At 39.6% G+C, this 72,089-nt stretch overlaps 1 long non-coding RNA gene across 1 annotated transcript; it reads right to left on the bottom strand.

Moving 5' to 3' along the window:
* Positions 1 to 38,301: 38,301 nt before the first annotated feature.
* On the bottom strand, positions 38,302 to 59,519 carry LOC118709619. Its single transcript, XR_004985068.1, has 3 exons — positions 59,488 to 59,519; positions 55,253 to 55,273; positions 38,302 to 38,392 (listed from the first exon to the last, which is right to left on the bottom strand). It is a non-coding gene; the product is annotated as an uncharacterized LOC118709619 (long non-coding RNA).
* Between the last annotated feature and the right edge of the window lie 12,570 nt (positions 59,520 to 72,089).

The following is a 72,089-nucleotide window of genomic DNA, read 5'->3' as shown; positions in this document are numbered from 1 at the left end:
CAACTGTCAATATCTTCTTCCTGCCCTTCCTACACCAGTCTTTCTCTATTGCGTGTGTTTTATGCTGTTGGATGGACATCTCTGAAACATTCTCACCCCCACAAATCCTGTAGCCTTCCAAGGACTGAGCTTAACCTGCTTCTTCAACCGTATTCTTATCACTGGAGCCAAAAATAATGTATCCCTGTTTATGGTCCAGTAATATTCCATTGTCCATATGTACAACATTTTATTTTATTTATTTGTTTGTTTGTTTGTTTGTTTATTTATTTATTTGTTTGTTTGTTTCTTAATCCACTCATGTCTTGATGGGCTTTTGGTTGCTTCCCTGTCTTGTGACAGCATGCATGTACCTAGAGGGTATTATGCTAAGTGAAATACTAGTAAGTCACACAGAGAAAGATAAATACCATGTGGTTTCACTTAGGTGTGGAGTCTAAAGAACAAAATAAATGAACAAATAAAACAGAAACTGACTGACTCATAGACAGAGAGAACACACTAATGCTTGCCAAGGGGAAGGGGCTTGGCAGGCTGGGTGAAAAAGTGATGGGATTAAGAAATACTAATTGGTAGCCACAAAATAGTCCTTAGGATGTAAAGTATAGAACAGGGAATATTGTTAATAATATCATAATAACTATGTATGGTGCCAGGTGGGTACCTGAAATATTGGGAGGATTACTTTGTAAATTATATGATTGTCTAACCACTATACTGTTACTGAAACTATACACCTGAAACTAATATGAAATAATATTGAATGTTAACTGCAAATGAAAAAAAGAATTACAATATTTTCTCCATGTTAGGCCACTGTCTCTTAATTTCTTGGAATACTGTCATTTGCGCTAAATAATTTTTATTTTTATTTTGTGTCAGTAATTTGGGTTAACACAGGAGAAAGAAACACAAATCCCCTTTAAAGTCTGAAATATATATGAGGCTTGGAGAGTCTACTTCTACTTAAGGACTGTAGAGTTACTCTAAAGATTATGTTAGAGAATTACAATATGCAGATGGTTATATGATACTTTACATGAATTCAGGCATCCCTGATGTTGATACTGTTTATTTTGCTCCTTGGAATTTTACATACAGCAGGCCTTCCATACCTCTTCATTTTATGGTGGGGCCTGAACATGTAAATTTAGTTTCCATATTAAAACAATTGTATTCGAATATTAATTTGCATTCCACTTCAGTGGGTATTAAAAATACATGCTGAGGGCAGTCTGACTCTACAGCGTTCTAACATGGAGGTAAAGGAGCTTAGAATAAGTTTTCCAAGATGTGTGCCTTTGGAGGGTGAATTATTTGGAGATGAGGACAATTGAGACCCTGCGGGTTGACGAGGCACTTTTTCCTCTCCCTTAAAGAATTTAAATTAGGGTCCTTGCCCATAATAAGAGTTATCGCCAGAAATAACTTTTTATAACCCATCTATAAGGCAGGGAAAACTTTCAATTACTGAACATCTGCTCTTCTTATCATCCTGTGAATTGACTTTCTTACCTTCTGAAAACCCAAGGCACCTTGCCTCGTCCTCAGCTGAGAATATTGTATGTACCTCCTTTCCCCTTCCTGTCTCTGAACCTCTCACCTAGGTGGGGTCTTTGACTCATGTCTATGGAGTTCCCATGCATTTATATGAAATCAAATTTGTTACTTTCTCTTGTTAATCTGTCTCATTTCAATGTGATTGTTAGCCCAGCAGAGAGAGTCCAATGGGGCAGAGGAATGTTTCTCTCTTCCCCATAAAATATAATTAAGAGGAAGCCATGATTGTTTAGTGCCACAGCCATTGCTCCAGTATTGGAGGGGAGATTATAAGGAGGATTTCTCAATGATCTTCGTCATTGAGAATGCCAACGCAGTTCTGTGGGAGAAGGCCTTGGCTGGAGCCCAGGTTGGTAGCAAACATAGGCCATTGTTAGTTGATGCCTGTCTGATTGTCTGTGTGAAATGAGTTGGTGGTCTCAGTCTAGTTATTAGAACACAGGTGTCTACATCTCCGAACATCCTGACAATTGTCACTAATTGTTGGGAGTCTACACAGAGAGGCTGAGGGAGAAGGGAGGGGAAACATTTCTGTTGTCCCATTCTTCAAGCGTTTCCTTTCCAACAATGGGTGATGGAAAATTCCTCTGTCTACGGTAAGTCTTTGGGGGGGATAGGAGCAGAAAATTATACCCACTGCTAGAAGAAAAACATACTCCCAAGAGCTAGGCATTTCCAATAGTAACATGAATTTGAATTATTTGAATGCCACCAGTCTCTTATTTCCCTTTCCACTCCCACATGCCTGTGTGTTTCAGAACCAGAACCTGTTCCCTCTTTTTCCTTCCTTGTCCCAGAGAACATGTGCTGAGAGGAAAGAACACCTGCTGGGGTGTCCCCCACCTTCTTTTATCATTGCTGTGCTCCTGGTTTCCCCTTGTATTTAGGGTACCTCGGTTTGCTTGTACAAAACAGAGCCCAGCACATTGGTTCGGTGGCTACCCACTAATGGACTTTTTCTTCTGGGGCATATGTAACCCGACTGTGCTGCGATACATGTCTCTTGTGCTCTTCTTTTTATCTTCCTTCCTGTTCTCAGCTCCCTGAGGATGGGGCCCTTGCGTGACTCTTGTTCACATCCTCAGCACTGGTGCCCTGCAGGGCCCAGATGAGGGACTCCATCGGTAAATAAAAGAAACAATTAATGAAGAATGAACAGTTTCGTTCTGAGCCTGTTGGAGACGCATATTGACAAGGAAGAGTGGAATGGGGAGTAAATATGAGTCTTTAAGAGACAAAGTGGCAGGAATTTGTAATTCTATTTTACTTGGTGCCGTTGATATTCTCCCACTCGCATTTTGAATGGTTGCTTAGTGTTCCGATCCATGCAAGCCATTTTACACAATTGCTTTGTAATCGGCATAATTTAGCTTTCTAACCGATGAGCCTTCCCCAATAGATGTTTATAAGGAGGATTTCTGTGTTTCCCATTAGAGTTCATGGTTTCCCCACTGCTTAATTTAGTGTTCTGCATTTTATGTAAATTGATAATTTAATGAATATGGTTTTGATTATTTGAATCAATGAAATTATTTAAGGTAAAGGGGAGAATTTAATAAATATGAAAAACCATGACTATATTTTTATACTACAAATAAATATATAGAACTGTGTTTTACTCACATACATTAGAACAGAGTAAATGTTCCCAAGTGTTTTGCTTTTTAAAAAATATAACTTATCAGAAAAATTCAAAATTGAACTATTTTAAAATTATAAGCCTAAAAATAGCTGTCAAAATAAGTCTAAAAGAAACCTTAATTTGATTCTTATTTTGATTATTTATTTGAATAAATTACTGTTTAAAATAGGACAATTAAATGTAGCAAATGGTGAATGCAAATTAGTATATGTTGACAAAAATATGTGATAAAGTGCATAGACTGACTAAAATTTTTAAATTCTAAAATTATTTGTTAAGATGTTTGACTGGTGAGTGCTTTCTCTGCAGATGAATTTTGACTAGCACAGTTCCCTAGACATTTTTATAAGAACAAAGGTCAGGTCACTGAATATTGATGAGAAACAACTTTACAAATACGACAATTTTCATGTTATAATTTGCAGAGATATATTTCCTTAGTTCAAACATTACACACATTTGTCTTTAGACTATTTCCCAACTAACATTCGACTCGCAGGTAAATAGAGAGCAAATCTTTGCAAATCCTTTAGTATTAGGACCAGATAACTCTCATGTGGGTTGTCAGGGGTGTGCTGAGTATTGTTAGGAATCTCCATCCATCACACGGTATTTATCAAAGGCAAGTTATCAAACATTCAGATGTTCAGGTTTGTGACATTGGACCTTATATGCAGTTGATCTGTAGCTGTCAATCAACTGTTTTTTGCAGCATGCTTATCTATTCAAAATCAAGGCAATTCATTTCTGATATTGTAATTTTAATAGTAAAATAGGAAACACATATGAACCATTGCCCCCACCCACCCATTCATTCTTTAATTTTATAGGTAATTTAAAGTATCTTGAAATATGGGTTCAATGGTACTTATATGGCAAGATTTCTACCAAGATTATAGCTCCGTGCAGAGTTCACATGCATATTAGTGCTGCGTGAGACAATTCAGATTGGTTTCAAGCAGCACAAGTTTCTGCTAAGCACTTACCCAAAATTATTTTCAGTAAAGCATCTGAAATTGCAGACCCAACATGGAATTTCTATTAACAATAATCAATTTGCAAGCTGATCAATGTGGGATTCATTATCTAAGGCATCTCAATAAGCTATGCTTTCATGCCTCTTGATATCGTCACTGAAGAACTCATTGGATTTATTTCCTTGATGCTCCTTGCCACAGTCTCTAGAAAGCGAAGCTCATAGCATGGTTTCAGATTTCCCCTCTTAAGTCAGCGGATGGGGCCTCACCTGAAAGTTTTCAGTTCCCTTCAGAGGATAATATGCTCGCCTTTCTTTCTGATGGAGCAGTGATTAGTTCTGGGGAGCAATTCCTCCCAATTAGCCAGGAGGAGAGAACCACAACTAAAGTTTTATAACGAATCATTAAACATTCTGTTACCGACCCATGTAAGATGATTTTCTGTGACAGAAATCCCGCCTATTCCAATTAATTTGTGATCCCCACATTTTTTGTTCTTATTGGAAATTATTGAGGAGACAAATATCTTGTGTTTTTGAGCCGCCCAGAGGGACAGAATTTCTACACTGCGCATACACAGCACTTTGCTGTTAACTCGTTTATTTCACACAAACAATAAAATGCAAGATCCCCATTTAAACACTGGCTTGCATTTAATAGTCACAACATTAATTTGTTTTAAGCCAGCATGTTTTTTAATGAAGGACCTCAAAGTCCTCTTTGAAAAAAACAAAGGTGACTATTTTAATGAACAGGTATCTGATTTCATGTTGATGTCTTCATGTGATACTTTTGAATAGCAGTGATCTTTATCCCTGTTTCTTAACATTTTTTAAAAGAGATGTATTACAACGACAAAAATTTGGGTTCCCAACTTTTAGAATGAAGAATATATATATATATATATATATATATATATATATATATATTTGCCTGTGATTCTTTTCCTGTATGATCAGTAGTTCATTGGCGATCCCAGGAAATATACCCAAGTGGTAAAAATGTCCTACAACTTACCTTTGGTAATCATAGCTCTTTAAGGAGAAGAAACACAAAAACTGTCATTTAGTATGAATGAGCTTTTGACAAAATATTGCAGGATATTTCTTCTTGAATAGTCAAACAAATACACACACAAACAGATGTAAACAATATAGTCGATGGGCAACTTACATCGATACTAATGGGACATACATGGGCATGTTCAGATCTAAAAGGCAGCCCCTCAGGGTGTGATTGAATCAGAGTTTCAGAAAATTCTGCTAAAGCTGGGGAGGCACATTAACATTTCCCTGACCTTGGGAGTCCGTTTTGACTTTCACAGTGCAAAAGCCAGTATTGTGTAATGAAATTGTATCAGTAAACCTTACCAATAGGCATATATTTTTCATGTTCAGGTTGCAAGTAAAAATGGAACGACCTTTGACTGAAGAGAATGAATGAATTCTGTACCTTTTATGGAGCACTGAAGCTAGGTTAGACATCTCCTTTGCTCTCTGGGAACCAGATTTCAGAAAGTTTTTGTATGGCTCCTTATTAAGTGTGCATTTGTGTGCCTTTCTTTGTGTGTTTGTGTGTCTCCCTTTGTCTGTGTGTTTGTGTGCCTGGGGAAGGGGGTGAAATGGAGTGGAGGGAGCTGTCAATCAACTGTTTTTACAACAAGCCTAAATGATTAAAAAATTTATGTAGAACGTTACCCTGTTGTTTGTCAAATATATTTCCTCTCAGATGCAGCAAAAAAAGTTTGCTTGATGTCTAATCAAGCAACACTGCTCCTTCTGATTTGAAGGAGAACTCAGAAAGTTAGTTTTTTTTTATTCTTCTTCATTTAAGTATTATTTTTTAATTGCAGTGTATTAAACATAAAATCTGGTACAATCTTTAAAAATAAATAGGACCTAACTATAAATGGGCCCTGTTGTGTTTTTATCTTTGACAAGCAAGTAATTGCTTCTCAAATTTATCAGTTTGTTTATGCAAAAACCATTTACCAAGCCTAGCTCAAAAGCATCAATTTCATCATTATCATCTTATTAATTTAGCCAAGCTATAACACAGCTGATTATTCCTGAGTAATATCCTCTGCAGCACATCATGTGTGGCAAAACCATCTGTACAGTACCTATTTAATAAATAAACCCTCGGCTAAATGTCTCTGTTTATTGAGAACTAATGTTTATAGAAAATATAATGGAACTCAATAAATAACTCAGCTTCATCAACCTGCATATGAATCAGTGCGAAGAACGCTGACATCATCACCTTTCAAGTACCCGAGAAAGCAAAATTACCCAAAAGAGCTATAGAGTCAATATTAAGGCATTAAAACTGCAATGAAGGCATATTAATGCTTAAAACTTCATTGTTGGCGGTGGAATTGGCACAATGGACATATTTTATAACTCTAGGAATACTTAGGCTTTATGGCTGCTGCTTTGTTGACTGCTTTGCACTTAATGTAGTTTTCCACTTTAAATAAAAAAAAAAACCCTCAAGATCTTTAAAAAAAAAAAAAAAGCCCAAGAAAATTGCTGATTCTAAGCATTCATTTTTAAAATAATGCAAACTGCTGATTCCAATTGTTCAGATAAGAAAAAAAACCACACACCAACTTCTTTAACTCCATGTTCCCTGAATTCATATTAGTAGCAACTAGATATTTTAAGGCATAGATTTTTTTTTTGTCACAAATTTTTTAAAAGCATCCTCCTACAGGTTTACGAAAGAAAGGTTATTCTAAGAGATATTGTTAGTACCAATGAGAGAATGAGTGAATTATTTTGCAAAGCAAAGTGACGTTTTGGCTTTTTTGGACCTTTATTATTAATACTGTATTTTAAGAATAATAGGCACGCCCCACATTTTAAGGTACATCGTTGGTTAACACATTCATACTGACTCTCATCACTAGGACGTTTTTAAAACTTAGAATAATAACTTGAATTTTTATGCTTGTACAAATCCAATGAAGCAAAGCAGATTGTTTTGAAATGGGTCAAGAAAATGGTTTTTTTTTTAAATTAAATTTATCTTTATAGTTGAAAGTATTACAGATGTCCCAATTGCCTCCCCTCCCTCATTGACTCCTTTTAGCCTTCCTGTCCCAGAACACAGGCCTTTACCATTTACGGTCTGGGTCCATGGGTTATACATATGTGCATACAAGTTATATGGTTGATTTCTTCACATCCATCCACCCATCCCCGCCTTCCCTCTGAGACCTGTCAGTCTGTTCCATGCTTCTATGTCTCTGGATCTATTTTTTCATCAGTTTATTTTGTTCTTTAGATTCCACATATGAGCAAGATCATGTGATACTTACCTTTTTCTGACTGGCTTATTCTGCTTAGAATAATATTCTCCAAGTCCCTTCATGCTATCTCAAAGGGTAAGAGATCCTTCATTTTTTTTTTTACTGCTGCATAGCATTCCATGGTATAAATGTACCACAGTTTTTTTTTATCCACTCATATACATAATAATTAAAATTTAAAAATGGGTTCATTTCTTAGAACTTGTTTTAAAAGTCTATCTTTTCACCCTTTGCTTTCCAAATATAAAGGTTTGCTGAAAAGAATAATCTAAAACAAAATTGTTTTTATTTATTGATCTTTGCATGCAACTCTACTTTTGAGCATCAATATATTCCACTTCCACTTTCAGGTGTCCTTGTCATTCAGCTTAAAACTACCCTGTCCCAGTGCCCACAAGACTTCTGGATTAAAAAAAAAAAAAAAAATATATATATATATATATATATATATATATATATATATATATATGCTTTCATTGATTTCATAGATAAAAGGAGAGGGAGAGATAGAAACATCAATGATACGAGAGAGTCATTGAGGGGCTACCTACTGCATGCCCCACATTGGGGATCAAGCCTGTAATCTGAGCATGTGCCCTGATCAGGAATTGAACTCTGCCTTCTGGTTCATAGGTCAATGCTCAACCTCTGCGCCACACCAGCTGGGCAGGACTTCAGGGTTTTAGCAAGGCCCAAGCCTGCTGCGATTTGGAAGCAAGGAGAGGAGCAAGCACTGACCTGTGGAGGACAGTGGGCTCATTTTCCAGGACTTTCTTCTCTGTCTGGGTGCACAGTTGGGACCCTCACCTGGCTTCCTCCTTTCCAGGTGCAGACTTTTGTGTTCACACCTTGAAGACTTTCCCCAGGGCTATGAGCTATTTGTAAAGTATGAACTATGAAGGCACAGAGCTGCTGATATACTTTTCACATGCCAAACTGAAAGCAATATTTTTTGCTTTGTTTTGCTACTATTCAAAAAATCCTATATAATAAAAGCCTAATATACTAAGTGTCCGGTCATCTGATCATCCCTTTCAACCAATCAAAGCATGATATGCTAATGATATGCTAAAGCCACTTAACCACTTGCTATGATGTGCACTGACCAACAGGGAGCAGATGCTCAATGCAGGAGCTGCCCCCTGGTGGTCAGTGTACACCCACAGGGGGAGCACCGCTCAACCAGAAGCTGGGCTCATGGTTGGTAAGTGCAGTGGCTATGGTGAGAGGGCGCAAGGCCAGCTGAGGGACCCCCCAAGTGCACAAATTTTGTGCACCAGGCATCCAGTTTCATTATAAGTCTCACCAGAGAAGGAGGGCCAAGTGTGATAACTGAAGGACTAAAACTCTCTAATCTGCAGGCATCACCTTTTCCCCTAGATGCTGGCTTCATTATTCTAGATGTACACTCTTTATTTATTTATTACTTAGAGATTCAATTTATCCAGTGGGCTCTGTGGTTTGCATGGAGCCTACCCATTCCCTAAACCCAGGCGGGTGGGGCGTAATTCTCACAGAACGCTTGGACCTCCTAAATCAGGCCAATGCCTCCACCAAAGTGAAAACCACATCAAAAAAGCAGAAAGATAGTGAAACGGTGCCAGTAACTGCCTTGTGGGGCCACTCAGCTTAAACAGCTTACATCTTGCAAACACTGCACCCACACCACCCAGAAGAATACTTTTGTTGCAGGGTTTCAATTGCAGGCTCGGGAGCCAACAGCTCCGAAACCCTCTGTTTGAGAGCCAGGGCACGCAGCGGGCCCTGACACATGCCTATAAGTAAACCTGCGTTGGGCTTGTCAGCAGTTTTGAATGGTTCGAGTTTGGTGAACAAAGTCAACTTCCCACATATTTTGTCACAGCTGATCCCAGATCCGCTAAAGGCTGTTGGATTGACTCACTGATTACATGTGGTCTATGATGACCTATGGTTTAAAGAAGCAGAAATGTTGGACAGTTAGCCACAGAGCCTCAATAGGGTCAGGAGGCAAACTACCCATCCTCCCCCTCACCTCTGCCCCCGCCTCGCCACACACCCCAACAGGGCTCTTGAGATTAAGCAAAGTAAATTTGCATCTATTTGTTCTGAGTCTACTTCAGTGTCTAGTTTCCCATCGTATAATCCATAAAGTCACTTTCATTCCACTTTAAGGAATCGATTTTAGATATTTCTGATGAGAGGTGATGTCAGGTCTTACCATTTTGAGGCAAGAAATCAAAATACCGATGCTAATCACCTGCCCTGTGAAGGGCAGTGGAGGCTGTGCGTGGGCCAGAGGGAGAGCCGGCCTCCCAGGAAATGTGAGTCGCTTGGATGTCTCTGGATAAACTGGCCTGACACAATTCTCAAACAAATCCACCCTGATCAAGCCCTTCTCACCCTTGTTTAAAGGAGCAGTCATTTAGCTAAGAACCTACAGCAAGGGCCTTTGAGCATGACAGACCACCATTCAGGGTTATAATGCCAAAGCCACAGATGCAAAGATAAACCTTTCTCATAGGATGAGCATACCCTTGGTGAAATCTAGGAATCAGTAAATAGGATGTGTATCTGTGGGACATTATTGATAAAGGGGTGCGATAATAAAATAGGTGGCACAGTTTTGGTTTTCGTTCTTCTTTACAAGGAAGGGGAGAATTTAGTTTCAAATACACTATTGTCATAAATACCAATAAGGAGAGGCTAGATTGAGTTGTAGGATTTTAGCCTCAGGAAAATGTTCATCATCCAATCCTGCAAACATTGTTATCAGGTGCCTGCATGGTGCTAGGTATTGGGACACAGGGAACCCCCAAAAATATCGTCCCAGTTCCACGGAGTGCACCACCTGGTGGAGAATGAAAGGTTATAGGGATAAAGGCCAAGTTCAACCATGAAGGACCAAAATGGGGGTGGGGAAAACACTTCCATCAAAGGAGCTCCTTACAACACCTGCATCAGTGAAGGAATCCATAGTGCATCGTAGGGTTTGATGTTAAGAACTTGGGTTTTTAGAACAATGCTATAGTTAATCCATGTCATTCATGGCTCATTGGAGAACTTATTACAGAGTCCCAAGGCAAACATATTAGTCATCAGCTGGTGCTAAAATATCACTCCTTCAATCGATATTTCATTGAACACCTATTCCATGCAAGGCATAGGCCTTGGTAATCCAGAGATGATCCCCTGGTACATGGTCCCCTGCTCTCATGAAGCTTGCGGGCTATCAGAAAAGATAAACCGTGAACACATACAGGTGTGCCTAGCATTAGAAAGGAGGATGTGCAGGGTGTAGGATGGGAGCCATTTCACTGGGATGGGTTCAGGATGCTTGCCTGAGTGAGTGGTTTAAACTGACACATATAGGAAAGGCAGAGTTCAGAACCATTAGATGTCCACTGTGGACACTGAGGAAGGGAAGTAGTAGAAGTGAAGTTCAATGCAAAGAGAATGCAGGGCTTGAAGCTCAGTGACTCTTTCTAGCTGACAGCCAAGACTCTGTCCTTGATTGGTTAGCTTCTTCCATTTTTTCTTCTAAACCCACAGGAATACTGCATTTTGAGGAATAATATGAAGTAGTTTATCCTAAATCACACAGCTTAGCCTGGGTCTAGGGACCCCATGACCACTGTGGTACAAGGTCCCCTCTTGTCCTTCACCAGGGTTCCTAAGACCCGTGGACCATGGATACTAAGACCTGTGGACCTTGCTCTTTCTTGATGGGTCATCTTTTGTCTCTGGGTCCCAGTTAAGGCGGAGGGATCCTGCTTCTGGCGTCAGGTTGGTCTAAGCCAGGAGTGCATTGGGGCTGATGATTACAATGACCTCTTATTTTTATCCTTTGTTATGCTTTCTCTTTTGGAAATGTCCGTGGAAATACACAAGCCCTCTTTCTCCCATTCTTTTCTCAGGGAAGCAAAGAAAGAGGGGTTGGAAATTCTGGGCTGAAGCAGGCAGAATGGACTAAGCCAAAATGGGACTCATTGTGGCTTATCAAGTGCCTGCATTTTCCCATTTTCTCTGCACAGTTCTTAGGAGGGTTGGTTTGCAGCTCTGGTTCCTATAGGGCTCAGACCAAAGCGAAAGCCACAGGTGGTGGTTCTGGAACCACTGAGAATCAGTCTGATGCTGCAGAATCCTGGGCATTGTCTGCACGGCAGGGCTTAGACCCTGCTGTAGGCAGCACAGGAGTTGGTCTTGTGCTCCATGTCATTCTCTGAAAGGACTCATTCTGCATTGCACACATAGACAGGCCTATGGCCTAGAGTGTCACGCTGTCCCAGGCCTGCGTCTTAACATGTTACATCCACCGTTTCAGCTTTTTATTGGTTACATAGAAAGGGATGGTTAAATTCACTGTGGCCCAGGGAATCAAAACTCTTAAAACAATAGTTTTAAGAAAAAAAAAACAACAACAACAACAACACACAACAAAACCACATTTTATACAATTTCTTTTACATTCAAGACCTCTCTTAGTTTAGTTTGCTTACTATTTTTTTTTTTTAAGTTTGCAGTGCTATACTGTTCGTATGGCTGAGGTAAGCAAGGTGGATGTCACTTTTCTTGCAGAAAAGAAAAAAATAAGACTTACAAATATTTTCTGTAAAATTTATGACCTAGAGTTTAGTCCAAAGGTGTGTTTCCTACTTGATGCCTTTTAAATTATTTGCGTTTATATTAACCTTTTTCTTATAAACCCATTGTCTTTCTGGCAAGCCAGAGTACAGGCAGGCCTGCTGGAAGCCCTGTTGCTAAGAGGGAGAGGCAGGTGTGAGTCCAGGGGGGTGGCTTGGCCGAGGAAGGCCGTTCTTTGTAGTCTTCACCCAGCACAGTGAGGAAACGTCTGGTGGAACTACATCGGCCCATCACTTCATCATCATTGGCTGTGATTTCTGCCTCTCTGTTTGCTGATAGAATACCTCTTGGTGCTGAGGGTTGCTTTCTCCTTCTGCAACCAAGTTTGCAAACACGAGTTCGTGTCCGCACATCTGATCACCCATGTAAGTCAGGGCAGGATGATTGCCTACAATTCTGCCCAAAGATGATAATTCACACAAATGCTCTAGAACTTGGGTATTACCATCCCTCATGTTTAGAATTGTCTTTGCTTTTGAATAGCACCGCTGTCATTTTTATTTTTCTTCAATTATAAGGAAAGGTCAAGAATGGGCCTACTTGTAGGATAAACCTCACCTTTTTTTTATTTTAAAAAGTTTTTATGTCCTTTCCAATGGGGCTGAGATTAGAAAATTTAGCTGCATTATATGGGAAGTTTGATTTAAGAAAGAAGTCATTTAGAAAATGATCACCTGTTAGTTGGCCATAATGTCCTCAGAATGACAGAGTAGATGCTAGCCACAGCCAGCTTAATGGAGGTGATGCACCTTTAAATCTCTTGGTCACCAAATGTCATGTAGACATAGTATTTAGATATAGACCATTAATGTATGTGTCTGAAAACTGTGTGAAAATGTTTATCAACTAAAGGGAAGTTACTGCAGAATCAGGAGATTGTTAGTAAAATTAAACTTCCTATTCCATTAAGCTACAAAACTATCTAGTTTTTTATTAAGCAAATGCTTTGTAACTATCACTCTGCTTATGCTAAGGGAACCTACAAGTTGATTTTTAAAATATTGGTCAGGTCAGTGACTTTTAACCATTAGACCCAATACCCCCTTTTGATAATACATATTTTATGATCATTAATTTAGTAACCAAATGAAATTCATAGATAATACCTACCTACTGTAATGTTATGATGACACATAGGGAATATAGAAGGAAAGTATATAATAAAATAGGTATGTAATCTGTAAATGCTCTGCCTCCACTGTGCTAGTAGACAAAAACACCCAGCCACATGGCCAAATCGCCATTGGTGAGACGCACTACTGGAGTCACTGGGTTCCAGAGGTGTGCAAACATTACCTGTTCATGCTTTGCTCTATACCCAGTCCAGACATAGTATTTGGCATGGACCACGTGCTCAGTGAATATACCGTGAATGATGAATGAGCAAAAGGAAAAAGCAAACACTGCCCAATGCAAACCTTCTATAATTATTTTTCATTTACTTGTAATGGAAATTTAGTTGAATAACATGCCAAGCAAGGGGTTGACTCCCCATGTGTGCCAAGAACTGGGTGCAGGGTGTACGCTGCGGGGCTTTAAGGAAGAGGGGAGCAGGCCTGCCCAGCCAGGGAGCTGAGGGAGCTGTGGGGGGTCTCAGAGAGAGAGCGAGCCGGGTTCAATTACGCATTTCAGCTGCAGCAGCTCTGGGCCTGGGGTTGGGCCAGTGACGGAGAACGGCCAGGCTAAGATAGCCCTGGGGTGCACCCACCTCCTTCGGGTGTCAGGAGCCAGGGAGGGATGCGTATACCAGGCCCTCCCTGGGACAGTTCCTTCTGCATTTTAAGCAAATGTTAGAGATCCATCCATGGGCTTCACTTTAAGAAACAATAGGTAGAAATGAATAAGAACCTGTATTCCTCCCAAGAATTTTCATTGTTTGGAAGATGAATGGTAACCCTTGGGTGAATTCTGAGAATCATTTGTTTTATTTTTTATTATTTATTAAAATACATTTTATTGATTTTTTTACAGAGAGAAAGAAAGACGGATAGAGAATTAGAAAATCGACGAGAGAGAATAATCGATCAGCTGCCTCTTGCAAACCCCTTACTAGGGATGTGCCCGCAACCAAGGTACATGCCCTTGAGGGGAATCGAACCTGGGACCTTTCAGTCTGCAGGCCAACGCTCTATCCATTAAGCCAAACCGGTTTCAGCTATCTTATTTTATTTTTAAAAAATGAATCTTTATTTTTGAAAGGATTACAGATGTCTCATTGTTTCCCCGAACTGACCTTCTTCACTCTGTATCCCCACTTTCCAGGTCTTCACCGAACTCCTGTCTCTGCCCATGGGTTATGCATGTATGCATGGAAGTTCTTTGGTTTACCTCTTGCTGCTCACCCATCCACTTCTGCCTTACTTCTTGTAGTCATTTCACAAATAAGGTGAAAGCAAATGTGAGAGAAGGCATCGTGGAAAGCCTGATGCCTTTGTAAAATGTTGCCTTAACATTCTGTGACAGTAAAAATAATCTTGAGTATAGGGTTTACAAATGTATTTGCTTTCTTTCTTTTACTAGTATTGCAAATGGAAATGTATCAAAGATGGAAGGATATGGAGATGGACAAAGTTGTTTTGTTTTGCAGGATAATTGTTTTGGGGGAAAGAGATCTTTTAAATATTTAAAAATCAAGTTCTGTCTTGTTTGTTTTGTTTATTTCCTGCTCTGTGCCTTCTTTATAAAAGCTGTTTTGACTTACATGCTGATTTCAGCTATAAAATAACAAAACAAATTAGTTATATCTCTTATTAGAAAATTTGAAAGTTGTCTTGTTAGCATCATACACTAAAATTATTTCTAGAAAAGCATTATCTTTTTAAAAGAAACTTTTGGGTTAATCCAAGTGTTTACAGTTTTTTTCATTAATATTTTATTTTCATGTGCCTTGTCTAAAGTTTTAAATGTTAATTGCAATCATACTGTCTCTCCTGACACATGTCCTTTTGACAGTGTACATGAGGCACATTTCCAACACGGAGAGGCTGCCCCAGGTATAAACAGATCAGTTTTGTTCTCAGTATATTTAAGACCAAAGCAGACTTTTTCACTGTGTATCATTGAATCCACTTTCGTAAAAGATAATTGGATGGAAGCAAAATAGCAGACTTCCCGAGTTTCACTGGAGCTCAGAATTAAGGGGGGCAATATTCTGGTTCACCAAGGCCCGGCGTTGTGGGTAATTTCAGTCTGTTCACTCAGGATCGGGGCCTCCACCCATTCCGTCGCTCACTGCCACACCCTCTACTCACCACATCCTCAGAAAAATGAAGCATCCAACCCAAGAACTCTGATTTTGAACCACAAATCATCTACCTTTTGAGTAATCTCATTCTAATGAATCACAACTTCACAAACTGTGAAAAGCAATCAATTGGCAGCTCCATCAATAGCTTTTCTGTGGGATGCTAAATTTCACAATTTGGTCTTATTGATTTTCTGAACTGATATTTTATTTTTATACTTGTGTTAGTACATTAAATACCCAAATGTTTTTTTTTTTAAATAAGAGAATTTATAGAACACCTACGATTATAGGTTTCCTTCTATTAAAATTAGTAATTTTCACAGTACATGTAAAGTAAACAGAATGATAAAAACACACACACATGTTTGGTTTTTTGTTTTAAGCCAGTAAATAATAAGAAGGTTGCCTTTTCATTCTTTGGAATAGACCTCTAAGTTATTAAGAGAAACTTAAAATAGAGGATTCGGTGTGTTTTTAACAGGGCACATTTTTTACAAAAAGTTTTCCAACGATAATGTGTATGGGGAAAATATTTTGTTCAAATGGGCTATTTTCTGGGTATATATTCAATTATTCTAAACCATTCTTGATTTTCAGTTAGGTTTCCTTATTTTGTTTTGCATGTGACTACTGAAAATCCACAGAACAAAACCTGATTTAATTCCCATCTCAACCCTCTCCAAGGACACTCAGTATGGAAGTGAGCAAAAGGTCACATTTTGAGAGAACCTTCCTCTTTCCTATTTATTCTCAGAGTGTAGACATAGAAAAAAAAAATGACCCAGCACATGTTCTATTCCAATAGAGAAATGATTTTTAATATCAACACATGCAGCTCCCACAGACTTTCTGGGGTTCACATAAAGAATGAAGACTCAGGAAATGAGGGCCAAAGACACACAGCCAGGCACACACAGGCTGAGCGGGGCGTGGGCAACTGTGTGGAGTGGGGTGTGGGAGGGTGTCCTGCTCCTGAGATGGGCCCTAAGGACACACAGAACGGTAACACGACACAGGCAGAGCTCTCTCCTGCCTGATGCCGCACCAGGAGCCTCAGGAAGTGTGGAAGCGGGCCCCACACTTCTGTCCAGAGAATCCCAAATCATCACCCGCTCAGCTTAACTCCCCGTTTCCGGCCCAGACAGAACTCCGATTAAAGTCAATGAGTGTTTCTCATTTTAGAAAGCTGTGCGTGTGCAGGCCATGTTCTTTTCTTAGATAAAAACCTGCCCACAGCTCCTTCCCTACAAAACGAAACCAAACACATTTAGAACACATGTAAGCCATTTCTCCATGGGAAAGGCCATTTGTGGTTAACACAGAAAGTATTTATGGTTTCGCTGTTAATTGTGGTTTCTTTGTATTAGCCAGAAAAAGGTAGCATTTTTCATGGTAGCGATAGTCTGAAAGCAATCGCCCTTCTGAAAAATGTCTGCATTTTCTGGGGCAGGAGGGTGTGGCTGCATTTCTAATATCTTCTAAACAAAGGAGCGCAGGCAACCTACACATGGTGTTTTCAATCGGAATACAAGTTATTTAAAGTGGTATTCATTTCTCTTGGGTACATGTCCACGAATCAAGTGTGTATAATTACAGTTATGTAATATTTAAAGCTTTGGTGCATTTTAGTTTTTTCCTATCATTGTTATTTAGGGTTATTAAAATTTCTTTCTGGGCCAGTGCTGTTTTTTGTTTTTGTTTTTTTTTTGAAATTGTTAATTGCTTTTTATGGAAATTTTTGATTTTATAAATGTTAATGTGTAAAGGTTAATTCATCTAATAGTGGGACTCCTTTATTCTTTCCTTCCTTCCTACCTTTATTCCTTTTCTTCTTTCTTTTAGTCTCGTTTTCTTCCACTTTTTTGAATTGGAAATTGAAGGACCATTGCAGTGTTGAAATATCTTAATTATGTCATATTGTAAAAGTATAATTTCAAAATGCATTTTGGCAAGAATTCTGTAATCAAAAGGTTGATTAAATGTGAAAACAGCCAGACTTACTAATTTGAATGTATAATTGTGGGGTCTACACCCAAAGAGTTTTAGCAGGCATTTTCATGAGGCTGTGTTTTAATATCCAGAGGAGGCACAAGAACATTATTAGGAGGTGGAAAGAAGAGACAATTGTGATTACTAGGCCAATAACCAAGTCCTTAGGAAGTTAACAAATTAAGTAGTTTTTCTGAAGTATTCTACCTTTTATTATCTACAGCAAACATTTTATAATTTCATCATTATACAATTTTAATAATTTTAGAGGAAGCAGTGATATATAAATATTAGATTATACTTTATTAAATTTCATTAAAAAACAAGTATTTAAATCATATGATCCTAATTGCCTCTTTCTGAGTGTGGAGAACATTCTTTATGAAAATGCTTCAAGTGTAATTTATCAATTTAATCACATACATTCAAATGTATGTGAAATTGAGTCTAAATGAACATTTTATGATAAATGCAGTTTTCCAGATCTGCAATTACTCAAAGATCACGTAAAAAGCTGTTAACTTTGTAAGTACTGCTGTGTCCATTGCTAAGCACTTATAATTCCTGGCTTTAATTTAAGTTACAAACATCAAATACACTGGTATATTTACATTTGCACAAAATTAAAAATATTTCCAGTAAAATGTTCAAAGGTTTTTGGTATATATTTTGCCTCTCCTTTTTCTTACAAATGGAATATTAAACTGGAACATATTATAAGTGACATTTATCAACTTTGATTTGCTGATATATCATAAAATATCATGCCTCTCAAATCATATTTTAATATTTTTATACAGTGTATACTATTAAACATTAGTATGATACAATATCACATTTATGTATACATTTATATAGCATTTTAAAATATATTGATAACCATGAGAGACATGTCTTTCATGTCTTGTAATTTTTACTTTAAAAATCATTACCATTTTCAGAGATAATGTTCACAGAAGTAAATATTTCTCTGGGAAGTTGTTACAAAAAGGGATAAAATCTTAACTAGGACTTCATTTTAATAAATATGTTGCATTTTTTCTGTTATTAACATCAGATGCAAATTATTTCTGATCCTAGGTGGTTTTCTTTTGCATAGCAGAACACGATGCATTATTTTTCCTACTATTTTTAATGTACTCTTACAACTATTAAAGTAAAATAATCAAAAAAGCAGAATCAGACTTTACTAATGTTACACTTTCATTACTTGTGTGTGATAATAATGATACCCATGTAGGAGAAAAACCCATTCAAACGCTTTTTCTTTCTGGCTGTTAACAGAACGTAAAAGCAGGAATTCACAGGAGCCGCATATTTCTTAGGTTTTCAAGCCACATTTTCTTCGAGGGGGTGTCTTACCTTTCCCTGCCGCCTTTTTGGGATCCTCAGATATTGCCCTTGGGTTGGTGGTTTTTTTTTTTTTCCTTGTCATCTGCTTGCATTGTGCCCATCCGACTGTAGGGGGCACTCCTCAGCTGCCACAAACACGACCTTGCAATCCGTCCTTTTTGTGGCTCTGAGTCGGATTTCATATTTATTATGTTATCAAGACATTTAGTCTGAAAAGACTTCCCAGTTCACCTTTAAAGCATGGAGAGCCATAATTGGGCAAAGAGAAAAAAGAAAAAAAAGATCTCACATAGGTATCCAGGTGGGCACACGCATTCCTGAGGCTGTGAATAAAAGCGTGTAACGAGGCGTTGTGCCTGGGCAAGCACGTGCTTTGCAGAGCACTGTTCCTGTTATTTTTTTCTCCGAGGTGCGCAGGGTGGGTTTGGTAATACCCAGACTTTTATTATTATACTCCAAGTTGTGTCTCTCTGCCTGGAGGACGCCCAGGGAGCAGAGAGCAGAAGGATGGTGATTTATGTTTGAGAAGAGGAACCACAGCATTTTTACATGGAATTATGTGCTCCGCAGTACACCGAGGCTTATAAACAGCTTATCTGTAATGGGAGTGAGATATTGAATTTAAGGTTGTGTGTGGCCTTCCCTCCACTGCCTTCCCTCCACCTTCTCTTCCTCCCACGCCCCATCCCGAGCAGACTACTTGTGTGGCAATGCTGAGAGCCCTTTCCGCACATAATGACAGGGGCCCTCACCCGTCTGCACCTTCTAGGTTCATCTCGGCTGCTGGGGCAATTGCTCTGGGCTTTTTATAGCTCCTAACACTCACCTCTCACAGAAGCCCGCAGCCTGAGCCAGTCTGACCTGCTGGGGACAGGCTTTCTCTCCACCTTCCACCCCTTCTCGGCCCCTGGGCCAGCTCCCTGAGCTGCTCTGAGCAATGCAGCTCTCAGCTCTCTCTGGATAAGATGACTTCCCTCCTTTATCCAGGACCAGCCCTTAGCGGGGGTCTGAGATCCCCCCACTCCTCCAGACTCTGGGTCCAAAGTCATCCTCACAGTTGGGAGGGCTTTCCTGGCCACCCTCCTTAACACGGCAACCCTCCCTTACCGGACCCTGAATTTCATGTCCCTGCTTTCTGCCTCTATTCTTCTCGTCCATAGCACTCAGCACCCACTGCCTACCATACTTCACTTACAAGTTATCTTTCCCCCATCAGTAGGTGTCCCAAGGCCATTTCACTGCCCAGATGGGTCTGCCTGGTGATCTTTACGGAACGAATGAACACGTTTTAGTGCATTATCTATGTCCTAGTCTGTGACTCAGGCAGGATTTGAATTGTGGTCTGTCTTTTCTGTTTTGACACCCGCTCTCTGACTAAATGAATCCCTGAGAATGATGCTACTTTATCTCGTGTTGGCATCTTTGGTTATTCTCTTTAACTGGCTGAATACCTTGGCATTATCACCGCTGATAAATCTGGTGCAGTCATTTGTGAGAGATGTCAGGTCTCTGTCTCTCTCTCTCTCTCTCTCTCTCTCTCTCTCTGTCTCTCTCTCTGTCTCTCTCTCTGTCTCTCTCTGTCTCTCTCTCTCTTTCTCTCTCTCTCTGTTGGAGGGAGCATGTTCTTGGGTGGGGTTTGGAATTAGGGGGGTGTAGGAAATGAAGGTCCCATGAGGAAGGACTGCCCCACTTTTGGGAAAATGATAAAATGATTAAGCACTCCTGACTTGGACAAATGATCTCGAACAGAGACATTCTGTAAAAGTCTCTTCCTTCTACAAATTTTGGGGAACAGAAACAATTGGTGACAGGCTCTTACTTTCCCGGTTTCTCCTGGCCTTCCTCTCACACCTCTCAGGGGAATTGTGACTATTTTAAATCTTCCTCCTGCAGGAGGTGACATGGTCAATGCCATGCATCACATTGGCCACTTGGTGCTACGTAACATGAGTAAGTACAAAAGGAGCTACGCGAGACCCTTTCACACATCAATTTACTGAATCCTTAGCACAACCCATTGTACAGACAAAGAGACTGAAATCTGGGGAGACTGCATACTTTCCCAAGATGAAAACTTTAGTAAATTAGGGTGCTTGTGTTTAGTGAGCTGTCTCTCCAACTTGTATTCCTTTTGATGCACAATGCTGCCTCCTGTATTATAAGCTTGACGTGATGAGCAGTAAGCTCTGAGTGACTTCTTGGGCAGTCTTCAGGGAGTACTGTGAGTAGACTACCTTTTGATGGTCAACAACATTACTTAGTCATGCGAGGGGATAATAATTGCAGCAGATCCTTTTCTGATATCCCCTAGAGATTACCTCTCATCTTTACAGCGACCTTCAAAGGTGATAGTGCCATCATCGCCATTTCACAGAGGAGCTGGAAGCTCACGAAAGTAACTGGTCTGACATTAAAGATGCTGATGCCCGGGTTGCTACCTAGAAGAAGAAGTCAGATGTGGAGGTCTTCTGTTCCCTCACCTTATTCTGGTGTCTGCCCCAATGTCATTTGGTCAGAAAAGGCCTTTTCTATGTTACCTACATACCTCTGGATAGCATCCTCTGGATCTGCTTAATTTTCTTTTAAAACTTACCACCACTACCCATTATTTGTTGTCTGCCTTTCCCAGCTAAAATATAAGCTGCAGGATTTTACTTTTTGCTTCATCCACTGAACTTAAAACTGCAACATAGCCCTACTTGGTTTGGCCCAGTGGGTAGAGCATCGGCCTGTGAACTGAAGGACTCCAGGTTCTATTCTAGTCAAGGTCATATGCCTGGGTTGCAGGCTTGATCCCCATTAGGGACCGTGCAGGAGGCAGCCAATTAATAACTCTCTCTCATCATTAACGTTTCTATCTCTCTCTTCCTCTTCCCTGCAACATAGTATACACATAAGTATCAAATCATTGTGGCAAGTGCAGGTGAAATGGGATTAATCTGGGTGAACTGGGTAAAAGAAATACAAGAGAGTAGAAGGAGGGCACTAGATAGCTCTGGATAGCATCCTCTGGATCTGCTTAATTTTCTTTCAAAACTCATGACCACTACCCTTTATTTGTTGTCTGCCTTTCCCAGCTAAAATATAAGCTGCACGAGTTTAGAAACGGTCAGCGAGAGGTAGCATTAGAGAAATGGGAGGGGTTAGATTCTTCTGGAAACAGACCTGCGGACATAGAAAAGAAGGTTGTCCTTATAGCAGCTGGTGGGGCCTCTAAAGAAGATGATAGAAATGTTGTGTCAGAGAACACTATTAAAAATCTCAGCATCTGTTTAAAAAAGTAAGGCATCAAGCATGGCCTTTTCTATTTCCCATGCTAATTATTAAGAGCAGGCACTGACTCTGGGAAGCGACAGGCATAGATATGTCATTCTAGGTGGGGAGTGATGACCCAACCATTACAGGTACATACTATGACCGCTGACAATGCCATCTGTGCTCCCTGCATTTAAACACGTTGCATGTATGGTATGACGTATGCTGGAAATGTGTCCATAGGTAGGGAGATTTCTCCCTCTGTGAGCCCTTCCTCGTTGTGGAACATGTGAGGACAGCTGTGAAATTAACATACCGTGACAGGCATGGAACAGGGAAGCTAAAATCAAAGCCACCTCTGCTTGGCGCTATGAGCAACTATAGCAACAGAGCATTGTGTACAGACCCAGCATGCAATATTAAGTGTTTGTGTAAAGTGTGATTAAAGACAATGAAGAGATGTTCCCCCTGTAAGAGCAAGCATTCAGGCATTGTGTGCTGTTCAGATTCATTCAGGAAAATACCCAGAAGCCTCATGTTGCTCTTCTCAGCTCCATGGCTCGCTCGGTCTGACTACATAATTTCCTCTTGCTCATATGCACCCTTCTTTGCCTGTCATGTGACTGATCTGTTTCTTGAATCCTCCTTCTTCATGATGCTGTAGACTGAGGGCACACTTCTTAGGTTGAACTTGAGTTTGTTCTTAGAGGTGGTTTCTTCTTGTCCTGAGTGCAGTTTTTCCGGGAGGACACATGCCTGAGCAGGTATCTCAGTGTTCAGGAAGGCTGTGGCTGCCTGTCCCCGGGCCAGCATCCATTGCATTTGAAGGGGCGCACTCATAGCCCAGGGCTCTGCATGGTTGACCTTCATTTCATCCTCATTAATATTTTGGTGGAGGGGAAGTATTTTTCTGTCCTCAGCCATTTAGGATGACAGACTGCTTTTGGTTTTCTTGGTATTAGAAAACAGTGAGAGAGGCATGATATATAGCATTAATGGTATATATTTTGACTGCAACATGGTAGGTTTTATTTTTTGCCATTTATTAAAAATATCAATTCCTTTCTGCTATTTTTTATTTTATTTCTGAAGTTCATTGTGCAAAAGAACCTTGACTTTAATACAGATCTAAATTGACTCTGGTTTGGTTGAATGGCAGGCCCATTAGGAAGGAGAAGAAAAGCTCATGAAATACTATGATCAGAACATTGGGATTTATGTGGGAGGAGAAGACAGATAAAAAAGCATACCTAGAGTAACTTGGGCAGAAAAGAGACAGAGACAAAATAGTCCACAGTAGGAGACAGTTAAATGTGTGCATATACCGTGGGTCCAATCTGGACTTCGGCATGTTTCTGATGGGAAGGCAGAAGGTGAAACAGCAATGTTGGACAGGTGGGTAGATTCAGGAAGGGCAATTCATCCTATCTCCATGTAGGAACACTGCAGTGAAGGAGAGGATCCAAAGGCTTGAAGCTATGAACATTTTGGAGGGTTGGAGAAGTACAAGGTAGAAATGGTCTGGAGAGAAAAATCGCCATTCATCAGGCATGAAGAGGTGCTAGTCTGGCAAATCCTGTCTCCCAGGAATATCCAGACTGCGGGCCGGGGATGGTAAAAATCAGTATTCCAAGACTTGTGTGTTTAAAATGGAAAGAAGACTGGTGGTTGGAAACCTCCTTTTTCTTTGTTACTGTTTTTGAAACATCAGGACCTCATCTCGTCTCTTGGGACTGTGCCCAGGAGGTCTAATTTTGCCGAGAGATCCAGTGAAGGTTTTGGAGTTAGTTTAGTATTCTAAATAAGTCATTCTGACTTTCCTTGGATTTGTGGAAAACCTAAAAAAGCCAGCATTTAAGGGAGGCAATTCCAGGTTCTTCCTACCTCCGGTGAAGTTGTATTTTGGTTGTTACATTGGACACAAATAAGGAAAAAAAAATATCCCTCTGAAGTGTTCGTGCAGCCTGAACAGCTCCTCTGTGAGAACTCACGTTCCCTCGGATGAATGGAGTAGTTCCATTCCCAGAGGCAAGTAGGGAATCCCTTTTGCCTCTCAGTGATTATAATGTCGGAATAAATCCTCGCCTCCATTGTCTCCCTAGGGTAGGCATACCTGGAGTGGATATGCTGTAGACAACTTTACGTCATCAGAAGAATGAAAGGGAATAGGGGAATGGGGGTGAGGAATGGCTAAACAGAATTAGAGATTCAAGCTACCATCCAAATCCATGAAGGCAGAATAGAGTGAATCAGAGCACCAACATGATGCCTACATCCAGGAAACAGGAACTGGAACTCAAAGTAAGGAAGTGAGTCAGAAGCCAAATGGAATTGTACGTGAACCAGAAGCGCAGCGAGGGGGTTGCTAAAGGCAGGTGAGCATACGTCTATATGGCTTACCAGAGAGAGGACCATTGAAATTGCCTTCCCTTGTCATCTTTCTGACCTAGTAAAGCCCTGTGGCTTCTGGCAGTGGTGTGAGGAGACTGAGGGCTCCAGGCCAAGCATCTGACAGCTACACACGCTGTTACCTCAGCGCTGGGAGTGGTGGGTTCCAGAATGCTTGGGGGTTTGATTTTGGACACGATGCCTGTGCTGTGAATCCTTGCACTTTCTGTAAATGACATCAGCATTCCTTGGTTTATGCCCTTTGGAAGCACGTATTGCAAATTTAATTTAGTTAATTCACAACTCTATTTTTTACCTGTTCAATGTAATACTATTCAAATTTGCCAACAAGTGATATGCCAGTTTCCTGCCAGACTACTCAAGGCAAAATGTGAATCATCAATGGCTAAATAGCTTTTCTTGACATTGAATAAATTTCTGACTTCCTACTTAGCAATGATGCATGTATATAACTGACCTTAATAGGAAAATAAGGTCTTTCCACATTTTATCTCACTCAAGTCGTCATATAACTCTGCTTCGTTGTGGACTCTTGTGTGTGTTAGTGTAGCTGGCTTTATATGTATAGAGTTGGGCAAAAGTAGGTTTACAGTTATGAGTATGCAAAACATAGAGTTTATTTTTGTGTTATTATTTTTAAAAATATGTTTGTATTGATTTTAGAGAGAAAAGGAGAGAGGGGGAGAGAGATAGAAATATCCACATGAGAGAGAAACATCAATCCACTGCTTCCCGCATGCCCCCTACTGGGGACCAAGCCCGAAATCCGGGCATGTTGCCCTGACCAGGATTTGAACCAGTGACCGGTTGGTGCCTGGAACAGGGCTCAACCAAATGAGCCCCACTGACCAAGACATATATTATTATCTATTAATTATTATATTATTTTACATATGAGCATATAAACCTACTTTTGCACCACCCTGTATATACATAAGTATAATATGATATAAACAAATATAGGTTTACATATAAAATGCCCAAAGCTACGCAGAATAAAATGACACAAAAATTCTTAACTTGCTGTTTTATTTATTATTAATTGACTCCATGCTTCTAAGAAAAATTTCAAGCACATTTTATCTAAGCATTTTAACAGCTCTTTAATGTAGGAAATATTCTAATTTTCCAGTAGAAGAGACAGATTCAGAGAGGTTAAAATGCTTTCTGTAAAACTGTGATTCAAATGAAGTTTGTACTCTCCAAAGTCCATGCTCTTTTCCATTGTCTGATGTTCTTGCTTTCCCTGCTGTTCTTATTTGTGGTGACAACACAGATCAGTTTGTTTTGCTGATACAGGCCATAGATCTTAAATGTAAGTGTGACATTTATTGCCATAATACTTTTATTATAATTGTTGCCCTCCATTTGCAATACCTCGAGACTGAATCCAATGGCGGAAATTTTGAAGAAAAATGTTGCGTACCAGGTTTGTCTCCGAAAGTTTTCGTTGTGTATGGGTAATACATATTAGAAATATATGCCTAAGAATGCCAACATTTCTGAATTCTTTTTTTGATAACCACATCAAAGGTAATTCTTGAGGTTTAGAAAGACAAAAATATTCCTTGGAAAAACAAAAGAAAATTAGCAAAAAATTAGTCCAAACACAAACACCACAAGAAAAACTGTATAACTATATACCCATAAGTACATGTTAATAAATTTAGCAACAAAAACATACAGTACTTCATGATGTGACTCATTAGAAATGGGTTTAACTAGATGGTGGCAGAATACAAATGCACACACCATGGTCACAGCGAATGTGCTAGTGTAGGCTTTCTTGTAGACCGAGTATTAGGGAAGAAAATTGCATACTCGATGTCTGGCGGTTTCTAGAATGCTGTTTTTGTTTACGGGTTGGGTAAAGGCCAGTGGTTTCAAAAAAAAATAAGAATAGAAATCCTACATTATTGTGAAGTTATTTTAGAACAGCAGATGCCAGGCAGGTCATGGAATCTTTTGTGACTGTTGGACAAGGAGGCAGAATCAGACACTTTCAAAGACCGAGAGTATAACGTTAACTTGGATATTTCTAGAATTAATATGGTGAATGCCTCCTGATATATGGATATATCAGACTATTGGAATATTTGACCTAAAGGGTAATGGAAAATGGAATAACTTCCCCACCCCCAGATGTAAATGAAGGTTGTTTCTTTCAATGGAGTTGATATAGTGTTAAAACCGATAAATCCCCACCTTTCTCTTCCCCCATGACAGAATTTGTGGATGGCATTTTAACTTGATAAAAGTAGCTCCTTAACTCATTTAACTTATTCCTGGGTAAGACCTACTGAATATCTGGTTATATTTGATTTTATCATCATAACCACTGAGGGGAAGTAGTTGTATGTAGCCTGTGGAAAGAAATGCCCCAAACATTATTTCAAAAAGTTTACTCCTTTCAAGCCATGGTATATATTTGAAAGGACTATTTGATGGGTAAATTTATGGAACTTAAGTGGATAAGCAGCTCACAAGGTGAAGAAGGCTTTGGGCCACTGGAAGATCTTTTGCAATAAAAAGGGGGGAGGGGACTTATGGGTTTTAACATTATTCTAACTTCATTGAAGTAAACAACCTTCATTTACACCTGGGGGGAAAAGTTATTCCCCTTTTAATTGCCCTTTAGGCAAAACATTCCAATAGTCTGATATTTCTCCATAGCATATGTATGAGGAGAGGTATTCAGGATATTAATTCTGAGAATATTCAAGTAAGCATTATACCCTCGATCTTTGACAGCACCTGTTCCCATCCCTTTGTCCAATGGTCACAGAAATATTCCATAACCTACCTCACTTCTATTGTGGAGTTTTTTACTGTTAAGTCAGTAGGAGTTCCTTATATGTTTTAGAAATTAACCTTTTAACAGATTATGATTTACAAATATTTTCACCCATTCTGTGGGTTGCCTTTTTTTCCTCTGTTTCCATGTGATCTACACCATTCTCAAAAAGTAAAAAAATAAAAATAAATAGAACTATTATATAGTCTAATAATCCCACTTTGTGGTATTTGTTCAAAAGAACTGAAATCTGTATCTTAAAGAGATACTAACACTTCCATGTTCATTGCAGCACTATTTATAATAGCCATGATGTGGAAACACCTAAAATTCCACTAGAAATGTGTTATATTCATACAATGGGATGCCACTCAGCTTTAAAAAAAAGGAGGGTATCATTCAAAACGTGGCAACATTTATGAACCTTGAAGATATTATGCTAAATCAAATAAGCCAGTCACAGAAAGATAAATATTACATGATTTCCCTGAAGGAGACATCCAAAATAGTCAAGGTCATAGAAGCAGAGAGTAGTATGGTGGTAGCAAGGGGCTGGTGGAAGGGAAATAAGGAGATATTAATCAAAGGGAACAAAATTTCAGTTATGCAAGATGAATAAGTTCTAGAATCTGTGTCAACATTGTCCCACTAGTTAGCAATGCTGTATACTTACAATTATGCCCTTTTCTCAATAAAGTAAAAAACAAACAAATAAACAAACAAAATGTCTGTTGTCTTTCTCCTCTGCAAATATATAAACTCTTTGAGGGCAGGAATTGTATCCGATTCATTTGTGTATTCCTGGTGTTTCGCACAGTCCGTGGCATAACAATAATTGCGTTTGGAGGGTAATGGGTATAGAGGCATTGAGCTGCATCCATATGCTCAAAGTCAAAGGGGATGATTCCAGGTGGAGAGAGAGTCCTTTGTGCCTCTGGAAATGAGTCCTCAGGACATTTTTTGCTAGCTAATTTTTTAGAATAAAATGAAATAATTTCTCTTGTACGACCCATTTCCAGTGGTCAGAGTGCATGAGTTTTGTTCCTACTCTTTGTACTGGACCTCTTTAGTGGCAATAAATGTTGATATTCTTGGAAACAATGCTTGCCTAGGAATCTTCTAAAAGTCTTTAATGCTTTTGCCCAGATTATGATAAGAAAATGGGCATGACTGGATTTACCAGGTCTTCATTAGCTGACAGGTCTATGTTTGATGTATATTTGATCATGAGAGATTAATATGCTATGGCAGTGAATGTAGAGTAATGATAGTTTTAAAAAATATTATGTTAATATCAGTCAAGAAAACGGAAAACTTAATTAATATATATGTATTCTGTGCCTCTTGTCTCATGTAAGAATTGATTTGTCAATAACCTTAACAAAAATGAAAGTAAAATACACTAAAATTAGTTGACAGAAACATAAATGGTGCCATAATCACAAATAAATGCTAAAATAAGTATACACTTTTAAACATGTAGGTCAGGTTACATGTAGAAAAGCATAAACAAATAGACTTCATTGCTTCAGGGGCTATAATTATTTTCAGTCAATTAGCATATAAATTCCAGATTCTTTTTTTTTATTTCACAGCATAATAATATGTGAATAAATGTCCGCTTTTCAGAAGGAAAACCATGGACTGTGGGCATTGGTCTAAAAGAGATGAGATCTCTGTGTAATTTGTGTGCTTTTTTTTCCTGACCCATATAATTTAGCTTTGATAAATAACACGATACAGTTGGCCTTTCTTGCTGACCACCTCCAAAGAAGATGCCTAAAAGATTCACTGTAATATTTGCATAGTGCTGGGTCAGTGGCCACAAGACAATGGCCACTCCAAAGCAAATACCAGTGGTGGTCACCGTCCATAGAAAACAGGCAAGCCAAACTACAGACGAGAGGAAGTACAGAAAAACAGTGAGCAGGGAGGCCCACTCAGCTCTAGAATAAGTACTTCGGAAGGAAGAGGGGGATCCATTTACTGAGCCTGCCTTACTATTATTTTTTAAAAATATATTTTTATTGATTTCAGAGAGGCGGGGAGAAGGAGAGAGAGACAGAAACATCAATGATGAGAGAGAATCATTGATCGGCTGCCTCCTGCATGCCCCCACACTGGGACATGCAGATGGAGCCTACAACCTGGGCATGTGCCCTGACTGGGAATCAAAATGTGACCTCTTGGTTCGTAGGTTGATGCTCAGTCACTGAGCCACGTGGGCAGGTGTGTCTGCCTTATTTCCCACCAGGAACCATTGTCATTATTTAAGATTTAAAGATATATTAAAAGTTACAATGTAAAAAAACAATAAGAAATTGATAGCTCTGCACTCAAATCCTCATTTTTCAATTTCTCAAATACTCTTTGGCTTTGGAATTATCCTTTCTATGCCTCAACTTCCTCATCTGCAAAAGTGGAATAATACATTATTTTAGAGTTGAGAGATAAAATCAGGTTAAGTAGGGGGGGACCTGGCCCAGTAGCTGGTATGTCCACCAATATTGGTTTTTTTGCCTCCATCCTTCATGCATCTTCCCATCCAACATATATTTATTGTGGGACCATTTGTGTCAACTCTTGTTCTTGGCCCTGAGATTCCAGACCACAATTCTAACAAAATATAGTTTTCACTCTGACATCCGAATTCTTATTATTGTGAATAATTTTTCAGGCAAATAAATGTGTGCAGCATCCTAAACATGATCACAGATTCCTGCCTCCTAACTCTGTGCATATGGCAACTGACTCACTTCCAATGTTCTCTTTACTCTTTACTTCTTTTTTTTAAAGATATATATTTTATTGATTTTTTACAGAGGGGAAGGGAGAAGGATAGAGAGTTTGAAACATCAATGAGAGAGAAACATCAATCAGCTGCCTCCTGCACACCTCCTACCGGGGATGTGCCCACAATCAAGGTACATGTCTTGACCGGAATCGAACTGGGACCCTTCAGTCCACAGGTCCATGCTCTATCCTCTAAGCCAAACTGGTCAGGGCTTCTAACTTTTATTGAGAAGTCTTTCCTAAGCTATGATTCTATGGGGTCTTATTTTAGACCAATCCCACCTCACTCAGTCATTGTGGTCATTTTGACATCGTCCTAGATCTTTGTACACATTTGTGTGTAACTGTAGTAGCCGTGCATGTCTAATTTGTTCTTGGCAATTTGAAAAGTTTTTCACATTAAATTATATGCAATTATGTAGAATAATTTCTTTTGGATTCCCAAATCCCAATAGCTTCCCTCAAAGCAACTGAAAAACAAATGACTGGCCATTCATTTATCTTCTTCCACCCCTGACTTTTACAATATTTTCATCGTGATAGAGAATGGGATGGTTCTTCATATACTTGATTTGGAGTAATTTCTGCATCTTCACTCCACCGCTGTATTCATCAACCTGCTCTGCCTCAGTGCCATCCTCAGCTTTGGCTAGCAGGTCATGGTTCAAAGTTAGTTTTGAGCAGAGATTCCTCAGCAACCCTTGGTCCTGTTGATGGTTGTAGTACAACAAATGGATTGATACCAGAAGTTACTTTAAAAAAAAATCTGAAATGTTTAATGATTAATTTAAAATGATGGCATAAAATGGTCCATTTATCAAGAAAATGTCAGTTTCTCAAGACTCTAGCCTCACATGACAAGTGTATATAACATGAAATATAACTTGTTGGTAGCTAACCAAAGGGTTTAGAAGAAAAGTTATAAATAAGAAAATAAAAGCTATATATTGTGAATCTTACTACTTACTACTTAACAGTAGTAAACAGGGCCTGGCCAGCGTGGCTTAGTGGTTGAGCATTGACCCCTGCAGGCACGAAGAGGTTGCTGGTTCCATTCCTATTCAGGGCACATATCCAGGCAGTGGCTCAACCCCCTGGTTGCAGGAGGTAGCCAATCAAAGTTTCTCTCTCATTGATATTTTTCTCTCAAAACAAGCAAACAAACAAACAAAAAAAAAATATATATATTTTAGCCTTAGCTGGTTTGGCTCAGTGGATAGGGTGTCGGCTGCAGACTAAAGGGTCCCAGGTTCATTTTTGGTCAAGGGCACATGTCCAGGTTGTGAGCTCAATCCCCAGTGTGGGTGTGCAGGAGGCAGCTGATCAATGGTTATCTCTCATCATTGATATTTCTCTCTCTCTCTTCCTCTCCCTTCTTCTCTGAAATCAATACAAATATATTAAAAATATATTTTTAGAAAAAGGAGTACACACGCCTTTTCATTATCTATATCAAAGTACATGTCAAGATAGTTTATTAAATAAGGAAAAAAAAAGTCCTCATATAAACCACCCTGTGGTAGTCATTAACTGTGCAGAGAGCCTATGCATAGCCATTATTTCCTGTATGATCTCCAAAGGAATTAAAGGGGGTCCAGCGATCAACCGAGAACACTCAAAATGTGCTTTGTTTTAAACATATGATATAATGAAAACTTCTAAAAATTGTATGGGCTTCAACAGAAGAAATGTAGGCTTCCTAATACTTAGCGGCTCATAAAGGAAAGATGAGGGAGATAGAGAAGTGCATGTACTCCATGGAGCTGGTCAACCGAAGCAGTCAGAGTGGTTCTGAATAGACAGACTAGGCAAACACAAGGCCAGTCTGTCCTTGAAAACACATACAGCCATCTGCACACAGAATTTGCCTTTTAAGCAAACGTGACCACAGGCCCAACGAGCAAGGACCTGGCAGCTGATGAAGGGACCTGTTGGGTAAAACTTTTGGAAAATGATCCCATGCCTGCCTTATTCTCTAAGTAAATCCATGGAACATTTGGAGGCAAAAACTCAGGAGGTAGGAAAGGAGAAAAAGGAGTGTTCATTTTTGAGCAATAAAAGAGTAGTTAAAATGTTTCCTAAATTTCCACCTTCATGTTTACGTGATTCCTATCTAGGTGATTCATCTAAAGAAAAACAGATTTCATCTAATATTATTGCAATGAAGCACTGTGTTATCTGGCAACGTCATTTATAAAAACATATAGAGCGAATTATTGTACATTAGGCTACACTCAGCATCATCTGAAACTCAGTTTCACAAAATCAATTTTATTTTTTTCATGCTGGTCAGAACACATAGCAATAGCAATGCGTGTTTCCTTTTATTCTCATGAAGTTTTTATGTAGCAGCCTTCCTTTCCTTGGCTTTGAAAGGATGCATAAGCAAGACACCAGCGGCCGGGCCTCGTTTTGTGCCCTCAAGTTTCCGAGAGCTTCAGAATCTGTAGGCTGATTTAAGACCCACCGTTGGTCTACGAGAGTCAGTTCTGGCTTGTTAATAGTCTGGGGCATGATTTACCTCTGACCCTTGTCTCCCACGGAGCCTAACATGCCTCAGCTTCCGAGACTTGTGATTCAAACCAGACAACTTGGACATGAACACTTGACTCAGAAAATTGCTTAATTAACACAAAAGTGCTAGTCAAATTGACTAATGCTGTTTTTCTGAGTGTTTTTAACATATTGAATTCATCTCATTGTTACATGTTTGCAGTAATTTGAGCTTGGGGCAAATACAGCCCTTTCTTTTGTCCATGCTATTGCGAAGGTAAAACCTCTCTGGCACCATCTTTCATTTCTTCTGAGGGAAGGTAGAGGCCATGATAAGACCTCTTTGGTTAGGGCTACATAGATGATCTTTTCTTTTCTGCTCTTTCCTGGATACTTTCTACTTTCTTGTTATGAAGGGCTGAATGTTATTTACATGGCTTTTCTATTACTCTCTCTCTCTCTCTCTCTCTCTCTCTCTCTCTCTCTCTCTCTCTCTCTCTCTCTCTCTCTCTCTCTCTCCCTCTCTCTCCTTCTCCTCCCCTCTCTTCATTCCTCCCTTCTTTTCATTTCTTGATTTATGATTTCATATTCTTCTCTATCTCTTCCATTGCTACTTGACTGGCAAGTTCATTCTTTTCGATTTATTTTACTATTATGTGTCTCCCTACATGTAGGGAGATGGTACGAGGGTGAGCAAGATACACATGTTACTCTCAAGGAGTTTACAATCTTGTAGGGGAGAGGGAAAGGTAGGTAAGGGATTGTATATGTGGTAAGTGCCACAGTGGTTCGAACAGGGTAGGGACATATATATATGCTTGCATACATACATGTAAGCATAAGCACAAATGTTGCTGGGTTGGGGAGAATGAGCTGAGTCACTCAGATTTGTTCTCTTAGGAATTTTAACCAGGAATCCTGATCAGCCAATTAGCAGTAGGCATTTAATCAGAAAGGTTATGAAGAAAGATACAAATTCAGGATCCTCAAGAGGTAGCAGAGAATATAAAAAAACAAAGGACACCAGGCAGTATCTGAAGAAAATTACAATGAATGATACCACAGGGCATCAGAGAACACAGGAGACCTCCAGATCCCCTTACCACCCCCACCCCCACCCCAGATCCCTCCCCGCCTCTCCCTACCCCCACCCCGTCCTGAGTAAAATAATGTCTGGAAAGGCTTCGAGGAAGGGGGGTGGTGGTGCAGGGGAATAGAAGAGACTTTGTAGTCGCACATCTTGGAATTGGAATTGTCCAAGGTGTATTGACCCAGCGTTTCAGTGGATGAGGTGGGAGAAATAGAGTTTAACAGTGCTCAGCGTTGCATCTAGGATGCTATGGCTATGCTGTGTGATCTTTGGCAAATTGACCTTTCCCATACCCATGTTCTCCTTTATAACACGGGGGAAATAATAATAATTAACTTTAGGTTTATTTCAAGAGGAGAGGAGATAATCCATGTAAAGTGCTTAGCTTAATTCCTTTTACAACAAATGTTCTGAAAATTATCACCGATTATTGTTTCATTCTGCTTTAGTATACTGAAAGGCATCTAAATGGGTGAGTTTCAAACTGTAGGTTGCAGTCACGAGGATGTAATATAATAAGTTTGGTGGAGAGTAACCAGTAATTTAAAGAAATAGAAACAAGTTCTATTGTAAAAGTATTATTTGCAAAAACTTGTTTCAGCCATAAAAACTTGTATGTGTGTGTTTGTGTGTGTTTGTGTGTGTGTATGTGTGTGTGTGTGTGTGTGTGTGTGTGTAGAATCCTACTCATAACAATTTGGAGACCACTGTACTATATGAATGCCAGATGGGTAATAGATGGATCATAAAATGCACAATTAATTGGTTTGCCAACTCAAGCTCTGAGAAGGGGATGCCAGTCTATCCATTAGTGAATCCAAGGCCGTATGCAGTGCTGTTCCAGATTTTGGTGCTTGCGTGCGAGAGAGAGTGTGTGTGTGTGTGTGTGTGTGTGTGTGTGTACAAATAACAGTTGTGCTAACTTTGAGGGTTTTGGGATCTCAAAGCTTGCACTTTCTTCAATCTTAGATCATTTTTTTCTCTCTGCTGGGATTTCCACTGTGCTATTTATTCTCTTTTATATCCTTGGGATAAAGAATGGTAGATTTATTGAGAAATGTCTATTCCTGCTCCTTCTATATTCTGTGCATGTAATAATACAGCAGGCATCAGTAGTTCAACTTTAAAGTTTGAAATCAAGCATATTTTTGATTAATTACTCAGATAAAAGTTTATTCAAGTGTTTATTTCAGAAAAGTAGTTGAAAAGTCACTCTAGTCAGACACCATTTAAATAAAATCAGGGCCCCCCAAGCTAAGGTAAGATGAAGAGGATATGTATATATTTTGCAGAATATATACTTTAATTTAAAGTATGCCTAGGAATTTATACCATAAAAATAGATGAAGTTTCCTGGAATAAATGCAATAATACTACAAGAAGAAGCATAGTTGTCATCAGTAGTAAACAACACTGGAATAGCATAGGAGGAGGGGGTAAATAAAATTTATTTAAAAGTCTTATATGTCAGGTTGGAGATATGGGGAAGCATCTTGATTGTTGGAAGAAAGACACCCTTGCTAGAAATATAAAGATAGCTGTCATTAGCATATGGATGGTAATGGAGCTGATATATGAGACTTTATTCTCCCTGCTCTCCCATTTTTCCTTCCACATTACTGCTTACTAACAGTTCTTTGAGTCTTTTTTGTTGTATAACTACATTCCTCTGAGATTATTTTTGTCATAAAACCTCTGACTCCAAGGACAAAACAGTAATGGTACAAGGCTAGGGCAGGGATACTTTAAGGAAACCTAACTATGGACCTGGCTTATCTATACTAATAATAGCCTTGGGCAGTCATGATCAGACAGAGACCGGTCACCAGAAAGTGCATGGAGCACCTCTGGGTCCCACCCCTGTAGCCCACAGGCTCCTATCACAGCAAAGCTGGTGGCCCGGTGGGGGGGGGGAGAGGCAGGCACAGACAGCAGTGCCTGGCTGCTAGGCGCTGGGGTGAGTGAGACAGCAGTGTCTGGCTGCCAGGTATTGTGGTGAGCAAAGGAGCAGGCCCACAGATAGCAGGGCCTGCCAGCTGCAGTGTGGCAGCAATCCCACCTCTGCATGTGAGCTGCAGAGGAAACACCTTTTCTGACCACTCATTGGCTAAGCTCCCCTTATGCCACTTGCAGTGTTCTTGGTAACTTGGGTAATAAGAATCCAAGAAGGTGGTCTAGGGTTTTTCCACCTCACTCCTGGAGGGAAAAATGAAGGTCTGCTGGTGGAGGGGCTAAGAAATGTCATATCATGCCCTAGCCAGTTTGGCTCAGTGGATAGAGCCTTGACCTGCTGACTGAAGAGTCTGGGCTTGATTCTGGTCGAGGGAATGTACCTAGGTTGCAGGTTTCTCCCTGGACAGGGCCTAGGTCAGGGCTCATGCAGAGGCAACCAATAGAAGTGACCCTCTCACTCTGATGTTTTTCTCTGTCTTTCCCTCTCTTTTCCACACTCTCAAAAAATCTTCTCAAGTGAGGATTAAAAAAAATAAATAAAGAAATGTCATATCCTATGAAAGAGACATCTTGAAAATGCCTAAAAAAAGTTGTCATTTTTTTTTTTTTTTTTTTTGTGGTTAAGTGACTAGAATCCATGTTGATGAAAACACCTTGATGGCTGCAGCGGCCGGCAGTGGCAGCAGCAACGGAGTGATGGGGGTGGTACCTTCCCTTGATCAACCCGGTCACCTCCTGCAGAGAGAGGCCAGATTACGGCTTAGACTGGCTTGAGCCTAAGCTATCAGTAAGACATCTCCTGAGGGCTCTTCGATTGGAGAGAGTCAGGTCTAGCTGATGGACACCCCTCCCATGTACAAATTTTGTGTACCAGGCCTCTAGTCTATATATACTGTTTGACTGTTTGACTGGCAGTTATGATGCACACTGACCACCAGGGGCCAGACACTCAATGCACAGGTATGAAAACATGGAACAGACTGATGAATTTCAGAGGGAACGGGTGAGGAGGGAGGGTGGAAAGAAATTAGCCTAAGGTCTTATATGCATACTAAAGGCCTGGTGCATGAATTCCTGCATCTGGGGTCCCTCAGCTTGGCTTGCAGGAATCAAGTTGAAACCAGCTCTCCAACATCCCCTGAGGGGTCCCAGATTTCAAGAAGGCACAGGACAGACTGAGGGACCCCACTGGTGCATAGGGGCACTGAGCCTCTAGTTTGAGAATATAAGAGAATCATGGAATTCACATATTTTGGTCTATGGGCTTTGATGACTCTCACCCACATACACTTATAAAGACTTAGGTCTTTGTTCATGAAGGGGCCTATCTGGTCTTTTGGGGCCTCCAGGTGGGTCACCAGGCTCGTCCCATGTCTCTGTTCATCTCCTAGGGAAGCCAGGTGTTTCTTTTTCCAGTAACTGTGTATTTTGTTCTGCTGCCACTTTTTTTTTTTTTCCTGTTCGTACTGTGCCCAAAAGTGTTTCCTAATCTATTACTCACATTTCATTCTCTCTGTGTTCAATATGTGTGCTTTTGCTATAATTGCCAAAACCAGGAGTGTACTACTATCACATCTCTCTTTCTAGCAGTTAATTCTATAAATGTAGGAAACGATTCATGTTCAGCATGTCACGGGTTCTATTCTGCTCTCTGAACCTCTTGGGGGTAACAATGTGCACCATATGGCCTCAACAAATACTTCTTTGCAATGCCCAATTTTTTTTTTCTTCAGCCGGCCTTCCCTCTTGAATGTATGTACTCGACGTGATTTTGCATACTCTTCTTTTATGCAATGATCCAGATTCTCTGCTCTTCTGTTATATATATATTTTTTTTTTACCATTGCTTCAAGGTCTTCAGCTTAAGCAAAAGATAACAGTGTCATCTACATATTGAGGTGTCTCCAGTCCTTGAGTTCTTCCCTTTATCTGTCGGAACCTTGAAAGTTTTCTCAAGGCAGGAGGTGAAGAGTCTTAGTGAGATCCCACCTATTAATTCTGCACTACACGATGACCTTTGCCACCCAATTTCCCAGTTAAATGTGACACTATCGTTTGTGAAGATAGGTGTGAGGCACTTACCATGTGGGTCTTCTATTGCTTCTCTGGGAAGGCTTCCCACAAAGCATCTCTTCCATTAAGTCAACATTCTTTTCGAGTCCCACAAAAGCCATACAGAACGACTTGTTTATTACCTATTGTTCAGCCTACTCTGCAGTTTGAAAGCGAATAAAAAATAATACCCACTTTAACTGCCCACCCATACTGGGCTACATCAGTTGTTCCATGTGGTTTATTGTCTCTATATATATAAAGGTGTAGCTCTAATTGAAGTTCTGGGCCACAGATAACACTAATCAGATGATTAATTAAGCAGTAGCAATTTTCAATGAATACATGTGGATGAAGGAAGTGGCCACACTTTCTAGAGGACTTAGCTAACATGGTCACCCGATTAAAGGTGCAAGCATGACAACACAAGAAATAATAGATAGCAGCTATGAAAATATCAGGAACCCTACCCAGCCATGCTTCCCCCTTTCCCTTCTGTCCCTTTCCCCTTAGTGTCTTCCTTTTGTCTTGGCTAGGGTTGTTTATGAGCCAGGATTCTATGACAAACATGTGTGGGTGGGTGTTTCACAATGAAACAGCGGGAGAGGCGGAGGTGCTGCAGAAAGATGCTTGATGTATTATCTATGGCTAAATCACAAACGACTCCAAACAGTGGCTTGAAACAGATCATTTCTGTGACTTAGGAATCTGGGTGTTGTTTATTTTATTTAAAAAACAAACAAACATGCTTTTATTGGTTTTAGACAGAGAGGAAGAGAGAGGGAGAGAGAGATAGGACCATCAATGATGAGAGAGAATCATTAATCAGCTGCCTCCTGCATGCCCCATCTGGGTATTGAGCCTGTAACCAGGACCCCATGACCTCCTGAAAGAATCTGGGTGTGGATTTGCTGAGAGCTTTTCACTGTTTTCCCAGGAGGTGGTAATCAAACTGTCAGCTGAGGCTGGGGTCTCATCTGAGGCTTGGGGGCCAGGGGGACAGAGGGGCAGGTTACTCCCCTGGCTGCTGGCAGGTTTCAGGTGCCCTGGAGGCTGGCTTTCCCCACAATGGGCGCTCCAGGCCCTCATGTGAGCGAGAACACAAATGGAAGCCACAGTCCTTTTATAACCCTGTATCAGAGGTGACCCCCTTCCATTTTTGCCATATTCTGTTCATCAGGAGCGAGTCACTCAGTCCTGATTGCACTCAGAGGCCAGGCTGCACAAGGGCATGTGTATCAGGAGATGGGGCATTTAGGGCCATTGCAGAGGCTTACCACCCTGAGGCCCAAAGTGCTGTTTTGCCCCCCCCCCCCCCCCCACCTCCCCTGCCCCTCCTCTCAGTTACAATGGAACTTAAATTTAATGCCCTTATTTCCTGCAGAGAATGCAGAAGCGCTCTCTCATTGGTGCATTTGCAGATAGAGTGATTTTACCAGGGGAATGCCTTTCCTCCCAACCCCTACCCGGCTTTATCTCTTTTGAGTGGCTACCTACCCCAGCCAGTTGGCTGCAATGCACTTCTGCTATTTATTGGCCAGTGTAGCCCTGGTGTCTGGGATAGTGTCTTGTGCCCCACTGATACCACACATTTGTGAAATAAGTGAACTATGCCAGCGCCTTTAGAGGCATCACCAGGGACCTCTTCCTTCCCGAGCTCTCCTTCCCTTCCTCTCCCTGCATGTTCTGAGGAGGCATGGTGAGACCCAGGCTCCAGAGGCAGAATTCCACACCCTGTGCTGTCATTGGGGAGCTACTGGGCCTCTCGGTGCCTCAATTTCTCCACCTGTAAATGGTGATAGGGTTGCCCTGAGAGTAAATTCGAGGACACGTATATAAAGCTTAGAAGAGTGTTTTCACGTGCTGACACATGCTTTACGCGACTATTTGCCATTCTTCAAGTATTTCTCCTAACTTGATCAGTTTCATTATACTTCTCCAGGAAAGTCTTGCATCATGGTTGTTTACATACTTGGTTTTGACGTCAACAAATAGAATATGTTAGGACAGTGACCATGGAATCACTCACCCCTCTCCCTTTCCTACACTGCGAATTCCTTATAGCTGAGTTCTCATCTGATATGTCTTTGTGATTCCAGGGTAGGACTGGTATACAATTGTTTTGTAACATGTATTTGTTGGGCTTCAGACAAAGTATGTGCAGGAATGATCCTCATCTCTCTTTCTCTTTGTATATGTGTGTTTCTGTGTGAAAACCTTAAGACTCTAGTAATACTGTGCCTTTTATTAAGATGCTCAGTTTTTTAAATTGATCTGAATTACATGGGCACCCAGTCCCTCTCCTCCTGCCTAACCCTCACTTTCCTACCCCTTGCAGTCAAAATGGTTTAACAGAGCGAGGCCAGACCTTCTGCCTCACAGCACTCACTAAGCCCAGGCGGGGCCTGCCTAAGTAAACGAAAGGGATTCATCCTGCACATCTTTGGTTTCCATTCCTTATTTGCCTTGGGGCATTGCCTACTGCCCTGTAATCTCTGGGATACATCATTATGATTATTTTTAAACTTATTTTATTAACCCAAAATACATAATTATAGTTCTTTTTTTAAGGATAGATGATAGTGGTTTGAATATTGGTGAACCTGGTAATAAACTGTGGATATGCTGCTCTAAAAAGAGACAGATGAGGGTGAGAATGTGCAGAATATTTCTATTTTCCGCAACAGATTTCTCTGCACCCATTGTTTTTTCATGTGAAACTGATGCCAAACCTACACTTGAAGAATGAGAGCCTAGGGGGTTGGTACATGATGGTAAGCTTGATTATGCATATAATAAGATAAAAATTTAGGGAATTCAAAGATATAATCAGGAGAAAAACAGAAATTATCTAGTTATTTATGTTCAAAGTGAAAAGAGACAATGACAACTCAAGGAAATGTAAGTTATTCATTTTACTGCAAGTATTCAAGCTAAAGAACCTGGTTAGATGCTGCATTTGGGAATTGTTTAGAGTTCACATGAACACATTTTATGGTTTGATTAGTATTGTTTCAGAATTTTTCCAATGAAAATTCAAATAAGAGATACAACTAGATGTTCAAGAAAACATGATGCCAGATTTTAAAATAACTTATTTTACTGAAATGTAAAGTAACTTTCTAATCTGGCTGGTTTCTACAGGCTATTTTTTAAGTATTTATGATTATAAAATAAGGGAAGCTAAAAATGAATGAATAAATAACTTTTAAAAAGTTATTTCTAAGATTATAGACTTTCATATGAGGTTGTATTGGGACCACATTTTACTATTTATCTTTGTGAATATGTGCAGACTTACAATGAAAACATTGAAAAAATGCTGGTGATATGTGGCATGGAAAATAATGGTGTAGTGAGGCCCACTTTTTAGCAATAGGATAACCCCAGCCTCGATGTGCTACTTTATAGAAGTGTGCTCTAAACTTCTCCCACCAGAGTCACCAAAGACTGTCTCAGGTCAGTATCATCCAAGAGTGTTCAGGTATCGTTGAGTCTATTGACATGACTTTGAATTCGAAAGAAGCTGGAAAAAGAAGGATGCTTAGATCCTTACAAAGAAAAATGGGTATAGGAGCTGAAAGTCAAATAAAACAAACTTACAACGAAGTAATTGCCAATATAGAAAGTTAAGAGGCAGCCAAAACTGATTTGGCTCAGTGGATATAACGTCAGCCTCTGGACTGAAGGGTTCTGGGTTCAATTCCGGTCTAGGGCATGCACCTTTGTTTCAGGCACATCCCCAGTGGGAGGCAGCTGATCAACGTTTCTCTCTCATCGATGTTTCTAACTATCTCTCTCCCTTCCTCTCTGTAAAAAAAAAAATTATATATATATATAATTTATTTTTTTTTATATATATTTAAATATATTATATTTATATTTAAAAAGAAAGTTAAGAGGCAGAAAAGTAGAGATGTATTTCAATGAAGAACCTGTAGCCTGGTCCTAATAACCAATGAGGAGAGATTGCTTACAATCTTTGACTCATCAACTGAAGAAAGGCCACTTCTTCACTCTGCTCGGCCAAGGCTGTGTTGGGTACCACACCTGCTTTTCCTACCAGAATTCACTTGTGTTATGTTCTATTCCCTCTGGGACCATTGCAGTGTCAGGTGAGAAATTGTGACAATGGGTCGATTTGTTCCACAGGGCTAGCACTTGGGAGAAATCAAAATATTTGCCCTTTAAAGGGATGTTTTAGGAATAATGTTTCAGAAATGATGCTGGAAATATCTAACTCTGTGGCAGGATGGAGAGGACTTTTCTCACCGTTTGGCAGTTGAGCCTGAGCTCTCAGACTTCCCTGTCTCAAGAATGATGACATATTGAGGTCTAGAAAAATGAAATAGTTTTGCATTCTTCAAAGATAATTCTAAGTAGGTTTCTAGTGTTTTAGTGAAAAGAAATGCTAGACAAATGAATAAATCATTGCTCCTTTTTATTAGTAGCCACCGACGCTCTATAAAGTTATATAATCACTATTAGATGCTCCAGTGTTATTTTTTTTGACTATCCTGAGTGAAATAATACATTAGATATCACCAAAATTGTGTTCAGAAATATAATATGGACTCTTAATTTGCTTCATTCTATATTGCTTTTAGTTTGAATTCAGTTTTTTTGAATATAACATACCAATATTTGAGTTGTATGCACCATCAGAAATAGTCACATTTTTTAGGATACATTTTTACTCATGTTCCCAGGCCTATATTAAACATGTTAAGAAACAAAAGAGTTGTAAATTGACAGCCTGATTAATAGGGTCTTTCCTGCGAGTTGAGGTGAAATTCTGGTACCTTTCTTTGCTTATATTTGGCTTTTGGTTAAAATCTAGAATCAAGATGATGTAAAGCCATCAGTTTTTTTTTGTTGTTGTTTTTTTTTTTTTTTTTTTTTTTTTTTCCCCTGAGCCTTTGTTTCAGTTATCTTGTAGAAATGGCACATTTTCCTTTAATGTCCTCTGGGTTTATAAAATTTGATATAGTTATGTTAAGCATTACCATAGATGTAGATCAACTAATTAGAGAAGGAATGATTGGCACTCAGCTGAGACCTCTCCCCAGGAGCCCGGCGGTGGAGGGTGGGGGGGGGGGTGAGGTACTGCTTTCTCTGCAGGTGGAAGCTGGTGAGGTGAGCACCGGAAGCTGCTCCTTTGAGAGCCTGTGGCTCAGAATGCCTCTGCAAAAGGGGACTAACTTCACTCCTTTGATCTGAATGTTGATTTGGCCTTCAAGATATGAGAGTTCCCAAGTGGCTGGTTGGGTTGGGCATTGCAGGGTCTCCTACCACTGCTTTTGGAGCCAGGATCTGGATCATTGGCTGTAAATGGGTTAACTGCTCTGAGCCTCGGTGTTTTCACCTGTAAAATGTAAGTTTGGAATAATAACATGTATGTCATGGGGCTGCAGAGGGGAGTAAATGAGGCGATGAATGAAAGATATCTAGTCCAGGGCTTTGTTTATTGTAGGCACTCGTGCTCATTCATTCTCCTTTTCCTCCATTGTGACCCGGGAGCCAGTTTAACTCATGGCGGTGCCCTTATTTGTGTATCCTGCTCTGATGAGCCTTTACATCTTTCTTCCCAGGGAGCCATATAGATAGCATTCTAAATGCTAAGTAAATTGGGCTAAACTAAAATTAATCCCAAGGCAAAATCTAGGAGATCGATTGATAGATGTAGTTTTCTATCTATCGTGACCACAAGGCATTGATTCAGAAGGTATTGGCTCATGTCTTCTGATGATTGAAGCTGAGAAGTCTGATGATTGAAGCTGGTGGTGCAGATCGAAGGCCTGGGACCCAGAGAACCGGTGGTACAGCTTCCAATCGTCTAAAGGCCTGGGAACCAGGAGCTCCAAGGGTGGGAAGATTGATGTCCGGCTCAAATAGTCAAGGAAGGGGAAGAGAGAGACAGAGAGAGAGAGAGAAAGAGAGAGAGAGAGAGAGAGAGAGAGAGAGAGAGAGAGAGAGAGAGAGAGAGTTTGAATGCCCACTCACCATGGGGAAGACTGTCTGCTTTGCTTAGTTCATCAATTCAAATTCTCTTCTCTTCTGGAAACACCCTCACACACACACCCAGAACTGATGTTTAGTCAGCTATCTCAGCATTCCACGGCCCAGCCGAAGTGACACATAAAATTAACCATCAGCCTCCAAGGGGCAACTTGTATTATCATTAGCAAGTATGAGAGTATCTACTAGATGTTAACTGACATAGCATATTTTAAATTAAAAAAAAATATATATATATATATCTGGCGGTGACATTTTTTTTAGCAGAAACAATGGAATATTGTTACTAAGGTTATTATATATTCCATATCTACTGTATCTATTTTGTGACTTCACTGTTAGTTTGAAAAAGAGGTTTAATTTTGTTGATATATTTAGATATTTTAAATGACATAATATCCTTATGTTTTTTTTTCCCCCCAGAGAAAATAGATACTGAGTTGTAGTAAACATTTGATTATCACTTACTTAGATATTTTTTCTCCCTTGATTTTACTTTTTAAAAACAAATGTTAATTTTGTGTGATTATTCAAACTGAAGTGCGTAGCCATAATCTAGTTCCTCAAGGGTCCTATACAGTTGGGTCTTATGACGTGTTTCCTTATCAAATTTCAGCTTCGTTCTCTGAATATTCACATACATTTGTCAACTGCTTTTGGAGGAGAGTCTGCGAAAAGATGATGATAAATCTGGATATATAATTCTGATCTTTTGAAATAAAAAAAAAGTGATACAAAGAGCAGTGGTCTGGTGGTTCTAAATCTAGACCCAGTCAGAATCTCCAAGGAGATGTGAAAAAAAAAAAAATACCCCAGCAACTAAGAATGTAGAGTAGGACTGAGATGGTCTCATTTCAAAGCTTCCCAGGTGATCTGTAGGGCAAGCAGGATTGAAAAACAACTAAGATAATGAACACAGCAGGAAGTGATAATGTTGGCCCTACTCAACTGTGGTGTATCAGTCAAATCACCTAAAGTCCCAGGGCCTTCCACTGGCCAATCAACTTTGAAGGAAACAGAGAGCTCAGAGGATTAAAAACCCTCGGACAGCTAAGCTCGCGCCCTGTTCCGCAAGCCGTTTCCACTGTCCAAGACTGTCCACAGCCTGGCAGTTTCAGGAGGAAATGTTAGCGTTGCAGGTACGTGTCCATGTATTTGATAGAGCGTATTTGTGTGGTTATAACATACAGAATATATCATTTGAAATTAAAATAGAGGAAGTTTTAAGTGATTTCACTCCAGGGTCCTTGCTAAAGGCCGGGTAACGCTGCCAGTTCTTCTGTGAGAATTACAGATTAGCAAAGTGAGAATTGTAGCAGTTTGGCTGTAAAGATATTAAAAAGTCTAGTAAGTTTAAGTTATTTTCACTCCAGGAAAAACTATAATCATTTGAAAAATCGAAGAACAAGAGTGAAATTTAAAATAAGATGATGTTCACAAGTGACTGGGTTGCTGGGGAAGGAGCTATTGAGAACTGTTTACCTGCATTTCACCACATTATTAACTTCACGTAAAACACAATTTGATGTAGTTACTAAGAATGCTTTAAACCGATACGATTTCAAAAACTTTGCTTGACAGACATTATTGGTGGTGGTGTAAGGAAATGACCTCCTTTTAGACCAAGATGAACTGTTCCTGGTTGAAATGTCCATGTTTGCTAGACACAAATATTAAAAAGCCTCCGAGCACCCTCTCTGTGTAGTTCTCAAGATCTGAGTAAACACAACATTCTTTATTTTTCCTTTTTAATATATTTTATTGATTTTTTACAGAGAGGAAGGGAGAGGGATAGAGATAGAGAGCTAGAAACATTAATGAGAGAGAAACATCGATCAATTGCCTCCTGCACACCCCTTACTGGGGATGTGCCCACAACCAAGGTCCATGCCCTTAACCGGAATCGAACCTGGGACCTTTCAGTTTGCAGGCCGATGCTCTATCAACTGAGCCAAACCGGTTCTGGCTATTTTTCCTTTTTAAATTGAATGTATTGGGGTGACATTGGTTAGTATAATCATAGAGACTTCAGGTATGGCTTTCTATGTTGTAAGATCTGTATGTCGCACTGTGTGCCCACCCCAACCCCAAAAGTCAAATCTCCCATCGCCATATATTAAGACTCATGCTTTGCAAAGAAGTACTAGAATTGAGAGTTTGCTGACCAAACAACTCTAAAGAAAGCACATTATAATATTTCAAAGTGGGGCTGAAAAAATGAACAGCTAACAGTTAAAGTGTCCAAAGGCCTGAATTTATAAGTGTGATGCAAGCGGGTGTCGGGCTCCACAGCCTTCTTACTTAATCTTTATAGATGGCACCGTCATTACCTTTTAATGCAACAACTGTTTCTATATTGAATGCAAACGACACAAGAGGTGACAATACCATGAGCGGCAGGCACAGAGTTCTTGATTTAACTCTTAAAGGAGTGCTTCTGTGAGAAGTAGCATAAAAGATGAAAGAACCCAGGTTTCTCATAAAATTTGAATTGTATAACTGCATAAACAAATTCCAGTCTTCTCTCCCCTTGGTTTTACCAGTGTATTTTCTAAACTAGGGCAAGTAGGCTAGAATTCATAATTTATAAACAATCTGTGGAAAAATTAGTGAATTATTTACAACACGTTTGAAAAATGTGTTTGTGTGTCACACAAAAAAATTAGCTACTCTGTTCACCACGGCTGTACCACAAATATGCTGGAAATTAGGACCTGCAGAAGTGAGTTTGGAAAAAAAATAGTCCTGTAACTCAATCTGAGATTGGAAAAACCAAACTGATCCTGAATGGTCTATTTAAACAAGTGCCAATTATTGAATAATTCTCTGACCTAAACAGAAAGTTATTGTATATGGAAAGATTTTTTTTCCCTTGGAGTGCTTTATTCCAGATGCCCTTCTAAATTGTTTTTAATTCTCTGTGGGCAGTAGATAACCAAACCTCCAGAATGGAGTAATGGCAAGGAGGAAGCAATCACGCTGGCCACTTCTAGCTACGAGTCATGGAAAAGGCATCTGTTATATATGAATTGCAGACTATAAGGACTTTGACAGTTCATAGACCAGACCTAATTTATTAAACTAAGTTTCTAATATAAACAGTAATTTGTTTCAGGCACTGACACTGTGGGTCTGGATTATGTGAACCAAATATAAAGAAGTATATTTCCCTCTCGGAGAGCATGTGTACCTTTGGAGCACTGAAAGGAAATAATCTAATATGTCATAATAGTCTATATGATGAACATGGCCCGCCTTCCTGAGCGTGGGTTGATTCACACTCTTTTTGGGAAAAAAAAAGTTTCAGAAGTTGTTTTAAAAAGTACTGAAGCCTGGTTTATATTCTTCAAAGCACACCTGTGAGCTACATCCCAACTGGATGAGAAAATGGTGAGACGGCTGAAAGGGGTTCAATCTTCCACACGTTTTCAGCCTGAGATATAATTTGGTTTAAATGGATGAAAGAATTATCACGACAAAATCAATGGTTTGATTAGAAAATGAGGAAGATTCTGGTTGCCCTGTTGTCTTATTTTTGTGGACAATGTTGGATGAGAAGGGATCCTAAAACGTACATATGAATATAGTTTAGATATTTGAAGAAGACTATAGACTCAATGGAGTTTTATTTTAAGACTTAGGAAGGGATGCTTCAATTAGGTCAAATAACATGTGGCTGGCTGGTTTTTCAAGTGGTTGTACTCTTTGTGAAAGCATTCGCATCTTCTCACATAAACCCAGTACTAGTTACTGAATTATTTATATGCTGCCAACTCCAGTGCAAGGCAAGAAAGAATCTAAAAACATTTATCTTTTTCTTGTTCTTAAGGGCAGCATATTAGCTAGGATGATTTTGGGTGCAAGAAACAAAATCATCTGATGTGACTAACACATAGAGGGCATGTTATCTTAAAAAATGACTAGCAAGTCGGTGGTCTTCTCCTGTGTCTCACTCAATGCTGTCCAAATATATGACGAGGTGAGTTTCTGTCATGTGCCCTTTTGTAAGGGAGAAGAGATCTTTCCTCAGCATCTAAAAATCATCGGATATTTCCTTTGATTTATTGGTTGGGTCAGGTAGCCATGCCTACCTTGACCGTGGCCAGGGGAATGGAATTACTCTGATGGGCTTAAACGACTCAACATTCTACTTCCCACCATGAAGGAGGAGGCTGTCTGATACCTAAACAAAATCCAAGTACATTTCAGAGATGGGGAAATTGCCATTAAGTATGCAACCAGCAGTATCTGCCAAAGGTAAGAGTAAAAATAGAATTAATTTATTGGTAACACCGGAACAATAGATTGTGGGCATACAAGGAAAATCTCTACAATATGACTTTATTACCCACATACATCTGGAACTAACTCTTTTAGTATTTTTCCATGAAACATTTTACATAATGTAAATATAAATCTTGGTCTCATGATCTGTTTACAATAAAGTGAAATTCCAGGAGAGGCACTGTGATAGACGGGAATATTAGATCATTCTGGTTGAATTGACTGGGCTTACTTTTCTTGAGCCATTTGGCTTATGTAGCCCTGAATTGACAAATTATTGACTGAATACAATCCACCAATAGTGTTTTTTCATGTTTCAGAAGCATTTTGAATTTTTCTCCTACCAGAGGCTGGCTTGGGGTAGGGAAAATGGGAGAAAGACGAGAGAGGAAGAGGAGGGGGGAGGAGAGAGTGCAAAGGTGAACAGAGGGAACTAATTATTGGGCACAGGGAGCCATTCACAGTTCCTTTATCTTACTATATAGAATGGTAGATATTTTTGTTCTGGCTTGTAACAAATTGATTTAAATAATTTTCTTTCATTAGTTAAAGTTAGACTTTAATATATGACTTAAACTCAATATATCTGACAAACATAAAAAATGTACTTTCTATTTTTGGCTTTTTTTTTCTTTTTCTTTAAACTCCATACTGTTTTCTATAGTGGCTGCACCAGTCTGCATTCCCACCAGCAGTGAAGGAGGGTTCCTTTTTCTCTACATCCTCTCCAGCACTTGTCCTTTGTTGATTAGATGATGATACCCATTCTGACAGTTATGAGATGGTACCTCATTGTTGTTTTGATTTGCATCTCTCAGATGATTAGTGACTTTGAGCGTGTTTTCATATGTCTCTTGCCTTCTCTATGTCCTCTTTCAAAAAGTGTCTACTTAGGTCCTTTGCCCATTTAAAAAATATATATTTTATTGACTTTTTACAGAGAGGAAGGGAGAGGGATAGAGAGCCAGAAACACCGATGAGAGAGAAACATCGATCAGCTGCCTCCTGCTTATCCCCTACTGGGTATGTGCCTGAAACCAAGGTACATGCCCTTGACTGGAATTGAACCTGGAACCCTTGAGTCTGCAGGCCGACACTCTATCCACTGAGCCAAACCAGTTAGGGCTTGCCAATTTTTTTTTATTGGATTGTTTATCTTCCTTTTGTTAAGTTTTATGAGTTCCCTATAATTTTGGAGATTAAACCCTTATCGGATGTCCTGTTGGCAAATATGTTCTCCCATGCAGTGGGCTTTCTTGTTTTGTTGAGGGATTCTTTTGCTGTGCAGAAGCTTTTATTTTGATGTAGTCCCATTTGTTTATTTTCTTCTTTGTTTCTATTGTCCTAGGACAGTGGTCGGCAAACCACAGCTTGCAAGCCACATGTGGCTCTTTGGCTCCTTGAGTGTGACTCTTCCACAAAATACCACGTGTGGGTGCACACATACAGTGCGATTGAAACTTCGTGGCCTATGCGCAGAAGTCGATTTTTTGCCTGGGTGAGTCTATTTTGAAGAAGCGGCGTTAGAACTCTCAAGGAGCCAAAGAGCTGCATGTGGCTCTCGAGCCTCAGTTTGCCGGCCACTATCCTAGGAGATGTGTCAGTAAACCTATTGCTACGAGTTATATCTGATATTTTGCTGCCTGTGGATTCTTCTAAGATTTTTATGGTTTCCTGTCATATGTTTAAGTCTTTCATCCATTTTGAGTTTATTTCTGTGTATGGTGTAAGTTGTTGGTCAAGTTTCTTTTTTTTTTTTTTTTTTTTGCAAGTGTTGTCCAATTTCCTCAACACCATTTATTGAAGAGGCTGTCTTGACTCTTGTATGCTCTTGTCTCCTTAGTCAATTATCAATTGACTATTGGTTTGGTTTGATTTCTGGATTCTCAGTTCTGTTCCACATGGGCTCACCTTATAATATTGGAAGCGACCTATTAGAAGGGATTATTTGCTGCTATACCGTAGGGTCGTGAAATAATAGCCTAACAAAATTGGCCTTTTCTGTCAATCATGGTTGAAGTACTACTAGAACTATAAGTAGCTGTATTAATTCTAGGTGTTTCTATCTATAGCACAGAAATTATGTGCCCCTAATCTTTGAAAATATTTTAAAAAGGAAAAAGAGAAAATAAAGAAAGCTGCTCTAATTAGAAGATGCATAATAATTCAGGGTGCATCTTTAAACAGTGAGCTATCTGGAGAGTAACTGCAATTATTTTTTCCCCATCTCTACCTAAAATAGCAGGTGTCCTTCTTTCTTTATATACAGAACTGTGGCTTATCTGGCCATGATCTGGTTCTGCCTGCAAATACAATATGTTGTGTCCATGGTGTACAAAGCAACAGGATGGAAAACCAGGCAAATAAACAATAATAAGAATTAGAATATTCCCTTTTATTTTGCATCTGCACAGGTTTTTGGAATGAGATGTGCATGCTTCCATGTGCATACAATTACTTGGAAAAGGCACATTAGTTATACACATAACCACAGTTCATAAGACACATTTTCATGGTAGGGCTTATTACAGTATTTTTGTTTATAATAACTTGGTCTTTTCCTTTAAAGTATAATTTTTAATATTGCCATTGGATTGAAAAAAATTGGCATGGTAACACCAATGTATAAGGAAGTTAATCTAGAATTTATGTCAGCCAGGAGATCACATGAACATAAGGTCATGTAAAATGCCAATTACCTTAGTTACCTCTCTGTATCCTCCACTCCACTCTACTATTCTTTTCTTGGAAAATTTATATATATATTTATGCCAATGTGACCAGCTGAACCAACTGGCCAGTAGCTATGATGTGCACTGACCACCAGGAGCAGATGCTCAATGCACAGGCATGGAAACATGGAACAGACTGGTGAATCTCAGAGGGGAGAGAGGATGGGGGAGGGCAGAAAGATATTAACCAAAGATCTTATATGCATACTAAGGGCCTGGTGCATGGGTTCCTGCACTGGTGGGGTCCCTCCGCCTCATCTGCAGGGATCAGGCTGAAACTGGTTCTTCAACATCCCCCAAGGGGTCCTGGATTGCGAGAGGGTGCAGGCCAGGCTGAGGGACCCCACTGGTGCATGAATCTAGTTATAAGATAAAATTATTTAGGAAAAAAACATTTTATTTAAAGTCAGGACTCTTCAATTCTTTTTTTTTAAATATATTTTTATTAATTTTTTTACAGAGAGGAGAGAGGGATAGAGAGTTAGAAACATTGATGAGAATCACCGATCAGCTGCCTCTTGCACACCCCCTACTGGGGATGTGCCCGCAACCAAGGTACATGCCCTTGACTGGAATCGAACCCGGGACCCTTCATTCCGCAGGCCGACACTCTATCTATTGAACCAAACCGGTTTTGGCGGACTCTTCAATTCTTATTCAGCCACCCCCTGATTTTTATTTCCATTCACGCTTTAGTTAGGATGATATAATTTGTGTGTTTTTGAATCACATTGATTGCCATTTTGGACAAGACAGTGTGCTTCAGTTTCCTCATCTGTAGCAATAAACCCTCATGATCCTTAGGAACTTAGATTCATTTAAAGGATAAATGACCTTTGCTTTGCACACTATTCTTAGAATTACTCAGGAGAAATTTTTTAAAAGTTTCAATGGAAGGGTTTGTTCTTATTAAGTAGCTTCATGGTTGTTTGATCCATGGAAATAGGTGCACTGTCCTGAGTATAATTTGCTGACTAAAAGAATAGCTCATTTTAAACATAGAATTTCCAAAACCAAGGAATTGCAGACATGCAATCACACCTGCAAAAAAAGCTGAATTAGAAAATTACCTGTACATGTGTTTAGCAATAAATTTGGTTAAAAATAAAGCAAATTCTATAAACTCACTATGGTTTCTTATATTGGAATGATGTTATTTAAGCATCTCTGCTTTACTGTTATTTCTAGTTTCAGTGTAAAACTTTAAAATACATTTAATTTTGGAGTTTGAGTTGTTTGCTTCCTCCGAGAAAAGCAAAATGAGCAGATTAATTTTAGGGTTATAAATTTTTTTTTTTTTACATTAAATCTTCAAAATTTATACATTTTTAAAAAAGTATCCATTTAAGTTTGGTATTTAAAAGAATTTCCATTTCTTAATTTAAAGACATTATCATTTAAAATAAGGTAATAAAAAGTAGAATATAGAATATACTTCTAAGCTTATATGATTCATTTATTTCTCCACTGAATCTCATATAAAATGAGGCACCATTACTGTCATTAGTTACTGTGTGGGTCAGGGACTCGAGTCAAATACAATGTGATTTTTAATTTGTGATTTTGTTTTAATTTTAATTGACCATCAACTTTTTGATAGGACATAGGTAGCAGGTATAAATCATAATGGACATTATTGACCAATTTATATGTAAAAGCGTTGGGATGATCACATGGAAGAAGAAACTCCATTCACTCATTTTAAACCAGAACAAAGCATTGTTCCAAGTAGTCTCTTGTCCAGTTTTGAGGAGAGGAAACCTGATGCATCAAATCTCTAAAACATTTGTCATCAGGACAGTTTGGACACTATTTTTCTGATTTGTACTTCCATTCTTACTTTAGTTGGGATGATATAATCGCTGCATTTCTGATTCCTTCTTGCAATAAACTATGCATCATTCTTAAATCTATTGTATTTAAGTATTACCATAATGGCTATGTTTTCCTTACCTATGGCTTTATTTTATCAACTACCAATAGCTATATTTTATCAATTAAAAAAGTATCTAAATATCAAAATATGGAATTTGATGTGATGCCCTAAGTATGACTGAGTTGCTGTTAAGCAGACAGTCACACTGGAGTCTAAGGGAGTAAAACACTATTATTAGTTCACCACTTTTCAACCTTGGTGATAAAATACCAGGTTTAGGTGTGGATTTCAGTTCCTCAGTCTGTTTTTACCTCACATGATCTTTAGGGTCAGTTGCCAGAGATATAAGTAGGGGCTCTGGATTTAAGGGTGAGGACCTTGAAGAAGCAGCCATTGATTCTTATTGTGTCCTCTGACCATCTGTTATACTTCCTGTGCTTGCCCATCCTTTTGCACTTGGGACCCCGAGGCTTATTTTTGACTCATTCCCACAATGAATCATTCCCTTGCCCCATGGGCCATGTTTCCTGAGCTCGGGGGCTGGCACACTCAGAAATGCACTGGGGAAAATGGTGGCTATGGAGTTAAGAAGGGTGGTAGGTTTCTGGTGAGACTCAACTTCTTTGCATTGGATGTAGGAACCTGACTATCTTTCTAATTCTTAGTGCTATTTCCAAGATTATATCTATATCTATAGCTATATCTATAGCTATAGCTATAGCTATAGCTATAGCTATATCTATATCTATATATCATCATCTATATCATCATCTATATCATCATCTATATCTATATCATCATCTATATCTATATCATCTATATCTATATCATCTATATCTATATAATCTATAATCTATATAAAAGGCTAAGCGACCTTTTGACCTTCTGACTGGTAGCTATGATGCACACTGACCACCAGGGGACAGATGCTCAATGCACAAGCTGCCAAGATGTGGTGACTTGGAAGTGGCAGTTCTTAGGTGACACACCCTGGAACCAAAGAGGAGGAACCCCTATTCTGGGGTGTGTCACCTGAGAATCACCCTCTCACAATCTGGGACTCCTTAGGGGATGTCAGAGAGACAGTTTTGGCCAAAGGACCCCACCTGCTAAAGGGACCCTGCTACTCTACAGATGTCCTTTGAGCCAGAGCACTGCCCCAGGTGCAGCCGGGGATGGTCTGTGGGAGGTTGGCTCTGGGTGTGGCTGGGCTGTCTCATCCAGTCTGCCTCGATGGCCACCTTATAATTAATTTCCTTTCAATGTGCACAAATCTGTGCACCAGTGCACTAGTAGTGTATAAAATGATATTAAATTTATGTGTATTAAATAGATCAGGAGAGCGTGGTCTGGATATTTGTGTATTCCCAAATTCATATGTGGACATCCTATCCCCAAAGGTGATAGAGGGGGAGGTGGGGTCTTTGGGAGGTGATTAAGTTATGAGGCCAAACCCTGGTGATTGGGATCAGTGCCCTAGTGAAAGCGACCCATACGAGCTAGCTCATCCCTTCCACCAGGTGAGAACTCAGAAAAGACAAGTTCCATGACTGAGGAAGGGCCCTCAGAAGACACCTGGGCCATGATCTTGACCTTCATAGTTCCTAGAACTTTAAGAAATAATGTTTGTTGTTGATAAGCTTCCAGTTTGTGGTATTTTTATTATAGTGATTCGAATGGACTCACACACATGGCAATTGATATGGTTAACCCTGGGTTCTAAGTCTCCTTCCTGTGCATTATTTATTTTTGCAAATACCGTTGTCTTTGAAACCTGTGAGAGCCACCTACATGGAAATTATTTTCTGAAGAGAAGAGGGGACTAGAAATCTGACCTTACAAAGGTAATGATAATCTGCAAAATTTTTTGCTGCTTGAAATGATAGGTGGGCTGTTGGAAGCCTGTTTTTGTTGCTCCAAAGCAGGAAAGGGAGGCTTAATTTTTTCCACTACATTTTAATCATGGGGAAGAAGAGAGGGGTAGAAAATGACAGGGTTGTAATATAGACAGATCCAAACACCCTCACCTCAACAATGAATTTTCCTAGGCCTGTGCCCAGGACACTGCAAACAAGCCCACCCAGGCTAATAGTTGTCCAATAGTCTCTACGCACTTACACCCCAGCATGCCCTCTGCTTCCAGCATTTATGTACTCAGTGCACCAAATGGCTTGGGGTTAGCTAACGCTAATGCCCCCATGGGCCTAGGTAGCTCATGAATGAATCAGGTGCAAGCTGTGGAACATAGCTCCTTTCTCAACCGAATCCTGGTGATAGTTCTTTGTTTTTTGGGTGTTTTTCTTTTTTCTTTTTGCCAAGTAGGAATGCATTTTTTCAAGATAAATCACAAGGTTGGATTTTCATGGAAAAGTTGGACTTTGTAATGTGAAATCTAACCATTTTTAAATGTTGGCAAAAAAAAAAAAAAAAAGAAACTTAGAAAAGCAAAATAACCCACCTACCATTCGATTGGAGCAGTGAGCTTGACACTTTAGATTGAGGGAAAGCTAATACTGATAGTTACTAATAGCATCTTCCCCACCAGCCTTTTGCCCTGCTCAGATGGTGAAAGGAGGCCATACATAGACATATTCATGAAGCAACCTTCATGCTCAGAAACATCTGTGGATGATTTTATGTCCATGAAAGGGAAGAATTTGACTGCTAATCTTAAGGTTTTTTTTTTTGTTTGTTTGTTTTTTTTAAACTTTTTATTTATTTCAGAGAGCAAAGGAGAGGGAGAGATAAAAAAACATCAATAATAAGAATCATCCATAGGCTGCCTCCTGCATACCCCACACTGGGGATTGAGCCTGCAACCTGGGCATGTGCCCTGATTAGGAATCCAACTGTTACCTCCTGGTTCATAGGTTGACATTCAATCACTGAGCAACACTAGCCAGGCCTTTCTTAGATTTTTAATACTCAAAGTTAATGTTTTTGGTATTCTGGTATATATTTTGATTCATTAAAATACCAGAGTTTTTGTTAGAGTAGTACCATTATTTTGGTATTAAAATATGAAATTTGAATAATTTACATTTCAAGGCATATGTAGAAAGTTTTTTAATCAAATTAAGTTTAGAAAGCATTTTTTGTATGTGTGTGCTTCCATAGCCTGCTTAAGGAGGAGAGAATATGGTAACAGATAACACACAAATTTCTTTTGCAGCAAAAATGCACGTGGTCATACTCCATCTCCAAGACTCTAAGCAAGTGCAAGATATGACCACATTAAAATTATGCAAATAACTCACCATCAGAATCTCTACCTAATATGATAAAAATCAATGACAATAAAGTTAAACTGGAAATGCCTCTTATTGAAACTAAATTATATCTTGATGTCAATAACATGTCTGCCGTGGTAGTATGGGTATTTTGACATTAAAGTAAAATATTGACTTACTGTACTGCAATTTTCTCTGTATGACAACCAACTTATGTATTGACCAATTATGCCCTGTTTGAGCAAATGGCTACTAGTACCTTGTGTACAAGTGAGCTTTAATAGGATTTTAATAGAATAACATTGGTAATATGAATATTTTGCTATGTATCTTTTTCTTCTAATAATTTTATATATACTTATGGGGTACTATTCACTTCTTAAATAAACTGACATACTTTCATCTAAATGATTTATTCAAGCTCAGTATTCTGGTTAGCTCTCCTATACCTTACCTGACATTTTTGCAAATTCTATTTCTCTAGACACAGTTTCCCGTGAGCTGGGCTGAACAATTGACATCCTACTTGCAGTATTAGCAGGTGGGGTCTTTGGGAGGTGATCAGACCATGAGGCCCAGCCTCCGTGATTGGGACCAGTGCTCTTCATTAAAAAGACCCCAGAGAGCTAGCTCACCCCTTCCCCTTGTGAGGACTCGGAGAATGGCGAGGTCCATGACCCAGGAAGAGGGCCCTCACCAGACATGTCTGTGTCCCCTCCTAACACGGTACTTTTGCATGGGTTGCTCTCAATTTCCAGTAGTCCCTTGTCTTTTTGTAATGAATACAAAATTGTGTCCATTTTTTTTTCAGAGGTATTCCTGCCTCCTTTAGTCTGTGAGAACTACTTATACCAAACAATGCTAAATTGCTTTGAAAAAATGAAACGTACACTATGACATAGATACCAAAATATAGCAATGGACAGGAAGAGAATGCAGTTTCATTTGTGGAAACGAAGGACTAGATCTTGGAACAGACAGATTCCAGGTTTTTTGAAAGCCACTCAGGGGCTCTGCACTACACACATTGTCTTTGAACCTCAGAGCCTAGGCAAGGCAGGAAGGTGCTAGTGTTTGTTGGAAGGGGACAGAGTGTTTGCTAAACTGAATTGATTCTCGTGGTTATGAATGCTCCCTTCTACTTTTAGAGAAGTTACTGCCTTTGGTAATTTACTTTATGCATCTGCATTATATTATTTACTTGAGCAACAATGTCATTGTTGATAGCTGAAATGGAAAAACTAAGAGCAAAATAAATAGCTCTTGTAAACTAGAATATATATAGCAACTACCACTGTGATGTCTTTTTCCTCAAAGGTGACAATCCAAAAGGGTGGCATCCAGATTTTCATTTTTTTAAATTTTTTAATTAAAAAAATATATTTTATTGATTTTTCACAGGGAGGAAGGGAGAGGAATAGAGAGCTAGAAACATCGATGAGAGAAATACATCGACCAGCTGCCTCCTGCACTCCCCCCACCGGGGATGTGCCTGCAGCCAATGTATATGCCCTTGACCAGAATCGAACCTGGGACCTTTCAATCTGCAGGCCGACACTCTATTCACTGAGCCAAAAACAGTTTCGACGGCATCCAGATTTTCAGAGGAAAAAGTGATACTGAGCAAAAAACTAGCACAGGACAAAAATGTAATTTCTCAGGGCATGAAACCTACATTAAATGTGAGAGTCTCGAAAGAGACCCTGTACACAAGTGAGACTAAACTGTCAATTAGTATTACATATGTTATATATGCAAAGGAAACACATCTGAGTTTAGTTTGAAATCAACATCGCCAAAAAGGAGACAGTTAATAAATATTATTATCTAACATTTACAGGGATATCTTAAGGGTAGACTCTTCCGTCAGTTTTTATTAACTGCCTCCCTTGATCCAAGACCCTCAGTGACATTCAGCTAATCATTTCTCAGCACTGAGCAGTGGGAAAGTGCTGGGCTATTTATAGCTCACAGAGATATTGGGCCCGGACAGTAAATCTGTCCTAGGTTTGATCCACACAGACATGGGGTCTCCGTCACAGACATTTCACTCCTGCTGACTGATGATAGCTTTCTCTGGGGAGAGGTAAATGCCTGTCAGGGGTGAGTGGTGGCTTTAAAAATAAACAAAAACAAATAGTAAACCTATATATTTTTTGAACCTGGTCATCTCAGGGCTTTTGTTTTGTTCTGTTCTGCTGTTTGGCCAGGCTGGGTACTTGTTATACAATCTGAGCATCAGGGCTCTTACAATGTGGATGCAGCTAGACCTATGGAATCACACGAGGGAGTCAGAACATATGGAAAGGGAAAACAGTTCTGTTTCCTTCCTCCTTTAAGAATGTGGGAAGAAGAAAGGAAGGTCCGGGAGGATAAGAAAATCACATGACAAAGTCCACATGGTCCCTCTGTCTTGAACCCCAAACTGTAGACCATCAGTCCTAATGGCCCTGTTTCCCATATATACCCCTGCCTCAACACCTGCAGAATCGTCCCATTGTCAACATCACTCCCTGAAATGGCCTTTCTGTTGATCTATCTATACTGAGTGGCCAGATTATGATGATCTCTGAACACATAATCATCTGGCCACTCCTTGTACATCCTATATAATAAAAGGCTAATATGCAAATTATCTCCTTGACCAGGAGTTTGACCAGCAGGCAGGCCGGCCAACAGTCCATGTCCCCTCCCCCTGGCCAGGCTGTCTAGACCCCACACATGCACGAATTCATGCACCGGGCCACACACTGAGTGGCCAGATTATTATATGTTCAGAGATCATCATAATCTGGCCACTCAGAGAATATCAACCCACCGTATTTTCCGGCGCATAAGACGACCCCCTAATTTTACAGTTAAAACATAGGTTTAGGCCTATATTCGCTGTATAAGACTACCCCCCACTTCTGAGGCAACACCAGTTCTTTTTTTAATAGACAGCCTCTCTGACTCTGGCCAATCTGAGCAGGCTTTTTACTAGAACACAGTGTAGCTTCAGGTACAGAACATGTATAATTTGCATGCATAAAAAGCCTGCTTGGATTGGCTGAGTTAGAGAGGCAGTCTATTAAAAAAAAGAACTGGTGTTGCCTCGGAAGTGGGGGGTAGTCTTATACAGCGAATACAGGCCTAAACCTATGTTTTAACTATAAAATTAGGGGGTCGTCTTATACACCTGAAAATACGGTATATAATGACATACATCCACCATTGAAATACAAGTGTTTTCACTGCCTTTAAAATCCTCTGTGCTCCGCCTGTTTATTCCCTCCTCCTTCAACCACTGATCTTTTAGTTGCCTTTTCTAGAATGTCACATAGTTGAAACCAAGTAGTACAAATGTTATTGTTTAATAAATGTTTAGCATTTCTTATATGCTCAGTACTGTTCTAAGTGCTTTACAAATGCTAATCTTTTTAACCCTCCTAATAACACAATGAATCCTACTACTGGTGCTCATTTTTGTGTGAGAAAACTGAAGCACAGAGAAGTTATTTTGGTAAAAAAAAATAGCAAAGTATTCCAACGCAGAAAACCTGACCTTTCCCATCACCGCACCCTGTGGCCTTCAGTTTTCATGCCCTCTCAGTCTCTTTAAGCTTTTTAATACTTTTGAATTTCAGGCTTAAAGATGGATTAATGTTAGTACTGGACAATTTTATTTGATTATCTTTTTTTTAAACATATATTTTATTGTTTATTTACAGAGGAAGGGAGAGTAGAGATAGAGAGAAACATCGATGAGAGAGAAACATCGATCAGTTGCCTCCTGCACACCCCCTTTTGGGGATGTGCTGCAACCAAGGTACATGCCCTTGACCTGAATCGAACCTTGGGACCTTTCAGTCTGTAAGCTGACGCTCTATCCACTGAGCCAAACCAGTTTTGGTGACAATTTTATTTGTACATGCACAGGAATTACGGAGTCCTTATGTGGTCACAGACGCACAGCCCTGCATTCAAGGTACTCAGGTAACATACAGCACATGCCCCCAAAGGCCAGACATTAATTAGTTGGTAGTTGTCATAAAATACACCTACTAAAAGCTATTTATTGCAATCTAATAAAAATGCACATAAAGTAAGTATGTGACTTTTAAGCAGTTGTAAGTTTTATTTGCTGATTTGACCAAGGTTTTGTTTTGATTTTCATTGTTTACCTGGAAGCTCTCACGAGACACATGAAATACACTGTTTATGTTCCATAAAATTAACGTGGAATGAATGGCAGCAGGGGGCTATTTCTTGGGGGGGGGGGTGTTGAGGAAACTTTCTTGCAAAGATGATGACATGCTAAGAACAAAAATGTAGGAGAGAGTTCACATATTAACAGCCCGATCATTTACATGAGAATTTAGAAGAATTTGTGAGCATCAGTATTTTTATCATGCTGTATGCAAAATAGCATTCGATTCCAAAATAGTTGAAAATGTTCTTTTTTTTAGGAAGTACATTTGCAAACCTGTTGCCTATCTGCTCTTCAGAGAAAGGCAATATTTTGCTGCCAAATATGAAAAATGAAGGGCTATTTTGCAGCTGCATGCCTCTCCATGTCTGATTTTGCTTGAATGATCTGAATTGTCAGTTTGGGAAGGAGCCTCCCTCTCTGAGCCCTTTCTGCTCAAGAACTGGGATTTATTGATCCTCACGAGACTCCAAGGAGAGCACACACCAGACAGGCAGTCACATTAAAAAAAATATACATTTTTATTGATTTTTAGAGTAAGAGGAAGGGAGAGTGAGAGAGAAATATCAATTGGCTGCCTCCTGCACACCTCCTACTAGGGATTGACTGGAGCATGTGCCCTTGACCTGGAATAAAATTGGTGATCTCTTGGTTCCTGGATTAATGCTCAACTGCTGGGCCATATGGGTGGTCAAAATTTGAAGCACCATCTTCTCTGCAATGGTGCCATCACAGACATGGCCCCTAGGGTAACAGCACAGGCATAAATAGCGGTGCAGTATCTGGCATCACTTATGGTTTAATTATAAGGGGTGTGTACTCTATTTTAAAATATGATAAAGAATAATAAAATATAACCAAAATATATTACTAGATTACAATAAAGGAAAATTGATATGAGATGTGGTATTTATTATATTACAATTAAATGCTAATTTCTTCCACTTTGGTATTTTTAGCTTCTGTTAATTGAAAGGTATGCATTTACTTGGTTGCTAATCCCTAAGAACAATAATTATGACTTAGACTAACAGTAGGTGAGTAGGCCAGGTAATGTAATTTCCCCCATTAACTAGCATTCCCAGGTATCAAAATAAAGGCTTAGTAGTCATTTAGCAAAGGTTAAATAAGCCACTTAAAATGGGTTTAAAGTGACAAGCGAGGTATGGTGTTTAGCCTTTTCAGATACACGGAAAGACCCAGCGGTTCACTGAGATACTGGTGGTTAAACACATCCTGCTTGCAAAGGGGAGAGAGATCTCCTCCCAGAGGAGCAACAGGCAGACTGTCCTGAGATTAAACAATCCCAGGAGGATGCCCAGTGGTGGGCAAAGAGCTCTGGTCCAGTGCCAGCAGGTGCTGCAGGTCTGGGAGCCGCTGGCCGCACCCTCTGCCTGAGCAAGCAGAGCTCTGTGAGCACATTAATGAAGTCACCGTGTCTGAATGACTGCAGCCCATGCCCAGAAGACCCTTCCACACGTGTGCTTGCGAGCGTGTCCTTCTGCAGGATAAGCCACTAAATGGAATCTGCTCTTATTTTCTAAGGCATGACAGGGCTATAATAGTTTTCTCATATGAGATTTTAGAGTTTGTTTTCATGTGTGAAGCACGGGGTAGGATATTAGGGACTCTGATGAGGATAAAACCCTAGCCTTGCCTTCAATGTCCTTACCTCAGGGTGGAAAGGAAGGTAAGTCACCTGTAACACTAGGCATGCCTGCCCTCCTCCCTCCCTTTCTTCCCCCATTCCTTCCCTTCCCCTTCCTTCCCCTTCCTTCCATTCTTCTTTCCCCTTTCTTCCCCCCCTCCCTCTCTCCCTCCTTTCCTCCCTCCCTCCTTCCCTCCCTTTCTTCCTTCCTCCCTCCCTCCTTTCTTCCCTTCCATTCCTTCCCTTTCCTTCCCCTCCCTTTCTTCTTTTCTTTCTTTTAATATATATTTTATTGGTTTTTTACAGAGAGGAAGGGAGAGAGAGAGTTAGAAACATCCATGAAAGAGAGTCATCAGTCAGCTGCCTCCTGCATGCCTCCTACTGGGGACTTGCCTGCAACCAAGGTACATGCCCTTTACCAGAATCGAACCTGGGACCCTTCATTCCACAGGCCAACGCTCTATCCACTGAGCCAAACTGGTTTCCGAGCTTCCCCTCTCTTTCCTCCCTCCCTCCCTCCCTCCCTCCCTCCCTTCTCTCCCTCCCTCCTTCCTTCCTTTCCTCCTTCTCTCCCTCACTATTTCATTTGCCCTGTGATGTGCCCCAGTAACATTCTAGTGGCTGGAACACAATGATTTAACAAGTCTCAGTCCTTGTTTGGAGTCACATTCTGTGGAGACCATCAGCACGGACCTTGATCAAGGCCAAGTGAGTCCAAGGCAGAGAGCTTGGCGCTGGCTAGGAGGAACAGGGGCTCTGGTGAATGGAAACTCACCTGTTAAAGGGATTAGAGGACCGCTCTGGCCACAATGATGATGGAATAAGTTGCAGCAGTCTTAGAAAGTAGGTTTGGACCATGCTGAATTGTTGATTGAAGAATTTAGTAAGCAACAAGCAGCCACAGAAGAATTTTGAACAGCCACCAAATAAGATGTAAGAAGGTTATTATGGCAATAGTTGCTAAGCGGGGTTGAGGTGAGGGAATCAAGGACAAGGAGGCCACATAAAGGATTCGTGTAGTAGCGGAGATGAGTGGTTCTCAAGCTGATCTGGGGGAGGCAGAGTGAACAGAAATAAAGGTAAAAAGCTATGGAATGTTTTTAATAATGTGAGATCTTGAAAACTCTTTGAATCACTTTATATATAGTATCATTATATATAGTATCATTGCTCAGTGTATCTTAAATCAATATTCTTTTAAAAAGATATGCATTTTTATTGATTTCAGAGAGGAAGGGAGAAATAGAAACATCAATGATGAGAATTACTGATTGACTCCCTCCTGCACACCCCTCATTGGGACTGAGCCTGCAACCTGGGCATGTGCCTTAACCAGGAATCCAACCATGACCTCCTGATTCATGGGTCAATGCTCAACCATTGAACCACACTGGCCAGGCTATTAAATCAATATTCTAAAATGTTTATGCTCACGTTGACCTGTTTGCAGATATCTATAGCACTGCTGACTCCTACTCTCTCTCATGGTTGTTACCCACAGCGTAGCTTGTGCATAAATGAATTGTTCTTGTTTGTGGAGTTTGTGCTGCAGGCTTGTTGCATGTTTTGGAAAAAGATTATGCTAAAGTTTTCTACCATTTAAAGACCTTGTTAACCCTCATTATAAATTACTCACTGTTTTGTGCTTTTCCCCAATCTTCCTTGCAATGGAAACTGTGGCTTTTAGCTCATTCCTGTGGCGTCAGTGAAACAGGCTCTTGGAAACACATAGAAACATTCTCCTACAGATGGGAGAGGTGAGCAAGGCAGGTGGCGTGGAGGAGGAGGTGGAGGCAGGGGAATACCAGGCTCCCAGTGCTCTCGAGGCGTACCTGGAATTTCTTAATATGGAGACGGTGGGTCCAGAAATGATCTTTTGCTTCATGGAGGGGCAGTTCTTAGGGTGCTTTCTTTCCATCTGTGGGTCTTCCTATCGTGTCTTTTCTGTTGTTCTTTCCTCCCTCCTTCCTTCCCTTTTTTCCTTCATCTCTTTTCTTCTTGTGCCCCATATCCACCCTCCCTCTCCCTCTCCCTCTCCCTCTCCCTCTTCCTCTCCCTCTCCATTCCTCCCTTTTTTCTTTACTACACAATTGAGGTGTAACCATCTTACACATAAACATAACTATTCTGGCCCAAATAGAGCAACAGTCAGTTGAATTATGTTCAGGTAGCAGCAACCAAAGTCACTGCATTCATTGTAGCTCTCTGGTTTCTTTGTTGGCTTTGCATAAGAGCACGGATTCCCAGAGATCTCGGCTGGGTGCGTCAATAGCTACACTGTGAGCTGCTTTTTCACTCTGACAATGGACCCCACGCATTTCTGGTCACACATCCCCTTCAGGAAAATTACTTAGAGCATGAGCACTTGATACTAAGTAAATGCATGTGTTCTTATTTATTACTATTATACTTTAATGTATATTATATGATATATCATATATTACATGATGTGTCATATATTATGCCTAAGAAATACAATAATATAGCATTTTAAATTTAAAATAAAAATAATGATTAAAAAGAACATAGTATTGTATCACAAGTTTAATGTACTACTTTTGCTGAGATAGCATCATAAGGCAAATAGCACCATGAAGTGAGGTTTACCATCAGCTAGCATAGCTACAGACCCGTATTTCAAACAGCTTCTTGAAGACACAAAAAGTTGACCCTACAGCCTCTCAGATGTGGCTTAGCTTTGCCTTTGCCACCACGTGTGGCTGGCAGGCTCATGGTGGGGAAAGGAAGGGCGGCCCCCTTTTCCTCCCTCTGTCACTTCTGCTCACTTTGTGGGGTCTCCTCCAGTCCAGTTTCTTTGTAGTTATCTTTTAAGCTGTTCTTGCTGTGAGTTTTGTTGAAAATTGGTAATAAAATCTGTAATCGCTTTCTTGAGCTCACTCGGTGCTGAGGGCTATTCGTGTGTGTGTGTGTGTGTGTGTGTGTGTGTGTGTAGGTTCTTCGGTTACCCACTCCAGGGTTTTCAGCCGAATATTGTGAATAACCACATGGCATACACTGGCACTGCTATTGGCTTACATTTAAATATTAGCACAGCTTTATTGCTTCCTCATTTTTATATAAATAGTAAACGTGAATAAAGGTGCAAATAATAATTTCCCTGTGCCTATACATATTTTAAATATAGTTTTAGCATAGGCTAATGTTAATATATTATGAGTTTGTATATTTTCATTTCTTTCCAAATAAATGAATTTTGGTTTGTGTCTATGAAAATAAACTAGATTTGATAAAATATGGGGAGTCTTGTAGAAGAGCCTAATAAAAATAAATTAATTGAATTTATACAATGATCTTTGATTCATCAATGTTAATGTAACATAGGTAGGTGTGATGAAGATTGATAAAAGGAAACATTTATCAATTCAAATTCCATATGTTCAGCTTTGTAGTCAGAGGAGGGAAAATATTTTGGAGTATAAATTATCACATTGATGTAGGTTTTCATAAGAACATGAACCTGGTCTCTCAATGGGAGTCCAGAAATTTAATTTCTGAGGTAGATGAACTTTGATATTAATTCATATCCAGAATGAAGAAGTTTATTTGTTCAAACATACTATCAAGATTAAGTGGATGGATGGATTGAACATTTAGTCCCTGGATGATGCCTTGTGACTTTTGGTGAAAACATTGTTTTAGAGTATTCTCCTTAGTTCTGTCATTTCCTGTGCATTGGAAAAAAAAAATTTCACTTATTGGTGATTTATTTTGATACTTTCATAGTAAGGGTGATAATTCTCATATTTACAAGAGAAAAGCCATATTCTCATATTTGACTATTTGGTCCTCCTTGGGAGTAGTATCTGTTTATATACAGGTAACTGTTGGCAGACAAAAAATAAGTAAAGTTGTAAAATTAGGTGAATAACTCTTAGTTTTACCAAACAAATTCAGTTTCATACACAAAAATTATGTGAAATTAATTGAAACACAAATATCTACATTCAGTATGGAACCAGTTTTGAAACAAGCTTCGTTTTAGACTAAAGTTTTTAGCTACAGCTTGGTTTCACTGCCCTCACCATAAAGGTATTTCATACCATCTCCCCATCCATTAGGCAAAGACTATTGAATACTCCATGACAAAGAATGGACATTTTTATCAGCTTTTCCTTAAATTAACGTGACAGGTACTAGAGTGCAATGTTGTTAATCTTTTCCTAAAAGCTTAATGTTGCTATTTAGTTGTTTACTAATAAATTAAAGAAAACATTCCTTGTCATTTTAGCTTAGACATAGATGGATGAGACTTCAGTGTCTTTGGAGATGGAGGGAAAATCCCACAGGAAAAGAAACAATCAGTTGCTTGAAAAAAAAGCCTATCATACACACACACACACACACACACACACCCCACACACACATGCACACACCCACACACACATTGCCATATGTACTCTACCTGAAAAAGATAACATTAGAAGAAATCACACACATGAAAACGTTTTGTAAACTCTAAAGTAGCAATATAAATATTATTTTACCTATCTTCCTAGGTCTTTAAATATATTTATTATTCAATCATGCTTTTTTGCTGCTTTCTTGAAGGTCAAGAATACTTCTTGGGCTTGGCCTATGTGCTCAGTGGTTGAGCATTAAGCTATGAATCAGGAGGTCATGGTTTGATCCATGGTTGTGGGCTTGATCCCCAGTGTAGGGCATGCAGGAGGCAGCTGATCATGATTCTCTGCCATCATTGATGTTTCTATTTGTCTCTTCCTCTCCCTTCTCCTCTGAAATCAATAAAAAATACATATATATATGTATTTATATATATATTAAATATATACATATACTATTTATATTTATATATTATTTATATTTCTATATTAAATAAATAAATATATATATATTAAAACACTTCTTGGTAGCTCTGCAATTTTGTATTTAGTATCTTTCTAATCACATTTCAAGCTATGTCCATTCTCTCTAAAGATTTTTTTCTTTTTAATTTTGGAACAGGCAGTTTCCTGAATGTATCTTTGATTTTAGTTTAAAAATGTTATTCTGAAGGCCAGGGGAAGGAGATGGGGCTGGGACTGGGAGAAGATAGGCAACAAGGTGCAAAATGGGGGGCCTTGTACTAGTGTTAACAATAAAAATAAAACATTATTCTGCTTGAGGTGATAAATTGCTATTGCAGACTACTAGGAAATAACCTGATATGCACCTTCAGGCTATTAATTTTATTTCTATATTCCTCGTAGAGCTTTTTGGCAATTGATACTGAACAAATAGTTATGAGTGAGTGAATGCAGTAAAGAAAGAATAGCCAATTTTTTTGGGGGGGGTTAAGCTATGAAATGTACCAAATATTTAACTTAGGTTTTCTTTTTTATAGCAGCACCCAAGTTCTCAATTAATAAAACTTATTTTTATTGTGGATGACGACAGAGCTAAAGATGCAATACCTTTATCATATCAGCCTAATTTTGTGCCAAGGTTTGCTTTTGCTTTAGTACATCAGCTGATTTTTACTCCACATAAAATACACATTAAATAAAAGCCGAGTTAAAAGAGAAACTTTTTTCCAGAAGTTCATATATCATTGTATTTCTCCTAAAGAAGAAGTTTTAAAATCTTTGAATCTGTCTCGTAAGTTATTGACTGATAAAGGTTAGGCTGTCTCGTAAGTTATTGACTGATTATGATAGTTGCATAATACCCTGGTGCATTCCCATGTTATTAAGTTTTCAGAATAATTTCTAAAACTTTTTATTGGTTTGCATAAAATGTTAATGCTAGTTATGAACTACTCAAAACCTCTAGGAATTTCAGCATTTCTTTAGTGTTCAAGAATCAAGAAGATTTAAAACAAACATATGAGCAGAATAAATAACACAAAAAACTAAATATTCCCATCACTTCATGGTATGTTGTCCTCAGTGTTAATAATACTTTATTGATAGTTTTTTTTCACAGAATTAGGTAATTGACATAATTTAGTTATGATTTTTTTAGCAGAACTGTAAACCTAGTTTAAGAAATAGAATTGCATTGATAATGCAGAATTGTTGATCCAAGTTATCAGTAAGAGAGTCACAATAATTGGAATCATTTGAGAGGTTTTGATAAATGGTTAAATGTATCTTCCAGTCAGCTATAGCGGGTCTTGGGTGACCAGATCAACTGACCGGTGTTAGACCTTGCTCCTTGCATCTCCTGACTCTGGAACACCGGATGGGGTGGGGTTGGGTCAAACGGTGAAACTTATTTTTGGGACTCAAAGAACCCACTCCCTATGTCAGTGAAGTGGTCTTACCTTCTCCTCTAGAAACATCTAGTCTGATTTAAGTTTTAGAGGGATAGGAAGAGGGAAGGCATGGCCGTGATTGGCAAACTGCGGCTCGTGAGCCACATGTGGTTCTTTGGCCCCTTGAGTGTGGCTCTTCCACAAAATACCACGGCCTGGGCGAGTCTATTTTGAAGAAGTGGCGTTAGAAGAAGTTTAAGTTTAAAAAGGTTGGCTCTCAAAAGAAATGTCAATCGTTGTACTGTTGATATTTGGCTCTGTTGACCAATGAGTTTGCCGACCACTGTGCTATAGAAATGCTGTGGCAGGCAAGGGGCAGTACAGAGGGCACACAGAAGCTGTAGGTCATGATCAGTAGGAGGAAACCAGGTTTAACACAATCTCTGGGGCCTCCAGCAGTACTACATTAGGCCAACTAAGTCATTGTGCACCATTGGAAAGCATTTCAGGGAAAAGTTCGTTCAGTTTCCCTTAAACTTGACCTTCAAACTTGACCTTCTCTCTTCCTTTCCTGATATCTGTGGATGGCATCCCCAGTTTCCTTTTTACCAAAACTAGAAACTTCACAATACTTCTGGTCTCTCACCTTCTACCTTACTGACATAGCCAGCTATTTTCCAAAATGTGAAGATTGAATATGATGCATTCATTCTTCCCTTTCCTTAATTTGACCATCCCTCATCCAATCTTTCCTTCCCACACTTTCTCATTTTCCAAAAATCTGGCTTCTAAAATCCTGCTAGACTGGTCTCCCTCACCACAAACTCCATTGATGGTTCTCCCTTGATGACAGAATAAGGTAAGTGGCCCAAGCTGTATGGAGCCTGGCATTCAAGGCCCTCCATGACGGCTTGATCAAGAACCTGATTTCGGATCCAGCTGGCATGGCTTGGTGGCTGAGCATTGATCTATGAACCAGGAGGTCATGGTTTGATTCCTAGTCAGGGCACATCTGGGTTGTGGGCTCCATCCCCAGTGTAGAGTGTGCAAGGAGGCAGCCAATCAATAATTCTCTCTCGTTATTGATGTTTCTCTCTCTCTCCCCCTCTCTGGTCAATAAAAAAATATTAAAAGAAAAAAAAAGAACCCGATCTCAGTGACGTCCTGCTACTCTTGCGTCCATTCAGCTGGAATGCTCGCCATTGTCCAAACTGTGAGAGCATTCTACACTTCCTTGGGGAAGTTTTCAGCCTTGCTCCTTCCTGGGCCTGCTAGACATTCTTCCAGATCCATTTTAAATACCTCCATGTGTCTTATCTGACTCCCTTAAGTATGTGATCTGCCCCTCTTTTTTAAACGGTCGTGACACAATTTCTGTGGCATTTACCAGATTCTAGTTTTTACTATTCAACCATTTTTATCCACACCATCTCATCGGACCCGGTTGAGTTTTGTCTCACATGATAACACTACTTCACATATGTCAAACAAACAAACATGCATTTTGTCTCCAGGAATGGATTTTCTGACCATCAGTAGAGTGACAGACAAAAAGGGAATTACTTAATTGTTTTCCAAGGCTATAGCAACTTACTAGTTAAACAATGGAATGGGACTTTAATAAAGGGGGACACAGTGTCAGAAAAATCACTTGGAATAATTGAATGTCTTGCTTTGCTCATCTCACAATCACAAAGGCCCTGCTGAGATGGGTGTATTAAAAGCTACTTGTGGTGATGATGTGCGTGTTTTTTTTTTTTTTTTTGTTAATGTAATCTACTTATTACATTTAAAACACTTCTTTCTGTTTTTGTTAGATATGTCCTAGTTTAGATTTTTTTTGTCTTAGTTTAGATTTTTTTTTTATATATTTCATTGCTAATTTTGTCCACGGTTGTCCTTTCCCAACAAAGTGAGCCATAAAACATTTTGAGCTTTAGTTGTTTAAGAAAAGCTTTATTCTAAGATAGCAAGAGGTGAAGAAGAGAAAATGGCACCCCAGGCAGACAGGTGCCTGAGAGACGGCTGACTAGCTGGAAAATGAGTTACCCAAACCTTCATGTCCAGGTATACACAGGTGAGGGTACGAGGGCCAGATTGGACATTTGAAAAATGGAAGATAGCAAAACAAAAGTTCAGATTGGAGAGTAGGAAGGGGGGAAGGGGAACTAGTTTTGGAGCTGCGGCAGAGGAGGGCTGGGAGGGTGTCTGATCCTCAAAGTGCTGGGACATTTTTCTGATGCTTCCAGCATGGGTGATGGAAGCACAGTGGACGGGAGGGTGGGAGGCCAGGAGAATACAGTCAGTTTCTGACCTATCGCATCAGCAGCAGTATGGGCATTGCTATGGGACAGATTCAGTCAAATGGGGAATTTAGGAGATAGGGGCTATCCATGCAGATTTAAAAGTCAAGGCAGAGATGTCAACATGGAAGCCCAGGGAAAGAACAAAAGCAGCCAGACATAGGATTTTATTTATTTATTTGTTTGTTTACTTATTTATTTTTAAAAATATATTTTATTGACTTTTACAGAGAGGAAGGGAGAGGGATAGTTAGAAACATCGATGAAAGAGAAACATCAATCAGCTGCCTCCTGCACATCCCATACTGGGTAAGTGCCTGCAAACAAGGTACATGCCCTTGACCGAATCGAACCTGGGACCCTTGAGTCTGCAGGCCAGTGCTCTATCCACTGAGCCAAACTGGTCGTGGCCAGACATAGGATTTATAGCAACAAGAAAAATATGGGACAAAAATTCTATAAAAATGGGTGAAGGAATATACATGGAGGAAATGAGGGAGACTAAGAGGAACATATAAGGTCCAGGTACAGGGTGGGTCAGCACATTTTCATGTGGGGAGCCCCCACCTGCAGCTCAGGAAATGGAAGCAAGGAGAACAGCAAGGAAAGTTCAAGTGCTGAGGGACTGAGCAAACCGCTTGAGTTGCAATGGCGAGGGCATGGTGGGAAATTGTGAGTGAACGACCGCCTTAGCTAGGGGTGACTGGTACCCAGGTTGGGGGTGAGTGGCAGTGGCTCAGGAGGAATTTGTGCCTTGTGCTTGCTTATGAATGACTTCTGATTAAACATTCCATTTGTCAGAGCATATTTAAATTTTGATGTTAAATATTCTCCTTTAGGTGTTTCAGTTTTAAGGCAAAAGAGAGTCAATTTCTTTTTGTTTAATCTCTTAAGGTTTAGCCTTGAAAACTTTTTATTAAATAGTTGTGTGTGTGTGTGTGTGTGTGGCTTTTTAAGGTATTGCCTTGCCCTAGCCGGTTTGGCTCAGTGAATAGAGTGTCGGCCTGTGGACTGAAGGGTCCCAAGTTTGATTCCAGTCATGCCTGGGTTGTGGGCTCAATCCCCAGTAGGGGGCGTGCAGAAGGCAACCAATCAGTGATATTTCTCTCTCTCCATCCCTCACCCTTCCCTCTAAAATCAATAAAAAATATATATTAAAAAAAAGTTATTGTCTCAAAACTCTATACCTCATTTACATGTGAGCCCACTCTAAATTAAAGAGGACATGATTAGCAAAAGATCACAACGCCATTTTTCCTTGGCCTGACGTTTGTTATGTTGGTTATAAAAATCCTAAGATGGCGTTTTCTTTAAGACAGGTTCACATTTGGTGTTCCACTAACTTTCCTTTGGCCGGTGTTCACATTATAATACTTTTCACAGGTTCTCTTTCTAAGTGCACGCCAAGCGTGAAGAATTGTTTGCAACGGGCCCTGAAAATGAGTTTAGCCTTAATCAACTTTTTAAAACGTGGCATGGTATATATAACCTAACCATGTACCTGTAACACCATCCAATTTAGAGATGGATTAGTCATCCAACTGGGGCGTTAATAAAAACATAATTAAGGCTAACTTGGTCGCCTCTTCTTATTCAGACCTCCCGTACATGAGTTTATTAATCCAAAGAAAAGGCTCAATAAGCTTGACTTTCATCTTTTTTTTTTTTTTTCTCAACCATTTAGAACAGTGCTCTTGGTGCATGTGTGTGTGTGTTGCTGCCTGTACTATTGGGTTCTAGAGCACTTTCTGTGCCTTCTCTCTTGTTGTTCTCTCTCTCTATCCAGAATTGTATCTGTATGCGCATGACACCTTCCCTCTTCACCATAATCCCGAGGGGCTGGGCCAGTATTTCTCTCTCTCTCTTTCAGGTCTGGAGCACTCAGTATTGGGCTCTGCTCCAAGAACACACTTAATAAAGAGTTGTTAGGAGAATTGAACCTAATTGAGGTTTATTAGACCCTTGCTGCAAAGAAGGTTTTGGAGTTGTCTCTGTATCTTTTTCTAGCATCTACCATGTCACCTTGCTCATGGTGGGTGCCATCAGTTGTGT

This window comes from Pipistrellus kuhlii, unplaced genomic scaffold (genome assembly GCF_014108245.1).
Source record: "Pipistrellus kuhlii isolate mPipKuh1 unplaced genomic scaffold, mPipKuh1.p scaffold_m20_p_7, whole genome shotgun sequence".
NCBI lineage: Eukaryota > Metazoa > Chordata > Mammalia > Chiroptera > Vespertilionidae > Pipistrellus > Pipistrellus kuhlii.
The sequence above is the reverse complement of the archived record's forward strand: the minus strand, read 5'-3'. Positions and strand labels throughout refer to the sequence as shown.